The sequence below is a fragment of the Etheostoma cragini genome, chromosome 2 (assembly GCF_013103735.1).
Source record: "Etheostoma cragini isolate CJK2018 chromosome 2, CSU_Ecrag_1.0, whole genome shotgun sequence".
In the NCBI taxonomy this organism is placed as follows: Eukaryota; Metazoa; Chordata; class Actinopteri; order Perciformes; family Percidae; genus Etheostoma; species Etheostoma cragini.
In genome coordinates this window covers 12,386,657-12,458,745 of record NC_048408.1, presented here as the reverse complement: position 1 = coordinate 12,458,745, position 72,089 = coordinate 12,386,657, and the positions used below count along the sequence as shown (strand labels likewise).

The 72,089-nt window shown below is 38.8% G+C and overlaps 2 protein-coding genes across 20 annotated transcripts in view; both read left to right on the top strand.

Moving 5' to 3' along the window:
- Positions 1–18,811, top strand: part of cntln (centlein, centrosomal protein) — an 86,064-nt gene extending 67,253 nt beyond the window's left edge. For 2 of the 4 annotated variants that reach the window (XM_034893088.1, XM_034893079.1), the window contains exons 25-27: positions 1,934–2,131; positions 6,843–6,917; positions 18,014–18,811. In XM_034893088.1, the coding sequence (XP_034748979.1) occupies positions 1,934–2,131; positions 6,843–6,917; positions 18,014–18,124 (384 nt within the window). In that variant the 3' untranslated portion in view covers positions 18,125–18,811. Of the gene's footprint in view, positions 1–1,933; positions 2,132–2,555; positions 2,768–6,842; positions 6,918–18,013 lie in introns of those variants that run through there. The other 2 variants (XR_004659509.1, XR_004659508.1) reach the window with 2 other exon arrangements.
- A 9,324-nt stretch (positions 18,812–28,135) lies between these two features.
- sh3gl2a (SH3 domain containing GRB2 like 2a, endophilin A1) lies at positions 28,136–63,471 on the top strand. Of its 16 annotated transcripts, none has more exons than XM_034894798.1 (13): positions 28,136–28,397; positions 52,116–52,184; positions 53,850–53,922; positions 55,116–55,259; positions 56,250–56,383; positions 56,503–56,661; positions 57,818–57,921; positions 58,092–58,207; positions 59,156–59,170; positions 59,316–59,327; positions 59,756–59,767; positions 60,854–60,865; positions 60,980–63,471. In XM_034894798.1, exons 1-13 carry the CDS (start codon positions 28,353–28,355, stop codon positions 61,174–61,176), a joined length of 1,092 nt encoding a protein of 363 aa, XP_034750689.1. In that variant the 5' UTR covers positions 28,136–28,352; the 3' UTR covers positions 61,177–63,471. The 16 variants fall into 16 exon arrangements, with proteins under 16 accessions (XP_034750689.1, XP_034750699.1, XP_034750735.1 ...); XM_034894808.1 differs by lacking the exon at positions 60,854–60,865 and adding an exon at positions 60,511–60,515 and having other exon boundaries at positions 60,973–63,471; XM_034894844.1 differs by lacking the exon at positions 59,156–59,170.
- Positions 63,472–72,089: the final 8,618 nt, after the last annotated feature.

Below are 72,089 nucleotides of genomic sequence, written 5' to 3'. Positions count from 1 at the left end.
GCTCTTTATGTTTTTGAATGGCCCTTTGTGTCCTCATGTGTGTGAAGAGGTTCAGAGGTAGCTAGTTATTAAAGAGGATATCTTTTTGCTGCTCATTTGATCCCCCATCTCTGTGCCGTAATCCTCGTCCTGTCTAAATTGCTCCTCTGGCAATTGTGATTGTGTACTAGCCAGGCTAAGAGCTCTTAGCAAACGCACACAGACCCTCCAACCCCCCCTCCCACCCTTTGTCTCTCCCAGGGCTAAGAATGAGTGATAAATTCACCCCTTAATCTCTTTCTAGATTCTTCCTCATGCAGGGTTTAGGTCAATTGAATGTAACCCTTGACTGGTCACAGTGAATATCTATTAGGCTGTAAATAAAAGAATAGGATCTCCGACTGTTAGTTAATGAGCTGTGTATTCCTTAAGGGTAAACACACAGCTCTTAGATTACCAAAAAGAGCTAAAGCTGCCTCCCTTCATTAAGGGGTGGACGATGGTTATTATGATTTTTGCTCGTCCTCTTTAATCAGTCTTATTTTGCTTATTTACACTTAGTACATTGATGTAGTTAGTAGGCCACCTATGAAACTGGATTTGAAATTAAATTAAATGAAACTGGTCTCACTTCTGTTATTGAGAAAGATGTAAGTCTAAAAGCATCTGGACTCGTGGATTTCAAGGACAATTCACATGTTTCTTCTTTTATTTTAAAGAGTTACAGTTTACACATTAGACGTGAGTTGAAAAATCAGTGTTTACTCTGTGAGCACATTTATTTAACCCTTGTTCTCTTCACTTTATCATTATTTTAATCTGTATGGGCTTTGTATAATGTGATCCTGTTGGTGTTCTTACTTATCACCTTTGGATTTGGGAATGCCTGTGCTCGGCTTGTGTATACTTGATGTCGCTAATGGACAAATAGCAATGCTCCGCGTCCTCCTGCTGCGAGCCTCAAACCACTTATTCAGTACTGTCCTGTGAGAACCACCACTTGCTTAGTAAACTGTCCCTGGTCCACCTGTGAGAAATTAAGAGAGAGGAGCTGAGATGTTTGCTGCAATTCAACATTGTTCATGTGTGATTACCCTTGTTACTGTAATGCACTTGAGTGTATTTGTATGTTTGTACTTTTGTTTTTGTATGTGTGCACACACTTTACTTTTTGCTTGCTTGCTTGGGTATATTGTGTACTGTCCAAGAGTTTTTTTTATTCTGTTTTAGTGTACAGCAAGTTCTCCTGTCTCTATCTTTCCCTCATCTGACCATCTATTCCAAGGTCAGCTTTTCAGCAGGCTTACAAGGGAATGATACAGAAGATTATTGCCTCGATCAATAAGCTCAAAATGAAGCAAAGGGGAGTTTAGTTTATTGCCGTTCTTGTGTACAGTGGCAGTTTTAACATTTAATTGTCTCTCTGTATTTAGAGCAAACTCCCATTTAGTGCCCGACAACTGTGCCATCCCAGGCCTGCCTTGTCTCGCTTTCCATTCACTCGGGCAACATTTGAAACAGCTCCTTATAGCTTAATTATTGACAGTGTTATGCTGCCCTGTTGTACTGTGAGACATTGAGAAAGCAAATAAATAAATGAATGGCGTTTTTTTTTCAGTAGCTCTCTCTTTCTCTCCCTGGTGCATGATTTTCTGTCTGTGGAGATTTTAGCAAAACTTGGGGTACGTTTGGTATCAAAGCTGTGTTCCCTCAGCTTTCAATTGACAGGGCAACAAACCCTCAGGTCCACATTCCTACGAGGGAGCGTGAGGCGAAGCCGAAGAAAATCTGAGTGTGTCAAACTCAATATTCCTCCATAATGTACTAGGCCTTTCTGGTGCATGCTTGATCAATTTCATTTATTCATCTGCCAGGCAGAGTTATCCCTCTTGTTTTTCTATATCCATTTCATCATCTTCTTCTTTTTTTATTCCTTATTCTCCTCCCCCTTCAGGCCCTGGGCAGTGAAATACTTTTAGACGTCCAAGAGGTCAAGCAGCAGTTGATGAAGAGGAGGAGGTTGAGGCAGTCCAACGCTGTGGCAGCAAAGGGTGGCCTCTCAGTCAAGTCTATGATCAAAGCCAAGTCCATCGCTGCCTCCATCCTCAATATGTCAGAGAATGATCTCGCGGACATAATGGATACTGATCAGGTAAAGCCAAGGGACAGTAGGTCAACATTTCATATAAATGCCAACTTTAGGATCTATATCAAGTCTAGATTACGCCCAGAGCACTCAACATACCTATAATAGATTTTCTGTTCTGTCAAATTTAAAAACATCCTAAAACTTTTCAGCAGGTTCTGCTTTGTGATTGCACAAGAGGAATGGGAAAGACATTCTATCATCAATATCAACTTGTATCTTTGCCTGTTTTTCAATTGAGAGTAAATGACGTGCTATAGTAAATTTGGCTTATCCTGTGGAAACAGATGCTGTAGATTGGCCTTGGTGCAGAGGAGAGGAAATATGTAGAAACATAATATTTCTGTTCTAAATTAATTTTGCCTTTATCTCACAGTATCTAGCCTTGCTGGAAATCTCTGCTTCTGTCTGACCTCTTATTAATAGGTAGATATATTCTGGCAGGTAAGCAAGGTTGAACACCAAGTAAAGGTGAACCACACACCAAGGTATGTCACTAAGAAGTTGGGAAGTTGCAGTCCAATAGAGAAGGCTGTGGCTTCATGTTTAAAGACGGTTTTCTTACTCTCAACAAGATCAAAAACCTTTCAACATTTGCAGCACCTGTCAACTTGATACAAGATTTAATACCGCACAAGTTGAGTAAGTACAACTCTTTTCATCGAACTGAAAATCCTTGCTATCGACTGTTGGCCGCTTGCAAAAGTCTGAGTTTTACACTCTTTTCCAACTTGATGGGCCCTTTCGCAACCATAGATCATACCCTGCTATGTCATCAATTAGCAATCCCATGTTACAATCAACCTCCCATCCCCAGGGACTTCCTCCCATCTATCACAAGATGAGAGAGGGCGCTCTAGGCACTCACTCACACTTGAAACCAATTTTAGCCCTTTGCAGCCCAGCTCCACCCAGGAGATGACAGGCAACAGTTTCTCACTTGACGAAAAGTTCCTCTAATCAGAGCTGAAAACTGCGTGTAAAACCCTCTCTTCTCCTCACCACCTGTTTTTTTTCTTCTGTCGTATTGATGGTGGTTAAATGGCGTGTTGCTTGTTGCCTGAACATGGTGGGTGTTTTTTTCTGTTTTGGTAATTGTACATTTGTACATCACAGCGCTGTTGAATATGCACACACACACCAGAGAATTGTAAATTTTGTGTCACAGTGAAGGTTTACAGTCTAGGTGTGTGTTACCAGGTGTAATTTTGAACGTCAGGAATAGATCCCGAGAAAAATGGTTTGTTTCTGTACAAGCATCTGTACAGATGTGTGTTAAGGTGCGTGTCATGGAGAAGCTGTCTAAAATGAGCACTAATTGAAACTGCTGCTGGACACATTAAAGAATCTGTGTGGAAATCTGTTTCTATATGTAGATGTTGGTCAGCTTGTGCTTGTAGGTAACACAAAATCAAGTTCACCCTATTTAAACCAGCCTGAGACTTCAGTAGTTGTGAGCATTTAAAAAATGGATATACAGTATGTTTGACTATAACTAACCACCTTCTGAACTGAGGTGGGTTTGTCGCACGTAGTTGGATAAACAATGAAGAAAATGATTTAAAAGTTTGGCACAGAGTTGAGGTGTCATGATACTTGTTTCAGAACTGGAATATCTTTTCCCCCTCACTCAAAGAAATGTACGGAGCTTTTGCACAACCTTTGTAGATTGTAGATGTTTTTCTGTAGACTTGAGGATGTGACATGAGGTTATCAGAATGTCCCAGAAGTCTTCAACAAGTCCAACAGATAGCAAGTGTATTCATTTATTCACATGGTAGTGCGATACCAGTGTGCTGAATGAGAGCTCAGGGCCCAATGGGACTGCTTTTACTTTTCAGTTTTACTTTTAAATGAGAATGCTCCATTGCTACTTTTCTTTAGTTTGGCACATTTCTCTTGTCAACAATTTTCTGAGATTTTTAACATTGTAGGGCACTGGTACTTGCTTTTGAAATCAATGTATTTTTGAATTTCAAACTTATCAAGATTTCTAAATGAATTATTCCTGGTTGTGGTAATATTTTAGGAGAACTTTGGGACCAAATGACCTCTGTGTAATGACCACCATCTTTTCCATGGCCTGCATATTTTCTTTCCTCAATTGCATTAGTCTTGGTTTGTTGATAGCAAAGAAACCAGAGCTTTTGCTTGAGGGATTTTTCTCAACAGAAATGTGGTTGTCACAAGGCTACAGTATTTGTGCAGCTGGTTCTGTAGGTATAGACAGCATAACAATGAACATGTTTCCAGCTATTTCATGGGAATGGGGAATGTGTTCTCTTTTTGTGTGCTTTTAATGTATTAATTGATTTTTAAAGCTTTTAAATAGAAACTACCGGCTGCTCCTTACACACTAGCACATACTGTATACAAACAAACACAAAATCAGTGTACAAGTATGTATATAAATGCAAAGAAGGCGCCAAAGTGTGCTCAAACATCCAGACATGCTTACACACATGTATCTCACTGCACATTGTTTATTTGCCTCTGTCCATTCCATAGCTTTCAACAGAGGACCAGAGAGGGCCGAGCAGCTCCAGGCTCCCCTGGCAACTTGTTGTGGAGTTAATGACCCAGATGTAATAAGGCTGTAATTGCCTGGCCAGTTTGTTTTGCATCTAATGTTTGATAGAGGGTCAGTGCTTTGTTATATATCTACCAAGGGTGGGCAAGCACTCTCACGCACATGCACCTCTACACACACCATGTTCACCTCTGCGGAAGGCTTGAAAGCAGTAGTCACCTCTCTCACCCTCTTTTTCTCTCTCGCTATTATTACCACACACTCCCCACCCTCGGTTTCTGCATACTTCTCAGTTACTTGGAGCACCAGGCGCAATAAGGCATACACTGAAATTAGCCTAGACCAACTGCTATCACCTGGGATCACACATAGAGGGTACCACAAAGCTGGGGAACATCCCTGAGAAGCGCATGCTTGATCCAATTATCAACCCTTCTGACCTTACTCGTTGCCATTGATATGGCCAATGCCAAAATCTTAAACATCCCAGGTAGGGCTTTAGCTATCGCTTATTTTTGAAGTTGAGTATTCTAATGACATTAAATCAATTATTCGAGAAATACTTTTGCATATTAAAGAGCAATAGTAAATATACAATAAAAAAAATAAGACTGGTCTTTTAAAATTAACAACTAACCCAATCAACTAACCAGCTCTGTGTCATTGCAGTGCGGAAAGTGTGTGATTCCCTGGGTTTTGCGTCATGAGCGGAGAGCTCTTTGCTCAACCAGCAATCCTGTTGATTTATTTTAATGCTAACGTTACCGTTACCTTGTGTCAGGTCCGCTCCGAAGACATGCATAACGTTAGACCGGATGTTTCATGCTGAGAGGCTAAAGCATTGATATTGTGCTACTTTGGTTAGCTAGTTTCACAATAGACACACTACAGAGTACAGTAAGTTTTTATTTTGTTACAGCTTGAAATTATCACTCTCTGTCCAAAGTCCCTGGCCGCTCTCTTCTTTTCGTCCCTCACTATTTTCTCTTTCTCCCTCAATTTTTGCAATCCGCACCATCTTCTTCACGTCACCTGTACACAGCCCGTAAGTGCATTGCGTAACAGTAATATTCATCCGTGTGAAAGACAACGGGTTGTATGTATTTAAATGGATTAAGTCAAACTTTGATGCAAGGAAATTGCAACAATGGTTTTTAGTAATTGTATTAGCCCTAGTCCTAACCGGCTCACTGAGTATCTTTCTCAGTTGTGTAAAATTGGGTCCAGCAAAGGAAATTATTTCTTTCCAATAAGCAAGGCACTTTGCTTTTTTAAAGTGCAAAGGTTAAAAAGCCTTTATTAAGTGGAGTTTATATTTTCTTCTATGGTTCTTCACATTTGGTATTTATGCTGCATGTGTTCAATTAGCTGCTTTAGGCAAAATAATAGAGATAATATGATTGACAGGCACTGTACGCCTAACTTTAACATTGTTAATTATTTTCTCAGCTGAAGGTCCTTAAAATGTAGGTTGCAGATTTTTTTGACTGACTCACACTGATAATGATATGAATATTGTGTTATCTTCAGAGGGCTCACTTGAAGTCAGCACCCGAAGCAGACGCCATTAAAGTCCACATAAAGTCTGCATGAGCCCCCTTGTGGACTTTTGGCATTGGACAGTCCTTTGCTGTCCCGGACTTTACAGGACTGTGCCTGTTAGGTCCGTCTGGAAGCGCAGGGACTTTTAGATTCAGCCGCACACACACTTTTCTCCCTCTCCCCTCCTGTCCCTGTAAGGCAGTACAAGGCTCGTCACATCATTTCGAGCAGCAACGCCTGGGGTTTGAAGTGAAGAGGTAACGCATTAGTGCTGAGCTGTACATGGCCGCGCAGTTGCTCTTCTTTCTGTTCATTAACAGTAACAAGGCTACCACTCTGTTAGGTCTTCATACATGAGTAGCATGCAAACGTGTAACGGCATACCTTGCCACTGAGTCTCCAGAGAGCTTCTTCAAGGTCCTCGCTGGTGTGATGCTACAATTTTGCCCTCAAGCAGGAGACTCACAGAGGCTAAAGATATCTAAAGATATAGCTGCAGGTTCTCTGTTGAAACATCAAGTATTTCTAGTCTGATTCACTTGAAATATTCATATTTTTTCCATATACAAAACGCTAAGATTCCTAAGATAATCATTATTCTCCTACCTGTCATTGAAATACTTGAATTTGCTGTTGTGTTTCCAGGGGGCAAAGGCCCGTTCAGAAAGCCCCAGAGACCAGGAGTGGCTGGACCACCTGGACCACATTCTCCAGCAGAAGGTCAGGCTCACACCCACTATTTTATAATTTTCTTGTCAGTGACATAGAGAAAATTGAAATGGTAGAAGCGGAAACAAATCATTTGATTGCAAAATTTTTGGTGTGATGTTTACATTTATTTCTAAAAAGACATTCTTTAATTATACCAAATATTATACATAACATTGCAGATATGTGGCTTTGTTAGTCTTCAGTGTAGAAAAAATTGGGCACCAGTTTCACCCAAATACAGTAAACCCCAAACAACAACAATGATGCAAAAGATTAAACAAAGAAAAGCAACTACATCCTTAATGTGTGTGTGTGTGTGTGTGTGTGTGTGTGTGTGTGTGTGTGTGTGTGTGTGTGTGTGTGTGTGTGTGTGTGTGTGTGTGTGTGTGTGTGTGTGTGTGTGTGTGTGTGTGTGTGTGTGTGTGTCTGTGTACGTGTGCATGCGTGTGTGTATGCGTGTGTGCACGTGTGTGTGCGTGTGTGCGCAGCCACTCATCTGTGAGTGCTCTGCTGGAGCTTTACTTGAGTACTGTCAACGTCTTCTCGCTCTGATATGTGTTTGATTGAGAGTGTCGACTCTGTGTATGTGTGTCTTTCCTGCGTTCTTGTCAGCGGCTGCCGCAGGCACTCATGCGTCGCCTTTGCACCACGACACACACCAGACACTGTTCTCCTGTTCCCCAGATCTTCTTCTGACCTTTCCACCTTCCTCTCCCCCTCCCACACACACACGCACACACACACACACACACACAAACACTACTGAATCCATGTATTTCCCTTCTAGCTGGACAGCTCTCAGTCCCTGTTCTCTGTCTCTCTCTGCCATCCTCCACTGTCCTGCATTCCTCTCTCTCCTTATCTTTCTCTCTCTCTCTTTGGCTCAGACCCCGAGGCAGCTTGTTAGTGGGGAACTAAATATTGATTTGGCGGGTCTGTCGATGCCGAGAGAATGAGCTAGTGTCCACCAGAGACCTCGGCACCGGCAGCCTGCTATCGACGTTTTCCGTGGGCAGAACAGGGGTGGTGGAGGGGGGAGGGAGCGGACGAGCTGGTGTGGGGAGTGGAGGAGGAGAAGACTGGAGTATGACAAGGCTGAGACTCGCCCCTAGGTCTCTGTGGAGACCGCTGGGACCACCGCAGTCATCTCCCCTCACAGACTAACAGACTTTTTCTATCCCCTTTCAAGTCCATCTAGTTCTGTTTTTTTGGTTCTGTTTTTTTGTTTGTTTATTTATTTCTATTTATTTTTCCTCTTTTCTCTGTCCCGTCTGGTTTTTGAAAGCATGCTGTTGTATCAAGAGAACACCAGGCTCTGTCTCTGCATGTGTCTCTTGTATTTCTGTCAGTTTTTTTTGATAGGCTGGTGTGACATCTTACATACTAAGAGACCAAGGGAAGGGTCTATGAAGACAATTTTAGTGTCTGTCTATTAGTTAATTAAGGTAGATCTTCTAATGTTGACATTTTGATAACATTTTGATAACATGTCTATGCTGCACATGTCCACTAATGCTGAGAAGTGAGTGTTTTCTTAGTAAGGAAAAACACTTCAAGAACTCATACTCTATCATTTTTGCCTCTCTACTCTCTGTCAAAGCTTATGAAAGGCTCACCAAGCAGAACATCTGTGAAGTGGAATGGCCTGGCCTGTCACCCTGCCTGTGACACTAATAACACACTCCCCTAATAGTGATATGATCTTACCCCCGAGCTGCACTCACACACACTTCTTTGGATTAAAAGACACAGTGACAGAAATAGACCCAGTGGAAGGAAAGAGAGAGATCCATGTCCTTAACTGGCTGGCTGTCACTGAAAGAGGATGAGGATGTGTTCAACTGTGTGTGTATGTCTGGGTATTTGTATGTATTCTTGTGTGGATGTGCACTCTCACGACAGCCTCATCTTGTCACTGTCAGTGCCTAATGGAGCTGCCAGTGGGACAGCACTTTATTATCTCAGTGGCCCTGTCAATAGCAAACCCATCACTCAGAGTGTGTGTGTGTGTGTGTGTTTGTGTGTGTTTGTGTGTGTGTGTGTGTGTGTGTGTCTGTGTGTGTGTGTGTGTCTGCGCGCACGTCCTCAGATGTGAAAGAGCTGAAGAGTGGTATGTATGTGTGCATCTGTGTCTCTGTGTGTGGGCCACTGTTTGCCATCGCTGTCGTGCGCTGCCACATGTCAACCTAACAAGAAAGAGAGACATCCACAACAGTGTGTTGCATACATGGTGGTAGGTGACGTGAATGTGTTGAGTTACTGTTCCGTTGATGCCAGTGAAGTGGCATAGATTTCTGGAGCCCCCTCACCGCTGCCCCACACGTCTACTCAAAACCAAATGAAACATTGCATTCATTTTCTCGTCTTTCACCTCCACTGGTGAGTTAATGAAATCAAGCCCTACGCCTCTCAGTGGAGAGCCACCATAAGCGAAACTCCATAGCCAGAATCAAGGGAAGGTGCTATGTAATAATCATGAGCAGGCCAGGGGGTGTACTGTATGGCTCCACCGCAACCCACCATGAATAAGGCCAGCAGAGAAGATGGAGTGTCCATGTGGGCCATGGGGTCCAGGCACCGGCCCGGGGAAGCATTGATTTAATTGCCTTTGGTTTATTTGTGGAGTCCTAATTATTGACTAGAGGTAGGATTTAATGGGCCAAGTCTTTATGAAGACAGGGAAATGACTGGCTTCTGCTGCTGGCCAATAATGAACAGGAGGACCATGTGCATGCAAGTGTGTGCACATGCATGCAAACACACACGCTCCCTCCAGATCATTATTCAGACTCATTTTGTACACACACATACCCATCTCAAGCCTCATGACAGCATAATAACATTTAAAAAGTCATTGACTCTGTTGATTTCTTTATGAGAGGACAGTGGTTTGGTTTACTTGTATGGGGTGCCGCTGAGGGCCTGCTAATATTTACTTCACGATCACACCCGAAGGAGACGTACAAGCATCACTTCTTATCAGCCTCCAAACTATAACAAGCAGGTGAACATTACATTAAGACACTAGTAGAGACAGGCTGGACCAATTTTGAATGGACTTATTATAAAACATCAAAGGCATTAATGGATGAACTACAGGGTTGAAATGTTTCCTGTAATTTCAAACCCTCATCGAATTTTAGGGAGGGGCTGCTGCTGGTGCATTTTGTTACAGTATTAATGACATAGTTTATCTAGTTAAATAACCAACTTTATTCATGTCATTTCTTTTCAAAGCCTCTCACCATATGGATAGTTGCATAGGGCATTATATCATTTACCCTTTGTATTAAACATATCAAAGGCTCCATGCCTTACTCACAGTGCTAATGCAGCAAGAAAGTTTTCTATTGTTGTCAGTGCTGTGAGGGTGAGGGGTAGTTTATTGTGTAGTGTGGCTCATTATGCCTCTGTAACGACAAGGAACAGCTCTGAGTCCCACGCTTCTCTCTGAAGGAAAGTGACTCTAATTAAGCCTCATTTAATGATTGAGCTAATTAAATCAGCCACTCTTTTTCTGTCTCTGTAAATGTGTTTGTATGTGTGTGTGGAGGGGACTCAAGCCAAGCCTTTTTACTGTAAATATGTCACTGGGACAGTTGCAGGGACCAGGAGGGTCAATCCCAGGAACAGACTGGTGTTAGTGTTGTTGATAATACCAGAGCACGCTGTGAGTTATCCTGTACGTACCTGTACTTGCATTTCACATCAATAGAAACGGCAGATACAGCTTGCTGCTGTTTCTTAGCCATTACAACTGTTGGGTTGATTACTTAACCAGGTAAGCTACAGTAAATCAAATAGCACAGTTCTGAAGATCAGTTAAAATAGGCAAGGTGAATGACAGTATTCTTGAGTCATGATGCTATTTTGGAGCTTTAAGGTTGCGTCCAGTTTGATTGTACCCAAGGGTCGTCCTTTGGAGCACAGTGGACTTTTGCTCTTTAAGTTACTACAGGAAAAAAAATTAAGGATGAAAGTAGACATTTCCTCATTGAAGAGATGTTTAGGTGTGTTAATTCCCTCACGTCAGGTAACCAGCATTGGAAGGGAACAATTCTTAGCACCTTCTTGTTTTGTATGTGACAGTTTGCTGCGGACACGGATACTTTTGTTGATTGTAACTGCTTCCCAGTACATTACCTCGGCCAATGAGCCACACTGGTAATCGCAGGGGTGTGTTCGTGATTGCTGAATTCTACCTAAAGGTTGCATCTGTTTTGTATGGATATCACCTTTCTATATTTATACCCCAATCGTGCCTGAATTACCTCATTTTTATACCTAATGAGTAGGAACCTGAAACAAAGACCCGGTGCTTTCCGGTGTTTAATCTTGGGTGTATTTAGGTCAGATCCTTAACAAATGCATGTTGCACACTGAAATGATGTTTCCAAACAACGTATCAAGAAAAGAAGAGATTTTTAATTACAGTATTTGTGGCCCCAAGTGTCCAATTCCCTTTCATATCAGTCTCTAGTGACCTAAAGGGGAGAAAAGAGAGGGATCTGCTCCATTGCATGGGTAGGTAATTACGAAGGAGAGGAAGAGAATAGGCTTGTCGGTGCATTAGTGATTTTCTTACCTGAACCCCTCTTTGCAAATGTGACATATTCATTATAGGAGATAATCAAATGCAAGACTTTTTAGTATGGTGCCTTTGTGCTCTGGCTTTTTTTTTTAAATCTATTTATCATGCTGTTGTTGTTGTTATTCCCCCGTTTGATAAATTTGATTTTCAAACAAAAGTGAGAAGATCAAAGATCAAAGAGCTGTTTTTACCTCTCTGTAAGAAAACTACTGTAACTACTTCTCCCTTACCTTGAACAGTGGCCTAGATTGGAGACGGCTAACCAGCCAGGGACAAAGATGTATAGCAAGAATCCTTCACCACTGTGAAAACGCTCCTGTCGTGCTAATCAGATCCAAAGCCTATTATTAGATTAACCAGTAGTGTTCATCCTTGTTTATTACAGTTATACTATACACTGCACAACTATAAGGTATGCTGTTGTTACAGGTAGACACTCATGTAGGACTTTGGAAGGATCTAAATGTAATTTTTTTAATTGCAGTTTAATTAAGCAGCAACATCTGCCTAATTCTCCATTACATGGCATTTATATTGATAAGGTGATGAACTGAGAAATAACTGCAAAAAAACACTTAATAGTAAAATACTGAGGGCATACAGAAATTTAAAAGATGTACCCCCTTATATCTCTTTTAGGCTCTCTGATTCCCCCTCCCTCTTCATTCTGACTCATTTAGATATCCAGCAGCCTGACACAATCTTTACAACCACTCACAAATTGGGCCCTTGGAAATAATTGTGCTAACCCGTTCCGAGGGAGAAGACAAAAGAGCTGGAATGATCGATCTTTTAAGAAGAAAAAAAAGTTGATGTGTTTAATGCCACTACCAGACAATGGTCACTAGAGTGCTTAAACTTTGAGCTGCTTCTTGCCTTGAGGGGTGCCCCAGGCTGTAGAATAGCAATGTCATTTAATTGGCTCATAAAAACACCTTTTGCTTGCAGCTCTTGTTCTTGTCTTCACACACAAACACACACAAGCACACACACACACACACACACACACACACACACACACACACACACACACTCACACACACTCACACACACACACACACGCATGCATTCAGGCATTCACTCTTACACACACACACTTGTCAGTGTCAGTGGCTTTACATGTCAGTTCACTTCTGAAACATTTTCATGAAATCACACCTAGACAAAAGGTCTTCTCTGCAGGGCCTGTTGAATAGTAATGGATGTGAGTTAGCATGGCTTAATGCTACTGTAGCTTTTTTAGTGTTGCCAAAGGGGACGGGGCCTCTTGCAAAACCGCGGCTGCGTTGCTTAGTGCTGGCGCAGGCTAGCTCTGCCAAAGGGGACAGGGGCCCAGCTAAATCAACTGTAGCATAACATTAGTGCCAGTTCCTAACACTGCCTTAAGCAGCCCAGGGGATGCAGTAGAGCAGCTGCATCCCCAGCTTACCTCCAACCATCCTGCAGGGTTTTGGTCCCCAACAAATGTGGCAGTTAGATGAAAGGAAAGGATAGTCCTGATTGTCCCGTCCGTGAGCCTGTGTGTGAGTGCTTGTGTTTCGTTGTGCCAGAAGCTGCTGATGTGAGTCACACAAACACACCATAGGGAGATGAATCTGAATGAGAGGTGTTTTATCAAACGCAATGGAATCATTTATCAACCAAGAATCCAAAATGTTCTCTCACTGTACTTGGTGACATACAGATCAACTTTAATGAAGCTCGATAAAGCTGTTGATGCTGGTGTATCTTTGTCTATACAGTTAGTTACTGTACACAGTTTTTCTGCACCCCAGTGGATAAGGGGTTAAGAAGCTGACCCTAAAGTGCAACATCCCCAGTACTCGCTTCCCTTTGTGTCTTGTTGTATCTCCACTGTTGAGTTGAAGGCTCAAAATGCCCCAAAAATACTTTTTTGAATTGAAAGAAGATGGGGTTTCCTTCATAGTTGTAACATCTGTTTCAGACTTAAATCTCACTCATCTTAGGTTTATCTAGATCATGTTTACCTGTTAGTGTTGTTTACCCATATTCCCATATCGGTACTTTTAATGATCCAGTCTCCCTCTTTGCTGTCCCATAGAGCCTTGTGTTGTGGCTGTGTCTCTATTTTAGTGGGTTTGTTTGCATAGTTAGTGGCTCTAAGTGCAATTAGCTGATTGGGAAATTGTGTGTGTGTGTGTGTGTGTGTGTGTGTGTGTGTGTGTGTGTGTGTGTGTGTGTGTGTGTGTGTGTGTGTGTGTGTGTGTGTGTGTGTGTGTGTGTGTGTGTGTGTGTGTGTGTGTGTGTGTGTGAGAGACAGAGAGAGTGAATAATTCCCCCTGGAGGACAGAGGCAGAGGGAGTTGTCTCAGCAGTTACTTCAGTGTAGTGGTTCTCTGAGGAATAGCGCTGTGTGTTTGATGCATCCAGTGCTTTTGGAACTGATTCCCCACAGCACACGTGCTCAAGTACGTACACATACACACACTTCCCGGCACACGGGCCCTTGTGTCTCTGCTCCTGTTACCTTTAATGAACAGGAGAGATGTGTCAAGGGGCAGCATGACTGTGTGTGTTTTTTATGAGTTTCTGAGGTTCTTACTCTCTCCAGACATATTGGAAACTGATAAGATGATTGGTAATTAGATATCCTTAAAACATGTCAGCTACAGACCTAATTCCAACATGATTTTGTAATAATCACTTCAAAGAAACATGGTACCTTGTATTCCCTGATGCAAATGTTATTCAGCAAAGTTTGTTACAGCACTTCAGACTTGTGTCTGCCTGTTTTCTCTGTGTATGGTTCAATAGCTCATATTTTCACATTCTCTTTCAAGAGATTAAAAGTGAAAGATTTTATGATTTTGAAATCCCTAATTTCAGTTTGGCCAGTCCACATCTCATCTTATGCCATGTGACTTAGGAAACTACTCAGGGAATGAATTGGTTTCCCTCGCTTGAAAACGGCGCTTGTACGGGCTACACATAACTTAAAGTGAATATGTATGGGCTATACAGTATGAATGCCTGCCTTTGATCCTTGTGGTGATACAGAGGAAAAACAAAATTATCCAGAACTCTGAGGAGAAGCTTGCTTTTTTTTCTTTTATTGTTCCCACGGCAACAACTAACTAAACACAAAGAGTTCCTTCATACTCAACCTTAGTAATCCTGTATGATTAAGTGGACATACCTGTACACATATATTTTCACACATCTGTATATTGTTAAGCATGAGAGGAAAACCTGTATTTGTACAAGTGTTTTTGCTGGTGACTCGCTGCTATCGTTGTGGCCACGGCGAAAAACACAGAAGTTATTGAATGCAACTAACCTCAGTACATTGAGTAACAGGATGTGAGACCGAGCCTGCTGGACCTGGGCCAGAGATGTGACCCATGGTCAGAATATCATAGTTCATAAAAATGCAGCACAGTGACGATACAGACATTTCATACACACCGTGTGTAACTCCGTTGACCCTCCATTCGACGCGTGCTGGACCCATTCATAATTAGTCAGCAGTCACTCTGTGAGTAGCATACGCTTCAGTCCATCATGTTCCCTCTCTCTTTTAATCAGTCTGTTATTGTTGTTGAAAACAAGTGAAGGAGCTTTCTCATAAATAATATTCTTTTTAAATATATCCTAGGCTATTTATTTCAGATTATTTTCATTTACATGTATTGCAGCTGTATATTTTCAATCTGGGAAGGAAACCTTGTCTTTGCATTTCATCTTAATCCCAATTTGTTTTAATAAAAGAGCTTGTGAAAAGTGGCTTTGACTTAAAACTAAACATTTAGCCCACTTTGTAAAAAAATACAGAGATATATATTGTGTATTGCCATTCAGCCAAAAGATACAGAGATATGATTTTTAGTTCTGGATTAGTGGTAGATCTGATAATAATCACTGTGTGTGTGTGTGTGTGTGTGTGTGTGTGTGTGTGTGTGTGTGTGTGTGTGTGTGTGTGTGTGTGTGTGTGTGTGTGTGTGTGTGTTTGCGCGTGTGTTTGCGTGTGTGCTTAAATGTGTTAGTTTTGCAGCTCATAATAGTGTGTGTGCGTGTGCGTGAGTGCTTAAATGTGTTAGTTTTGCAGCTCATTAAAGTACTTTAAACATTTTTTTTCTTTCATTTTTATATAGCTTACAGTGTTGTGTCTTGTTTAAAATCATTTACGGAATATATATGAATGTATATGATCCATGATAATAAGGTGACCTTAAAATTGTGGTGTTAAGGGGTACGCAAGGAAAAATTTGGGTGCACCTAAATTTTGTGCTGGTGCACTTAAATAAATAAAAAGTTAGGCGCACCACTGCAACTAGGCAACGGTTAGTCTGGAGCCCTGGCTCGTAGCTTTAGGGGCAGACTGTTGTATGTGCCAGTGTTGAAATCCTCTACAGTGGAATACAGTCACACTACACCGTTTAGCTTTTTTTTTTTTGAGAATTTTAGCCTTGTTAATCAAGTTACAATTGTAGCTAACGTTAACGTTACCAGCTGTGTGACGTGTTATTAGTGTTTACTAGCGTGACATGCAGCAATATTTCTGTTGCCTCTAACGTCTGTTTTGGAGCATCAGAGAGCAACACAGTGGCACCGAAATGAGGTACCGAAATCAGCGTTGATATTTTGTCCAGTAGATAACAGGCTTACAACATGCAACTTTAATGTAGCACAATATGGATGTATTAGCCGGAATGTAGCACAATATGGATGTGAAAGCAGTTATAAATAGCCTATGTGACAATAAAATTTGTTTGGGTTAAAATCCACAACAAACTGTGATCAATAATCCTGATCTCAAAATTGATCATAATAATCGTGATTATCATTTTGACCATAATCGTGCAGTCCTTCCCTGAGGCGTATCTACTGAAAAGTGATCCCTCTGGAGAAAACGTAGTGTATGTTTAGCCAACTAAAATAAATAGCACTGTTCTCAATATTCCTGTGTTTAAAGGATCAATTAAACATTTATTTTAAGTCTGCCACAAAACACTCCTCACATGCCCACATGCTGTAATCATTTCTCCTGTCCATACTGGCCAAGAAAAGATCCTCCTCTGACACAATTCCAGTGTATTGTGAGGTATAAAATTCACAGTCCTTTTCCAATGCAAAATTAATTCTAAAATGTAGCTAAAGCTTAAAACCGGTTTGTTAAATCAAGTGGAGATCTTCAAACGTTATGGCCATTTTAGTACAACATATCTCAGTACAACAGAATGAGAAGGTTGATTTGGCAGATGCCCTTTTGATTTGTTTGGCTTCAATCTTGGAACGCATTGGCTATCGGTCCAACAATAATTTAGTCTTTGGGGGGAATAGCCAATATTTCCAGTGTAGCCAGCAGATAATGAATATCCGGGACAAGAATTCTCTTTCGTGCACCAGCCATTGTTTACAGTCCGAGTCAATAAGTTTTGTAGATCTTTTATGCTCAGACGACATTTTGGCTAATCTTTATAAACAGATATCTGCATATGAATGCAGATCTATAAAAAAGGTAATAAAAAGCTAAATCCTTGTCAGATGACAGCAGATGGGTTCCCAGATTGCAGTTTGGCCTACGCGTTCCGCCTCTTTTTCTCTCCTCACTGACTGTTTAACCAAAGTCCGCTCAAGTGTGATCAGTCAATTCCACCAACAAACTACAAACAGAAACCAGCACACTTTTACCAAAGTCTTCATGCAGATATCTCTTTATGGCGATGAGTCTGACTCACAATACCAATGCCCTCATATTAGCTCTAGCTTAGTTTCACATTGTGAAACTATATTCTGCGATAGGGGAAAAAATGCTGTAGCTTGTTTCTCTTTAAGCCCTTGATGCAGTGACGGTGCCCTTGCAAAATAGATAGTAGAGATAGTGGATGGGGAGACATTTGCCAAACAAAAAACATGCTTTATCCCAGTACTGTCATCTGGTAAGCTAGACTATCTTTAGCTTGAACCTAATGCAATTTTGCACAGAACAAGGACTGTGGATTTTGTCCCGTGTCTCTTACATTAAAATGAAATTTCTCTGCCATTTTGGACAGTAGAAACAACTATAGCAAACAAAAACTGTTTTAATGTACATACAGTATGACCAGGCAAGTGTTGTTTTAAGAAAAACTTAAAGAAAAAAGTGAACGATAAAGTAAAAAAAAGAAAAAAGGGAACCTATGCTTTAATACTCACAATCTGACATTACTGTACTACTTCTAGAGAATAAAGGATAGAGAATCGAATCTCAGATAATAATAGGGCAAAATTAGGTGTTGAAACTGGAACTTTGTAACCTGTTTTATAAATTGCTTTATAAAAACCCTCAACATGGATGGTCCCTCAAAAGTTTGAAAAGTCCTCGGGCCCCTCTGAGATTCTGTAGTTTCACAAAACAGAACATAGTCTCTCTGAAAAGCTGCCAGGTGTCAAAAATCTGACTCTTTTTTCAAATTTATTTTTCATAGTGGTGCATTTGTGTGTTTTCCTCATTTTCTCTAACCCCTTTCACTACCACCCTCACACCCTTTTTCTATCCATCCCCTCCCCTGCAGATCCCCTCTGCCGGCCAGCTAATGGAGGCTCTGCGCGTGAAGATGAAGGAGAGGAAAGTGCTGACAGAAGAGCTGGCCACGCTCGCAACACCAGTCAGCGAAAAAGCCTGACTCCCTGGGCTGAGGCTGGGAAAACTGTCATCCTCTTTTTTTTTCTCTCCCTCCCTTCTTCACTTCAGCCCCGGTTCCTACTCAGTGGGAGCTGGTCTAAGCCAAGCTGAGCCGGGGCAGCAGAACCAATATTTGTGAGAAAAGCGCTGTCTACTCACTCTGGGCCACTGCCTCAACACAGCAGCCCGGCTTTTGTAAATGAGCCCTCGACATCTGTGTTAGCGCTCAGTGCACTATGTCTATCAGACAGGCCCCTTTAGGGCCAGGCTAATTTACAGTGCAGCCACTCTACCCCCACTCTCAACGCAGACCTGGGGTGATAAGGCAAATGCTTACACTAATGTTTAAGTTAGACTTTTTTTTGCCCACTTTTACCTCTCTCCCTAATTTATTTGGCACCTGCGGGACCTTAGGGTGCAGGGACTTGACCTAGCAATGCCAAGTCGACACTTTGAAAACGGCAAGAGTGCAGCACAGAGCAGAATATTCACTGTAAGAGGTTCCAACACTGCTCTGAGAAAACATATCCAATGATTGAATCCCGCTGGATTTTATTCATCCAATGCACAGCAATTATTTATTTCTAAAGCAAATTATCTTTGTTTGTGGATGATTGTTGTTTGTAGTTACATGTTTGTAGTTCCTACTCTGCATTTGTTCTTTTTATAATGTATGTGGTAATAAGGTATACCTATTATGATTTTCTTCTGCTGATTTTTTCTGAAAGCTGATTATTTTCTAAATAAAAAAACAATTTCACTCGTTTTTGGCTATATTTTGTTCTTCAAAAACTACGTTATGTTGGAGTTTCATGGTCGTATTTCTATGTGGTCACATGCTTTTTTTTCCAGCAGTTCACAGGACTGTCAGTGATTATGTGATTGTGACTGAGGATGCTCTGATGGACAGCAGGGTTTTCACACCTCTCTCGTGATTGACAACTGAATGTTGGCATGATTCCTGTCAGTAACAAGTGACCCCTGCTGTTGACATCATTAGCAAGGGCCCACATGAGCACACACACAGCACAGGAGTGTATTAGAGGAGTACATCCTTGACATAACCACCTTCAACCCCTTTTATCTGTTTTCCTCTTCCTCCCGCTCTTATTATTCATTTTGAATATTAAACCAGGATCCTGATCTCCTCTGTCCTTGATTTGGCATCCTACAAAAGAGACCACACACTATTTTCTTTAAGTCATCCTTTTTTCTTCTTCTTTCCATACCTCTCCTAGCTTTTGTTTTCCTCTTCATCACTTTCCTCCTTTCTCTTTATTATGTATAATTAACAATGGTGTGAAGAATCCTCCGTTCAGGAATTAGAAAGAAAGAATTCCACTTTTTAATCCCCCCTCCCTTCTCAAATATATGCTAATGATGTCGTTTTCCTTTATCTTTGTATAATAAAGGATTAGGCCAGGACTGTCTCTAGCTGCAACTCAGGGACCAATTTAACTGGGATCCAGGAGAGACAAACCCTTGTGGTTAATTACCATTCATTAACATAGTTTGCATCTTTTCTTCTTCTCCGATACCCAGGAGCCAGCTATTGTCAATATTTGTCCCATATAAATTTCTGCAGTTTTTTTGCAGTCACTGTCCTCCAGGGTAATGCAGCTAATGACAAACATTAATAACTCGGAGAAATCCGGTGGCGCAGTGGGTATAGAAGAGCAAAGCATTGGTGCCACGCAAATTATCTCGGAGCCCCCACCCTTTGCTGTCTGATTGTCTCTATTTCTCTCTCTTCCTTTTATGCATAGTCAACATGTTTGCTTGCTGAGCCTCAGCTGACACACTCGTGCTATTTCTGTGACATATTCAAATGTGGGCCCCCTCAGCTGGTACTCCCATGGGTTTAATTAACCTGGCCTTGGCTCTGACACTCCCTCAGTGAAGACGTTAAAACGATCTTGAAAACACCCTTCAAACACCCCCCTCCCCCTCAATACACACACACCACGTCTTCCACTAGGCGCTCTTTATTTTTTGTGTAGGAATGGCGTACCCTTCTTTTCTTCTCTTTCAGTCTCCTCTTCTTCCACCCTTCTCTTCTTGTACAGCTCTCATTAAGAGAGGTTTCCTGTGGGGATTACTTTGATCAGTAGTTCCAAATGCAAAGTTTTACTCCCTTCCCCTTTTTACATTCCAGCACAATCAACTCGGTGTCATTTCGTCAGCCTTTATCGCTTTTTCTCACCTCGACTTCATTTGAAATCCAACTCTCTTGTACTTTTGTCTTTCCACAGATTCCTGCAGGAGATTGTTCCTGGAGGGGTAGAGAAGGACAGGGTCACGGGTTGACTTTGGGGTTGATCCATGATTTGTGTATGTGTGTCCCAAGGCTTTCTCTGTGGTACTTTTAAGTTTCCTCAGTCTGGTGTGAGTTCGTGCCACTTGGGCGGGAAGGCGGGTAGCCCTCAGTACAAACAACAGTCAAAGCACAAAACTGAGAATTTCTGCAGCCTCCAACTGATGCACAATTAGTCCTTTTAAATCTCGTCAACCAGCTGTGGAGTGAGTAGAAAACCGCCTCTAGTGATTTCCCTTACTTCACTGACACAGTTTCACACCCCAGCTATTGCTGCCAATAAACCAGTCTGCTTTGATTTCACACACACACAGACACTTGGCACTGTCTTAAATAAAATGGTTCTTGTGACATAGCCAAATGTGTTTTTGACTAATGTATAATGCAACATGTTTACGGTTTTCATTGTCTATCTTTCACGTTTGATACACTGGAAGAAGATTTAGAAACAAAAGGTAGGGGCTGTTTACAGAGTTTATGACAAAAATCGGACACTTTTGAATTTTTTTCTGACTGTTGGGTGAAATTTTAGTCAAGAGCCAAATTATCTTTTTAACTTTTCAAACACAGATATGGCTCCTCAATACATCCATGTATAATTTTATTATCAGATCAGATGCCACCTTAAAAAGAAAAAAGGAATCACATATGCACATATGCTATGTATACCACCTCATTGATCTTCGCTTGAACAAGTCCCTTATCCTCCTCTACAGCACTCCAGACATGAAACAGCAGCAGATTATGGGTGGATGCGGCCCGCCGTGGGAAGCTAGAGAGCAGATAAAAAGGGCAGCTACTCAGGGGACTAAAGCTATGTTTTGATGCTGTGTGATAAAGCAGAGGCATGGGGCAAGAGGAAGGGGAAAGTTACAGGATCATATATATATATATATATATATATATATATATATATATATATTATTATTTTTTTTTTTTTTCCCTTCCCTTTTAGAATTTCTCTCCCCTCACTCTCACCTCTTTGTCTTCTCCATCGTAACCAAGATGGTCCTGCACTTTTCTTGTTCTTTGACACTCACACTTTCTCCATCCCAGTGGACTGTCCAAAGCCTTGTTCATGGCAGCTGTCTCTCTAAAGCCATGGCCTGAGCTCATGGGGAGAAAAAAAAGAGAGAAAGAAAGAATGGGCAAGGGGTTGATCTGGTCTGTAATCCACCTTCTCTTACAGCGTAGGAGGGAAGCTGCAGTCCTCAACATAACCTCGGAGAGAAGCGACTCTTTGAATGTGACTACCTGTACTCTCTGGTGTCCGCATGACTAATCTGGGATGTTGTCTCAAACGATTTAGAAAATGTGGCTTCTAATATCATAGATCAGTCAAACTGTCATTTTTGGTGCACTATATTATTTTCAAATATTTCATACTTTCACATTTCCCAAACTTCAAGCAGGGGATTGGGTTTTTTTGTTCTGAAACTCCAAGTTCATAAATTGACACACTATCAATAGGACCATTTTGTGATGTGCATTCAGAATCAAACCAAACAGTATCAGTCTTCATTGGTCCTAGTTGTTATGAAATAGGCAGCCGTCCTTTGTTTTCTGCCCCGGCATATATAATAACACCTTAGTCTGCGGTGTATAGCTCTTCAAAGCACCTCTCCACCTTGACTAACTTTTCCAAGCGCTCATTAGTGGACTGGCTAAAGTTTGGAGGGTATAAAGCGGGCTGGCAGATTACCCCCTGCAAAGTAGCATACCTCAGGTAATCACACTAATGAATTCAAGAATCCCCCCACTCACCCACCCCTTATTCCTTCTCCTTTTTCCTTCACTTACTTTCTCTCTTTCTTCCACAGTGGCGGGTCGGTGCAAGAAGTGCCAAAGAACAAAGAAGTGTTTGTTTGCATAATATTAGCACTGCACGCTTGCACACAGTGGCGGGGGCCTGACTGCAGGACTGACTGGAGGCTTCCCATGAACACAGGTGGAGCAGGGCGAGCATCACTGGGACCAATTAGAGCAGAGCACAGGTACATTAGCATGTTTGAGTGGAGTTGGATGGCGTGGGGATTGGTAGGCCTTACGAAACACACAAACACATGATCTCGGCCTGGTGTGTGTTAGTTATTTGTCTCTAGTGACACAACTGGCATATGTGTGACAGATGACCCCTGTCCATCCTGTCTTTTCCATCTGCACCTACACAACGCAAGGGGCTTTCTTTATGATGAAATATTAACGGGACAATTTGCTTTTGTTTTAAAAATTAATATAAGGTCAGTTTTGTGGGGGTTGGTGCCTCAAAGGAGAACAGAAACAAGCAGGAAGATGTGATTCCCAATGTGTTCAGTTCACCAATGCAAACAATGAATATAACTACATGGTAAAATTAAAGTACAAATTAAAGTAAACAATGAATTAAGATTAAGGTTTTAAAAAAAATAATAAGGATCTCAGTGTGCCCAGGAGTTCTTGGTCCACCGTGTGGTCTTCTCCCAGTTGGATGACGCCAGAAAACTGCTACAGAGTGCATTCCTGGTTTCTGACCCTACCCATCCCAGACACCCTGCAAAAGGCCACTTGTAAATCATTCTTGTGGTCAGTGCCCAGAGCTTATCATCATAGGTGAGGGTTGGAACTCAGTATTGACAGTTACCCTAAAAAGGGTTCTGGCAAACTGGTGACTCAAGAAGGGAAGGCAGGCTAGAAGTGTACTGTTGACCTCAAACAGAAATATTAGCATGACATAAGTAACGCTTTTAGGAATTCTTGAGCCCAGCCGACATGTGCTCTGTGGATGAGATAAAGTTGCTTTTGTTGGTAGAGCTCTGGATTTTGTTCCGCTGTTATGGTTTACATGCATTATCAATGTCATGCAGAGATCATGATCAGCGCTTACTGGTTGGCAAATGTACCTGTTTTTAAAATAAGCAGTGTGGAGGGTGGACCCCAATTATTGGAACATCATACTGATCAGCGTCTCCAGGAAATATTAAACCAGGGTGCAGGAAAGGATACTTCTGGCCAATTGTGGATTCCATCCATCAAGGCAAAGCAGACCCTCTTTACTTTTGCCGAGTGAAAAGTGGGAGTATGGTCCTGCAGTGTACTTATCCGTCCGGGATTTAAATAAACGCAATATTTAGGCTTGGTTGAGGAGGATCTAGTTTGGTGACTTCGGTACTGTATCTTTTTGCCGACAGTGTGGTGTATAAGTAGGCATTCAGCTCTAAATCATTTACATTTACAGAAGAAATAACATTCTGATATATAGTAGCAACTATCTGGATATAATTATTACTGTCATACATGTTAGAAACGTGCACTCTGTGGACGTGTCAGTAATGTGTGAATCTGAAACTCTGACTGTTCCAACTGTGCGATATTCCAACTTTCAGTCCGAGCTGATGACTAAAATGAAACCAGTGGTCGGTGTAATAAAGCTAATGGTACCAATCCCATGTTTCACATATGCTTGGCCTTCGTCTGTCTGTACAGTACAGGTGAAGTTTATCGTCTCATGGGTTAAGACAAATGGACGCTCACCTCGGGCCACACACACAAATACAGATCACTAAGATGTGGGACCTTGCACTTTATCAGAGCTGCCCGTCGAGGCCAATGGGCAGAGAAACTTAGCAAAGAACTGCACTCAGGTCACTGTCAGTTGGTTTTGATGTATCACTCAAATGTATCGATGTATCCTTCTCTGGTAGCCAGTCAGACCTACTCAGACAAAGCAACAATGGTTTTCAGGGTTATCCTGCAGTATTTGTGATAAACCCTCAAACATTACACATGCTGCTTTCTCTTTGGAGCCGGTCTGATCTGATAGGGTCATACAACAAACTGTGATCATATGTGTGCTGCATGCAGTTTTCACTCTGTCACAAACATATGCATCATCATTGCTGTATTATTTCCTACCACTAGGTGGAAGCAAAACATCGTAGATTGTGACTTGTTGGGCAGGCATATAGAGCTGGATAAAAAAGGACTCTTTTTGACCCTTGACATTTTTTTGTTGATGTAGTAATTTTCATTTGGTGGTATCCCTTGTGAGGAAACTGGATTTATGCATCAGTGACTTATATAAATTAGGATTGAATTGCCTTTGCAATCCATTTTCAGGCTTATCTTTTGTCATATAAATTAAAGCTATAATTTTGTTTGGTTTGTTGTATGTGCAATAGTAAGAGAGAGAGAGAGAGAGAGAGAGAGAGAGAGAGAGAGAGACATGGTAGATAATTATTTTCTTCTTCCACATGATGGCGCCACTAACAAAACAAATGATTCTCCACATTTTTTTAATCATCACTACCTTCTGTGGTGGAATGTAATCATTACCTGAGTACAGAACTAGACCCAATTTTAAATAGAACAAAAGTGAAACAACAAAATGCTGCAATCAATCAGTGAGGATAAAGATGGAGTTATGCACTTGAGGAACAATTGAATTGTTTAACAGATAAATATACACACAAAGAAGCTGTGCCATCGTAATAATATTAAACACACATACAAATCCTGAACTGTGTGGACCCACTGTGCGGTCTAATGGTGTGAAATAAACCTCCCATTAATGTACACTGCACACAATAATTACATTAGTTCATTACTGTCTACACAGTTTGTGTTTGCATTTCAACACCCAGCAATTACTTATCAACATCAAAAGGTACGCAGTATTTAAATGTTTAACTAGTAATTGAAAGGGAGAGTTAAAAGATGAATATAATACTATATCCTTTCACAGCTCTAGTATATCTCATAGGTTGCATCCCTCATTGACTCTTTAGAGTTAATTTATTTTGCAAAAGCATCTTCAAATATGCAGTCTGTATTTGTTTTATTTGGTCATATTCTACAGCCGCAGATACCATACTTAGGATTTAATGGCCCATTTGGTGATCGTCACTCCAAGTCTTATTCCAGGGCTGTAACGGTGGGCATATGGGATGCGTCTCTGACTGTCTGCTCAAGTAGTCTTACCAGAATCATCCAGCCATCTGGGCTGATACATGTGTGCAGGTGACTTCTTAACTTTAATTCAGAGTCACTGTGGTTAAAAGTGTGTGTACAACAGCAGAAATGTGCACAGCATTGTTGCTACTGTAAATTATCTTTAGGCCCTTAAGTGCATTGTTATGTTCTGAGGTAACTTTAAAGCCCACATTCACTATTATCTGTATATTAATGTCAACACACTCATCTTTCATTTTGTTTCTAATAAACCCGATTTCTGTCTTTAGAATAGTGCAATTACTAAATGTGCACATTTCTGCTATTGTACTGAGTCGACTGATTAACACTAGTCAGGCATGGCACAAGTTCAGGAGTTTATGTGTTGATATACTCATTCATTTCCACATCGGATTTGGACAGTCAGAACAATGTCACCATGTCACAATGTAATTCAAGTGCTCAGGAAAAAGGAAATGTGAGTATCTGCAAACTCCATATGTTAAAGAGGATTGTATCATAAGATCCAACGCTGCAGAACATCTACTAATGGACCTTGCTGTGATATTGTATTGTCAACTTCTGTTTGCATGGTCAAGAATGAACTTTCAGTTTTGTCATGAATTTGGTTAATAAACTAACTTCCTCAAGCTATAGTAAAATTTAAATGGCAATTATATTCAATTTTATTTGTTGCTATTTGCTTATTATTCTCGTTTGCCCACACTGATGTTTTCCTCTCAGCTCTCTAAAGGTTTGTGTAGGTGTGTATTTTCATGGCTCATTGCTATCTTTTATTTACACCAGTGTGCGATCGTTTTTGTGTGTCAATCTGGATTTTTTGCACCTAGACTTTTACATTGTTCACTGATCTTCTGTTGCGGGATACCAGTGCTGAATGAAGTCATGTCTCCCCTTTTTAATGCTGAATCATCTGTTGTTTTTAGATAAGACTAATGCATGAGAAGATACTCAGTTCAAGGTTACTAAGAGGCTTCCTAGCAACCCCATGTTTCACATATGCTTGGCCACCAGTGTGCGATCCTTTTTGTGTGTCAATCTGGATTTTTTGCACCTAGACTTTTACATTGTTCAATGTGGAGTCTGTTTGAGTGATGATATATGAAGAAAGTTAGTCACTAAGTTTATAGTGGGTCTTCTGTCTCTCTTGATGGGCGCTGTCCAGGGTGCTGGAGAAGTTGGGAGCTGCTGAAGCTGTCAGGCTTTTTTATGATTCAGTGTCTCATTAGAGGTGCAAGCACCGAAACTAATTATATATCCCAAGTGTTTTTGTAGTCTCTCTATATTTATTTCTCACCACAGGGATGGTAGTCTCCATCCAGTTCATCTAGTTTAAAGTAAAGACAATACATTTAGCACCACCACTGCAAAGGGCAACACACATTTAACCAACAAACGTGATCCACAAACCTTGATATTAATGTTAGGAAATGTTTTGCTTTCTCTGCATTATTTCATCCTAATGTCAGCTTAGAGCTGAGTCTATATCAATGGTGAAAGAAGTGGAAGATCCTTTATTGAAGTGAAAGTACTAGATTAGATTAGATTAGTTTAGATAATACTTTATTTATCCCACAATGGGGAAGTTCCCTTGTAACAGCAGCGGTATTTACACAGTAAAAAGCAAACCAACAAACAAACAACAAAAATTCTGAATGAATGTAAAGTGGCATCATATAAAAAGTATTTTACAGTAAAGTAAAGTGAGGTGGCCATAGTATGAAAAATATTGCAATGTAAATAAGTAAGTGACTTGAAATTAAATTGAATAGAATAATATGTAATTAAATAATATAGCAAAAGTAAGAAACCATGATATAAATTTTATTCAAGTGTGACCATAAAATAAATATTATTAGAAAAGTAAGTACTCGGATCAGAAAAATATAAATATGTACAGATGTACATAGAGCCATCCGGTGGTGCAGAGATTGACAGCGGCCGGTATGAACTACCTGCAGCCTAAGACCACAATGGGAAAATACTCCACTACAAGTAAAAGTCCTGCATTCAGAACCTTCCTTAAGTACAAGTGTCTAAGTTTCATCTAAATGTAAGTAAAGTATCAAAAATATGTTCCCTGTCAGCATTTTACTAATAATACTGCTGCATTAAAGTGTATGTTGCATCTATTTTACTGCTGTAGGTGTTGAATGTTGGGCTAATAATTCAGCTCTTTTATCTACAGCATTGCAACATTTACTATACTGTAAGATCATTATATGTTTGAGAACCATGTATAAAGTCCACTTTTCATGAGAGCCCTGTTTTCGGCTTTGTGACAATGGATTTTCCAGCTAATCAAAGAGGGATTTTTATTTAGTTTATTTTTCTCAGCCCATAAAGGAAAACTGAATCCTTCAGTGTATGTTCCAAATCAATAAATAGGATAGGCACTACATGGTTTTCACTGGAGATGAAGGGTATGTAAAGTTGTAATCTGAAAAGTAACTGAAATTGTCAGATGCGTGCAGTGAAGTAAAAAGTACAATATTTTCCTTTGAGATGTTGCAAATGACAATACTCAAGTAAACTAGACTACAAACACGTCGAATTTCTACTTGAGTAAATGTACTTATTCTTTTATACGTTCCACCACTGGACTAAACTAAGACTATATGTTGCCGTACCCCAGTTTGATCTACTAAATGAGCCTAGATTACAAATACCTCATCCTCCTTTAAGAGTAACTATCCGTGGTGAGGCGGCGGCCGCTTTAAGAGGAGCTGTCTCCGACGTCAGCACCGTTTTATAGACATGTGGCTCTGACAACCAATAGCCTGATCATCAGGGCTGTAGTCTGCCTCTTTTTCACTGGAGATCCCTCTGCTGAAGACCATCGTAGACAGGGGTTAGCCACGGTTGCAAGATCATCCCCACCAGAAACAATTATAGGATCGTGATTTCCTCCCTTACGCACCTGCAGCATCACGTTTCTATTCACAGCTAGAACCACCGTGTAGCAACCATGTCTGTAGCGGGGCTGAAGAAGCAATTCCACAAAGCCACTCAGGTAAGAAGAACGCGACGTCCTGAACACAAGATCTTCATGTTGCAGTGTCACATTGTTGGAGAACAGTGCATCGGGCTTTATTAACTCCTCGGGCTGCACCTAAACATATAGCATCCTGCTGTAGCTGTGCTCCATCTATTCCCTCTAAATCACCTACTCAGTGCTGTCCTGGTGCTGAAATGTACTCCATTGTAAATATGGTGCAGTATTGCACCAATAGAATAATTTATTACTCGTGTTTTGCACTGCAGCATCCGCAGCATCCGCAGAATTTTGCTGTGGTTAACAGGAAGGCCCACGATAATGGTTCAGTCCTGTTTCTGTGTGGCCATCTGGGAGGCACACAGATGATGTGTGATGATGGTGATGTCGGCGACGTCAATCCTATCCGTACCCTTCAGATGACATTCCACACAGAAACCCAGCAGAGCTGCAGCTCATGGCAGCCGCTCACATTTGCGCAGGTTGTTGCCCTTAAAGAAGGACGTTTGTAATCAGATTCCTATAGTCAAACACAGTGGGAACTCCGAGGAGGAGCACGATGTTACGCAATCGTTAAGTGCGCCTTGGAGAAATCCGCTCCTACTGTACCAGCAGCGGCACGCCATGTCCTCGGCGCCCTCTAAACTCACTGATCTTCTGTTGCGGGATACCAGTGCTGAATGAAGTCATGTCTCCCCTTTTTAATGCTGAATCATCTGTTGTTTTTAGATAAGACTAATGCATGAGAAGATACTCAGTTCAAGGTTACTAAGAGGCTTCCTAGCAACCCCCCCCCCCCCCCCCTTTTAGTGTCTTAGCTATTTTATTTAGAGCTCAGACTCTCAGTAATTTTGAAGGCCATCAGAGTGCTGGTCATATGCAGGCCCGCCATCAGAAATTATGGACTGGGAGACAACATGGTCCAAATTGGAGACCCCTCATCCAACCCACACCAGCACTAAAGACGTGTGTAACCCGGGGTCATCTGCACCCTTTGGCCCCACCACCCACTCAAAGCAGCCTGGCCATTGGTCACCAAAAGGATTGATGGTCAAAGGTATGGACAGATCTGTCCCCGCGGCCTTCCACTAACTCCAAAGCTTAGAACGACTTTTATTTCTGGTGTTGGCCGGGAGCGCAGCATCTGAGGGAGGTTGTCCTGTTTCTCGGGGTGAGTCACAGTAACACTGACAGTCAGCTTGAAGCGTTACACAGCAGGACACCCGGAGCCTGGCTGAGTCACATACACACACACACACACACACACACACACAGGCACACACACACACACACATACACACACACACACGCACACGCACACGCACACACACATACACACATGCTTGCTCTCTCCCTCCTTGTTCTCCAGTTCACCCAGTTTCCAAATGGCCTTAGCTACAGCTCCCAGTTTACATTATATAATAATATATAATTTCTTATTTGTGACACGGACAGTTGTGTATTTCTTGAAAGTTGATATCTGTAGATAGTAAAAGCTATTAATTACATGTTGGACCTGAATTACTGAGACTAACACAGCAGTTTGTGAGTACAGGAGTTAATTTACACATTTAAGAGCTGGGATCCAAGTGGCAGAGTCTAGTATTGTATTATTAGTAATTTATGCTGCCATTAGATATTATTGTTCATGTCACACTAACATTTGAGAGACTTGATTGATGATTTAAGCCAGGCATAGGAATGTTGTTATTCTTGAAGTGCAGCACTTATAGATCAAATATAAACAATAATTTTTAAGGCTGAAATCAAGTAAAAGGAATTAAGAAAAATTAGCAGAAGGTTGTGTTCTGCTGTTAACATGTCAATTTTAATCAGGAGCTCATTTGGTCAGATTGGAAGTAGACAGTAGACAGCAGCCAACCCAGGGCATTAGATGGCTGCACAGATTGTGTTAATTCTGTGTGATGAGTCTATTGTTACCCATCAGCAGAGCCTTCTCACTCCCTGCAGATGTTCCTCTAGTCTACAGCCTCAAATGCTTCTGTGTGTGAGGCAAGGGTGCATAAGAGAATTCATATATGTAAATATGCATACAGTTATGGCACTTTCAGTGTGGATGCATATCACTGCATATGCAGTGAACAGCCTGAATCTGAATTTGTAGATTTTTACGGTCTTCATTACACAGTTTTACTCCCACTGTGATTAAGTCAGCTCAAAGCTCAGAGTTAGCTGTCTCTGTGGTCTCCTTCCATCTGTTCTTCAGCCTTATACACATCCCCAACCCCCAACACACACACTGTCACCCTCCACAGACTCTTAGTGGCAGAAGGCTCCTAATAACCCCTCTGTTGTAGTGCCACAGCCCTGTAATCCAGGCCCAGACTCACTAAGGCAGCAACCCAACAATCTGGCTATTTACACACACATTCTCCAATCACACCATGGCAGTACCCCCACCCCAACACATCAAGAGGTGGGGTCACAAAGATTAAGGGATTGGGCCAGGGATTTAAAAGAATTTGACCGGAATTTGTCATAATCTACATTAGTATTAAACGAATGGTTCAAATTTTTGGGAAACATGCTTATTCACTTTCTTGCAGAGAATTAGATGATATTATGTTATTATTATGTCTGTATGGTAGCCACTTAGCTTATGTTAGCATAAAGACAAAATATTCCTGTAATGGCATTACCTACACGCAACATGTATAGTCATCTCTTTTCTCAGTGTCATTACTCTGGACAGTTAGGTGTGGGTGATAAAATGTAATGGCTATTGGATGAAATAACCAGATAATCATTTTATTTCAGCTAATACAGCAAATTGAAAACACAACAATTTAAGGTTTCTTTATTGACAAAATTGATGCAAAATCATATCAAAGTCCAATGTTGGCCTAAAGCAGTCCTAACTGCTGTGCAACATTTAATGGTTCAACCACAAATATCAAAGGAAGAGCTAGCTTGCAATAAACTGCAAAAATCAAAGTGGATCAAATTGGCTTAAGGTAGGGAAAGCTGAACCATATGGACAGCAGAGTACAGGACATCGTAGGCCTAATATCTGTGATGACATAAAATCTCAATACAAAGCATTTCCATAAACACATGGAGCTACGATAATGTCCAACAATATGTAGAGGGGAACAGATTGCACATCATAAAATTCTGCATTGACCTTATAGCCCGATGTGTCACTAATTGCTAATTAGCTGTGCAGCTTTGTCTGACATTAAGTGTACAGCATCTGCTCTGTGAGAGATGGAAAATCCTCATTCTTGTGCGTTTAGCAGCCTTTTGTCATCATAGACTTAATGTGCTCTGCAGGGACAAACCGACCATAAAAGGTAGAACGCATGGAGTCACAGGAGTGTTGTGAGACTAACACACACATGCTTACACATCCTCCGCTTCACCTTCTCGCTTACATACATTTATTTTACACAATCAAACTTTTCTATGACGGAAGACATATATCTCTCTTACCCAAGGACATCCTGGCTCATAGTGGTGCATTAATGACGGTGGCCATTTTATAAAGAAGGGAAGCACGGGGCATGAAGGGTAAAACCCAGCAGGTCCACTTCAAATTGCCTTTAATCATGGTGTGTGTGTGTGTGTGTGTTGTGAGGCTTCTTTTTTGAGGCTGTTATATCCTCAACTACTTGTTTTGCAAAAGAGTAGATTGCATGGTGCAACACCTATAGTGATTGTTAAGTCAACCCCCAGTTTAACTACCATCTTTTATATTTATCTTGAGGCTGCAGAGAGCATATCTCAGTGGAGTGAGTGTGTGCGGCCAGAAGGAAGACAAAAAATATGAATATTAAATAGAAACTACAGAAAGGAGAGAGGGGAGATGACGAAGATGTAAAGAAAGCCTGAGAAAGTATGCCAGAGTGAGATGGGGAGAACAAAAAGAAGAGTCTTTTGGGGGTGGGTCTTGTAGCTTTTCCAGATAAAATGGTTGCTTTGCTTGTTGTTAATGTTAGAAAGAGGCTAACAAGTTTCCTCACATGCAGGTTTGGAAGCTTCTGCATGTGCGTCATGTTTAAATCCATTGAGGCACTTATTTTTGTATGTACAGTTTGTGAATTTGAAAGTTAGATGAATTTAAAAAGTGGTTATATATGATTGACCTTTTTTCGGTCAAAATGTTATTATGGTAACTTTACCTATAGTACTACTTTGAGTCTTAGCTGCAAGGAAGCCATTGCCCTTAATCAGATCCAAACAGTATTGTGTGCTAAATATACTTCTAGTTACCATATTTTCAGCTATATTCTTTGGCACGGATCAGCATCATATCATTACTTATAACATATAATAATTTTGAAACATTAAATCTAATCACTTTGATGAATTTAGGATGGTAGTATCATTGATTCAGTATATCGTCAGTAACACCAGATTTGTGTGAACGCTGTGTACATTTCTTTCCAAATGGAGATACTCAGTGTTCAAAATATAAAAATAAAAAAAAACACATGGAAAATTACTGCAACCACAAACTACAAATAACTTCTTAATGAAATAAATATGTCCATATTTGAAAGACAACTCACATTGGGAACTCTGGGTAACAATGCCACCTATAATGATTTGGAAGTGATCTGAAAACTCAGCCAAGACACCTTTTGAGGAATGGCTGTAGGAGCAGCATGTTCTATCACCATGGTTGTAAACAAAATAATCTGTCAAGGTACAGTAGCTACTTTATCTGTCTGAATACATGTAGGTGTTAAGAAAAAGCTAACACATTTGGATAGTGTAAATTTACATTTTTTACAATGTGTAGCAGAGCAGTAATCCTTTATTTTGTATTCAGGCCTGGTTCTACTAGAGGTTTCCCAGTGTGTGTGCTGAATACTAATATGAGTACTACACGTCTTATCCTCATTGTATTGTGTGTAGCAGTAGGATTTTGCAATTCAAAACCATCTTGCTTTAATTTGTAGTTTAGAGACAAATAATTAAGTTATTTTGTGGTCCATTTGAAGTTAATTCACCATATATGTAGGTCCACAGACATAGACACGGAAGGTATTTCCAGCTTGTCTTCCCTCAGAAATGGCATGGAATGTGCAAGCATGCATGTGAGTGTGCATAGATGTACATCCGTGCGTGCCCATGGACAGCAGTGGGGTGCCTGGATGTGACTGACGCCTGCAGGGCTTTAGGGCAACAGATTGTGAGTGGGTGACTCATCCAGACTGGATCCTCACCGAGGCCCACTGCAGTGCAGGGTAAAATAGATCCCTCTGGGAGATAACAGAAGAGGTGGGAGCGGCGAAGAGAGTAAGGAAAGAGCGATAAGAGAAGACAAGAAGGGGGAAAGAGAAGTGAATAGCGAAAAGTTTGGGAGTGGCAGAGAGATAAATGGAAATTCCCAAGAGATCCAAGAGATACTGAAGGCTAGAGCAGGAGGAAGGACTCTGCCAAGTTAACAGACGGAAGTGTGGAGAATGCTCGATCTGCAGGGAGTTACTTTCTTGTAGGCTTTAGGAGAAACTGAATTTCATCAGTTGATATGGCTAATATGCCAGATTTTTACTCAAAAATTCCGGGTAGGGCTGCATCTATCGATTGCTTTCACCAATTGTGCCCATTATTTTCTCAATTGATCTATTTGTCAAAAAAAGGAATAATTGCCAATCAAAGCTCAAGGTCTTCAAATAACCTTTGTCCAACAAACCCCCCAAAAGAGTTTACTACAATCTATAACAAATATTGGCTTCTAGATTTTGCTTCTAGTGTGTTTGGTATTTTGCTTGGAAAATAATTATTCAGATGCAAAATTTGTCTAGGATTAAAAAAAGAAAACAAAAAAAAGTCAAATAAATGTCTCAGTCATCTAGGTCAAAGGATTCACGGAGTAGTAGCAATAGTTTATATTCGTAATATCACAAGAGAAAGCCAGTACTGGACAGTCATGCAGACCACCAGTTTACATTAATTGACAACATTTTATAGGTTTTTGCTCTATACATTTCAGTTATCCCTCTGACAAATGCAAATATTTCTCAGATATTTGATCCCAGCTTCTGAAGGCTGCTCCCTTTCAATAGTTTCAAACAATGAAGTCTTTTCCAGAATCCTCATAAATTCTTTAGAGAGTGTTACAACAACAACCTTTTTATATTTGACTCTTAAAGGAGAATTTTGACACTTAGCTCTATTGTCTGTTAATGTGAAGTGCTGCCAGTAGAGAGAAAATCTAACCAATCGGTGATGCCTACAACATGTTGTCCTCTTGCTAGAATTAGGCTTAAACAGGGCAAATTAACTACAACACCGAGAAGACATACAAACATATTTTCAAAAATAGGCATATGCTTATTTTTTAAAGTAAGTGTTTTAGTTTAACTAGCAGGAGACAAGTTATAATTGTCGTACGTTTGGAGACATTACCTTATTTAATCATTAAATTGATATCCTACATATTTTTTGTCTTATCTCTTTTATGTGTTGTAGTTTGTAAACGGTCCTCTAACTGCCTCTAAACACAGGAACGAAACACAGCTGAATTAGCAGAACTTTCATGTATATCTTTCACATCTACAGCAGTCAGATTCACTGTGTTCCCTCGGAAGGAATCACTGCACATTGGTAGGCACTTTTAATGACATTTTAAACACGTTAAGAGGCTTAAAACATGTTTAAAACTTGCCCTGTTTAAGCTTGTTGGGTGCTAATACTAGCAGGAGGATAACATGGTGCAGACAGCACCGATTGGTTTAGTTTTTCTCTCTACTGACACACCCCCACATTTACAAACAACAGAGCTATATATTGGAATCGACCGGAATTCTTCTTTAATTATAAGATAAACATGACTCGCCATCTCCAGAGCTGTTACTACACGTTATAATGAGGGTTGGCCAGAATAAACACAGCAAGCCTGACATGCTGTATATCCCAATGAAAGGATTAAATAGAGCAGTGTGGACTTTGGGAGAAACTTTGAATAAACTGTTGAAAAGACTGAACATGTAGTAGCCAGAAGGTTTAAAACTGGGCTGTGGAGTTCACAGCGTTCTGACGTCAGTTTTGTTCTGGAGGTCAACAAAATTTTTGAACAAAAATACTGGCAAGGTAAACCCGTTAAATGTCCTCATGCTAATGGTGTTAAGCCAGTTTAAAATCTGCCAAGAAGAAAGATATGCTGAGTGAAGGAAACTGTTCTGCAGAGTCAGTCATTCAGGTGGTTGCTTGAGGTGTTTGGTTTGGTTTTATAGAAAGTAAGCTCTTGTTCATCACTGTCTGTGGTTTCTTTCTCCTCTTTTCCACTCCCTTATTTCTGATCCTCCCTCTCTCCCAGCATCAGTATTCAGGCGACGGCTAATGTTTTATTCAGGACCGGCATATTATTTATTCCAGGCATCAACCACTGCAGGAGTTACTGCTGATGGCTTGGTGCTGAAAAAGGGAAATTCTCACGACCTGTTATTAACTGCTGAGTGAAGGTTTGTCTTATCTAACTTAATAAAGGGAGAAATTGAGCGTAGGTACTTATGTGTTCTGCATAATTCTCCCTAAAATATTATTTGAAGACATTGACCATTCATACCACTAGGTTTTTCTTAATATGATTATTCCACAGTTAATGTGTCAACAGTCTTGCAGAGGGTAAACGTTTTTGCTTTTATCCGGGGCAATAATTGTAACATTGATAAGACTAAATTAAACCACCGACACACACGCACACGCACACACACACTCTACTTCAGGGACATTCAGCTCACATCATTACCCGAATCTATAACCCAGAAGCTTGACGTGCACGAAACCCAATTTTGGTTATTGGCTTTTATAACTGCCGACGTGTAATGAAGTGCAATGCAGCATAATTTGTAGATATGGATGTTTTTACATCCCCAGAGACCTTGTATTGTCTGATGTGTAATGCATTTACTCAGGGTTGAAGGTCATTGTCCAGTCAAAGCTCCTGAACCAAATCACACAATCCAATCACATTTTTAGTCAAGATTTGTGACAGAAATGTAACATTTTGCATTGATATAAAGAAATAACATTAAACAGGACAAGAAGAAAAACAAAAGTCATCAGCCACTCTAGGCCCTTAAGCGAGGCTGTAATGATCATTGTAAAGAAAACCAAATAGTTAGAGAAGGCGAATAGAGAAAGGTTGAATCTTAGTCCTGTTTCGGAGCATTTAGACATGGACTATTTTAATATGCATGGGCCTGGTTTACATCAGTATTATAATCAATTCAAAGTAGCAGTAAGGGCAAAGTACTGTTGAGGATGTACTTTGGTCGATAACTAACTTATTGGTCAAAATAAAATTTGGACTGTCAGAGGATCACCGTAGTTCACAAAGACAATGGATAAGTATTAATTAATTTCATGGCAGTTGTCAAGAAATTTTACTAACAAACAGCCTGTTGTAAGAAGGAGTCAACCTCTGGGAACCACGAATGTCAAAAATGTCACAGCAATCTATAAAATGTTTCAATCTAAACCAAAGTAGTAGACTGAGTTATAACCTGCTAAAATCACAAAGGAGCAAAATGCAATGACACAGCATAATATGAACTTTATATTGTAGCAGACACATGTATTGCTGGAAATGGGGTAGAGAAGACAATTGGGCCGGAAAAGTGTGGCGCAGAAAGAAAGAAAGCAGGACGAAAGATGATTGAAAGAGGTTGAAGTGTAGGAAAGATCAGGAAGAAATGAGAGGAGGAAGCCATGAGATGAGGATGATGGGAACAAAAGCAGAGAGGAGGTTTTGCTTTCAGGCAGCTGCAGCATCATGTGCTCAGTCCTTATGCCTAATTAGGCTCATGAGAGGACAGTAATGAGGGGTGGGAGAGAACAGAACATGCTTTTATTGTATTTACATGTCTGCTAAAGCTAGTGTCAATCAGGTTTTAGGTGGGGGGGGTATGTATCTTTTGGTGCTTGTATGCTTCCCCTAGTGAAAATAAAAAAGCCATGTTAGTTGATCTAGCCGTAGATTCACCCTGTGCATACACCCAGCATCCTCCTACCAACTGCAGAGCTGAGACTGAATGGCTTGTCAGGGATTATACTCGGATTAATCAGAGCACAGTGACTCTGCATCACACTTTGGAACTGTGTGTGAGTCCGAATCAGAGCACTGCAGCTTTAATCTGAAACGTGGTGCATGTACCGGATGACGGGGTCAGAGATCCGTGACTCTTCCTCGCAGTAATTTATTAGAGCATTGCTAATATATAATTATTTTGCTTTATGCTGAAAAACACTCATATTTTGAAGGAATGATCATGTGAAGAGGCAGATACATCATGTCGGCTTTAAGTCTTCATTATATTTGATACAGTAATAAATGATCTAGACTCATACTAAAATGTGTAATTGCTCTAATGCTATTGTTTAAGGTATGAGTAATTGAATCACGCTGGTGCTTTGTGTAAACAAGCCTCGTCCTCATCTTCTAGACTTGTACAAAGTGACACAGGCTTCTGTGTAAGCAAACGTTTTTTTTTCTGCCTTATGTGACAAAACACCGCCCACACACGCTGGGGATTAGACATCTTGAGTTAACTGCATATGAAGAATATCTTTTTCATATATAACAAACGGTCTGCAGTATATTTGCATGTACGTAGGTGTAAGTTAGCAGCAATGTAAGCAGGTGTTTGCAGTGTAGATGAATTAGTTTGAGTAGATAAAGTTAAGAAAGTGTGACAATCCTAGGAGAAAAGGAGTCTTAATATACTCTAATTTGAGCAAGCCTTTACTGTTCAACAACCTTATATAAACATTTAAGTCTATAATGTGGTTGATAGAAGATATATAACAAGATATATTATTCATGTGTTGTCAAAAACTGTACCCCCTCATGTGAGCACTCATAGATGGAGGCTGGTGTATAAACATATAAAAAATGATGATCTTTATAGGAGAAGTAAATAGTGTACATTAATAAGCATTCTTTGTGTGCTTTTTGTCAGGGTTTTTTCTTCATGTTGTTGGCATATTCCCTAAAAAAGCTCTTGAAGCAGATGTTTGTGTCTCACCACTGAGATAACACCAACCATTGTTACATGAGATTGTATGTAAAAACACTTGAGTGTCCGGGCTTGAATGCACAAATTATTATCAACCTCAACATACTTTATTATCATGGGCACAAACAAAGAATAGCTTCAGATTTCTGTCAGTTGACTCATCAATTGAATTGGCTAATAATATTGTACACATACTCTGCAGTTAACATCTCTTTTTGAATCAATATAAAGATTCAGCAGTAACCATCAGTATTTGAGGCATCATTATGTTTTGCTTTGTGTCCTTTTCCTAAGATGACCGTCTTTATGTAAAACTAATCAAATCAGACCAGTAGCAGATAGTCAGTTGAATAGCAGATAGTCAATATCAAAAATTGAGAATGTTGGTCTGTTGAGGCTTTTCAATTTTCTCCTTTTTTTAATGGGTCATGCCAGCCTCTGGATGTATTAAATTAGTTTTTTTATTTTGTGAGGGATTGGTGCAGTGTGATTGAACGTCTGTGGGTTTTTTAGCGGCTTTTATTGATTTTCTAAAAGCTAGACTGCTTGTTTCTTGCAGGATCCATTATTCTGGTGTCGCTGCCTGATAGTTTAGCTGGAAGTTAGAAGTGAAAGACATTTATCTTCATCAACAATGATAATGAATCTTCCGTCATGCCAGCCAGCAGTTGTTCAGCTCATGTCTGGTGTTGTATTGAAAGCTGTAAAAAGATGTGTTGAGTTCAGGAACCTTAGATGAGTGTTGGTGTCCGTTGGGCTCTTACAGACCACAGGGACATTCTGTACACTCCTACTGGATTGTGACATGTTGGCTTCCGTCATGGTGCAAACACCATTTCACTGCAGGCATGTGGTTCCAGCATTTAACTTCTCTGAGAGCACGGTTCCCCAAACGGTACGTGTTTTTCCACAACGTGTTTTCATGAATTGTTTTTTATAAATTGCAAGCATTAAATCGTCACCAACACGGTCATGCAGCACATCATTAGAAAGCTTATAGTCTTGTGATTCCATCAAGCCCCCGCACAAAGGATAAGGTGACTTACAGCGGTTATAATCATGTTATGAAGTTAAGAAACACTGCACCGTTTTTGTCTAAATCGAGCGTGCATCCCTACCTTTGTCCTCGTGTCTTTATCCACAGCGGTGAAAGATATTCATAAACGTTGATTTCCTAAATCGCAAACACTCCAAGGAATTAAAATATCCAAGCCTTGTAATCCATAATTATCTGGTCCCCTCACAATCTTGTAGTTTCTGGCCAAGTTTCGACGTTCAGAAATCTAGAGAGTGCATCATTTCTCGGTTTCTATAGCGTGTAACTTTTTTCCCTGTGCGGGCTAAAACGAAGGTCGACACACCATTAGAATCTGTGGCCTCTACAGAACCTATGAACCTTGTTCCCAGCCAATAGCATCAGCCTATCAAGAGATACCCTCAAGCTAAGCCAATGATATCGCACAGTCGCCATTGGGCCCACGTGGGAAAGATTGACAGTGGAGCCCACGAATTAGAAGATAAGGTCATAAAACTGGCATCCCTGTGTAGCCAATAAGAAGTTGATTGATATCAAACATGGCCAACAAGAACTATTCCTGTGATCTTTTACAGCTGTCTGAAGTCAAAAATATGGCCTTCTGATGGCATTTCAACATTTCATGAAATTATGATTACTTATTTCTATAAATCTATGTATGTACTTCTTTCAGACATATCTGTGAGTGATGTGGATGTGTTTTTGTATTTCAGAAGTTTTGTATTTAGCACTTTTTTGGCTTTTTTAGAAATAAGAAATAAGACAAACGCACAGACACATCTGTAGAAATACATTCATATAAAATCCATTTTATAAGTCATTTTTTTCTGGATTTTTTCTGTTCTAAGTTGAGACATGAGGCTAGAGTACTATTTTAGTATGTAGCCCATGTAATATGATTACAGTAGTGCTTTTTATTAATTTTTCAGATGATTTACTTGGACGGAAATAGAAATTCTGTGTTCTAACCTCTGTAGCTCTGTGTCAGTAAGGCCTAGTGTCACACTTCCACTAGAAACAACAAGTTGAGAGTGTTAACCTCCCTATGAACTCAGGGTCATCCCAGAGGGCCAAAGCATGTGGAAACTGCAGCACTTTTTTAAGGGTAAAAATTTAGGCGAGAAAATCATATATTTTCAAGGGATTTTTTAAACACTCATACACACATACTTTATTGTCTTTATCTTCTTTCTTCTCTTGCTGTTGTTCAAGATCTCTTCTACCTATCACCTCTCTTTTCTAATGTGTTCACGGTTTATTTTGTTCTTCATGCACATATTTATAATGTTTACATTATACATTATGAGACCTTGATTAACTACACATGGCCTAGCATTAATGTTAGTACAAAAGAACAAACATTTTTTACTTCTTTTACATTATCATTATAAAATCTATTTATTTTTGTTTTTTGTTACTTAATGGCATATTGTTTAACAATGCAAAAAATAAGCTGGTAAATAGGCCTTAAGTTAAGATTAATTTGTCAAATGACCAACTGTAGTTGTGCTTCTTTAATTAAAGATAAAAGGGAGCTAACAAGGATTCCATCACTCAGTGTGGATTTCAGTGAGATTCACGTTTTCATTGGGCTTTGTTTTTGATTACCGGTCGTGTGCTCTGTGGGAGTTTTTGTTTTTGACATCGACTGATAGAGTGCAGCTACCTGGTTGTGTTGAGTGATGAGTCTGCTCAGTTTTAAATGTTGGCATGCATCGAGCCTTGCTGCCTCTGTTCTGTATTAAAGGTCAAACAGCTGATGAGGAGGACAAAGCAGCTAGGGTCTTCCTGCTAGGAGACACATGGCAGCATCTTCACTGAGCCTCCCTCACTGTTCCCACGGAGACTGAAATGATAACTAACACCATGACTTCCCAAAACATGTTGAGAAAGCAGCAGAGTTTTAAAATGGCTGCTGTGTCCACTCAATATTATTATATCTTCTTTTCTGGATTCCTTGTGCATAAAAGCCTTAAATGGCTGGTGAATCTTGCTGGGTCACTTCTAATTAAGATCATTGTGCTTTACATAAAGGCATTCACCTGCTCTCTATTAGCGATAACTCATCTCTAGAAATATTATTGATCTGATCAGATATTATTACAAATTGACAAGACAATATAAGGAGCACATTGATAGAAACTTGATAAATTGGACTATATAAAGCGGTTTAAATTAGTTATTTATGACCAATAAACAGACAGTACAGAACTAAAGCAAGACAGGCAGCTGGATTATTATCTTAAAGTAAAATGATGTGGTCATGATACATCTGGGGATTATAGATACACACACTTTGCAGGCAGCAGTCTGAGCTTTAATAACAATAAGCAATACTGATTTTCAGTGTTCATTATCATAGACATCCCCTTCATTACATGCATGCAGGTTAAGCTCATGGCACTGATGGGAAAACATTAAAATCATATATATATCTGCTGTGTGTTTATATAACATGTTTCCCTTATTCAGTGCTCATTATGTGCTGGAAGTTGAGTGCTCTACAGGCCTTTAAGCTCTGTCATTTATTCGGAGAGACACACTTTGCATTTGAAATGGAAATTGCCGAGTGGCATTTAAGTTCAAAGAAAGAGAGAAAGCTTTGTGTTTATTTAGCTCTCTGTGCTTCTGCAGTATGTTTGAGTGATTGCTGAGTAACTCGGGGTGGGAGTCATTTATAAAATCATTGTTTCAGGGTCATGCTCCCATCTGTCTGCTGGTTATGGATGGAAATGAGAGAATTTGGCTTTGACTAATGATGATAATTATTGTATTTTTGAAAACGTATGCTTATAACAGATATTTTGTGCATATAGTCATTATCTTTGAACGGTTCCACTTTGATGGAAGAACATGTCGAGGACTCGCTCGCTCCTCAAAGCTGTCTCTAGTAAAATGCCTGCTTCACTAAGTTTTAAACCTGGTGATGTTCTGTACAATCAGTACAACCTCAGTCCTACTGTATCTGTTTGCCACTGAGTTACATTACTTATCATTATTTTACCTTCAGATTCCAGGTTTTTGCTTGTATGTCTTGCACTTATTTTTTTTAAGGCTGGTTTCAGACTTCTTAAATTGTCTGTTTGAGCCAGCTGGACAATCAGAGCTTAGTAGGTGTCATTAAGAATGGGTTGGTCAGCTTCCATCATAGCAACCTAGCTACATCTATGAAAATCAATGATAAGAATGAATATTGACAAACCGCTATAGTTTCGGGTAAGTTGACTTACAGAAATAATTACTACTAGTAAATTCTCTTATTTGATCAATGTTAAAATTATTAAATAAACTGCTCATACCAACCACTTTCCAAATTCTGTGTTGACTGAAAAATACGTCAGCAGGACTGACATGACAACTGACTGGTTAGGACAGAACACAATGCCAACAAGGAAGCAGCTAAGCTACAGTAAACACTATGCCAGCCGATATGAATGGCATGATTCAAAATAGCAATTAAGTGTGATTAAAAGGTTATAAAAAGCTCAAGATTTAAATTAAGGTTTAGCCTGCTAATCCAGAGCTATTACCAGAGACTGGCTGACTTTAGACTATCTGCTGAATCTTAAAGGTGCCTTGTGGAGTTTTCTTGTAAATAAACAAAAGCATTGTTTAAATTTAGTGAAATTTTACTCACAAAACATTTGTAATGCCATTTTTTATTGGCAAAATAGGGATCCTTTAAAAAATGCCCCAGGTTACCTTTAGTCCTTTTAACTGACTGAAAAACAAAACTACCCTAAACCTCTCAGTGAACCCTAAGCACTAAAATAGGATCTCTATTTGACACATCTATTTGACCCAACAAATGGCAGGGAATCTCAGTTGTAGATTGCCTCAAAAAATGTAAAAAAAATGTCACTTTAACACCAGGATAGAAAACTGTAATGTCTCCAAAAGGGCAATTTGTTGTACTGTACAGGCATATTGACACATAACAAACATAGAACCAGACATCTACAGAACCATTTATCTAACACATAACATACACACATAGAATACAGTAAAAAAAGGAGGACCATGTGTTGCACTTCCCCAAAGAAATATATAAATACTACTACACAGTACTTCATATATATTCGTCGCCCAGTCATACCCCTCCCCACTTCTTATTTAATTTAATTGGGTTATTACCATGGGAATACGTTTTTTGCTCGGTTGGTTCTAACATGAGGGTATATACTGTATATCTACAACCAGAAGGGAACGGCTTAAACTCCACTGAAAGTGGATGGGCTGTATTCATGTGAACCTTGTCTCCCTTCTGTACCAATCTGGTCAGATATAGTTGGTACAGAGCTACCTGTTGTTGTTGTTGTTGCATCTCTGACCAACAGCAGTGATGTCACTGTGTACTGTTTTATACTGTCTTTGGTACTGGCACACTGTGAAGTACACTTCTTCATCACTGCAACATGGTGAGATCTTAAACCAGTCAGACAAAACAAGAGTTGCAGCTGGTGTTAAGTTGCTCTTTAAATGAAGGATAACTGTATCAAATGTAAGAGGAAAAAAAATGTAATGTTAAAAATGATTTAGTTGGGTTTACGAAGAAATCTCCATTATTTGTTTGCATTCAATAGTATGATTGATCCATATCCAGTGTTTAAAAAAGGAAAATATCAGCTTATTATATGTTAGGGCTCTAACAATCTGTTGTATAGATGAACAGACAAGATGTTAAGATGAAAGGGTATGGATGTTGAGAAAGGAAGGACAAAGTATGAACAAATTGAACAGGGAAGGCAGTGTGTGGTTTGAAAATGATTGCATGAGGGAATTAAAGGAGAGAATTTAACACATTGAGTTTCTCACACCTTCTCATGGTTCTTGGGCAGAACTATAGGTGGTCTGGCAGTGTCTGAGAGTACTGAAGGTGTGATTGTGCAGAAAATACTGAGCACAAGCAATATACAGTTTATGATAAAAGCAATTTTAGCACAACAGCAGAAGCACGTCCAATGGATGGATTCATATCTTACAGTTTTGTTTAAGTGCACACTCCAGTGTTACCCTACACATTTCTTAAAACCTCATACATAGATCTATTTAGATGTCTTGCCAGAAATGGTAAAAGCATTAATGGAAGAAAAAAAAATGTATTGCTAAAAAATATATAAATATATATATAAATAACAACTGTGTTTTGAAGTGAATGTACATTAACCGGATTCACTGATATTTGTCAGATGCATTGTACACTAAATCCAATCCTATAGCTCAGCAAATCACAGCCATCTCTCATGTCGTGTGTGTGTGTGTCATTACTCATCCTCCATATTTGTCTCACGCATCCCATCGCTCATAAACTATGGCGCATTTTCCTCTCACACACAGTGCCAGCTGGTTTACCCTCCCCTTCCTCCCCCGTTTTACCGAGCGGTACATGGTTGGATTTGAGTGTGCACACATCTCCCCAGCTACAGATTCATCCCTGCTGTTACATAAGAGCCATGCAGAGGCTTACACATCAGATTATAATAGCCATGGGCCACACACTCAAAGAGGATAGAGGTCAGTGAAGCAACATGGGCAACCAGTGGAATGATGCTGGCATGTGTCTGGGCAGGAGAAACCTGGCACCCTGTCCTGTCTGTGTCCACTCAGTGTACATTTGATGTCCACCTGCCTTGCAGGTATTCTTGTCTGAACTGAGCAGCCGATTTAGAGTTCCATTTTTGTTCACTTAAGATTGTTTATCATCTGTCATCGCTTGTTTCTCTGTTTTTTTTTGCAACATCACAGCCAAGCGTAACGCGTTTTTTTTGTCTCCACTAATGCCGCCCCAGGTCTTGATGTTCTGCTGGATTACTATCATCCTGAAACATTTAGTTGGAGCCTAACCAGCCTCCCACACAGTGGCTTGGAACACCAGGATTTAGGAACTACAAATGGAACTTCCTTGATTCCACGAGAGCACAGGGTCTATTCTTAGGACAGCCTGTACAATTATAGGTTTGCTTCTAAATAAAGTACTTTTATCCATCCACAGTTTGGTCCTGCTGCTACAGTATGTCTAGGTTTTAACGGCGGCAGTGCAGATTCCAGTTAAGCTGAATGAAGTCAGACATATTGTTGAGTCACATTCCAGCTGCACATATAATTGGCCAAGTGTTGCATGAGAAACGTGACGATGAGAACAGCGAGGCCTTTAAAGGTAAGGGAAAAAAGGGAGTGATAAAGACAGAAGGGAGGTAAAGAAGAGATGCTATCTAAAAAAGGGAGACTTAACAAAGATCCTCTGGGCATTGTTATGCAATTTGTTTTTTTATTTTTTCTTAGATTTGGTGGTTCACTGTCATATTGCCAACTGGCCCAAGTGTTCCTGTTTCTCTACCTCTGTCCTCATTCATCATCCTTTTCTTCTCTCACAGCCAAACATGGAATAGGAAATGGAGAGTTTAAAGGGGTGAAAAAGGTGGAAAAATATTTAAACCTTAGTAAATGAGAGGGAGAAACTCGTTGGAGAGTTAGGGAGCCGTTAGGTGGAAAAGGAGAGGAAGGATGTTTTATTGCTGATAGGAAGAATCAGATACTCCTGTTGTTATACTCCCGTTATTGTCCAGCAGCAGGGGCAGTCCGTCTAATAGCCTCACTAATCACTCTTGTCTTTTTTAATCTCCCTCTTCCACCCTAGGCGTATTTAAAGCAGCTGAGATTAGAATAGTGAGCAGGAGGGGGGGGCAGCAGCACACTCCTTGTGCGCATCACATTGGGCTCCACGTGACTGATGCTAATGCTAACAATACAGGTGTGAATGCTAAAAATAAAGGCCAGCACAAAGATACACGGACTGATAATATGCACAGCGGCAATTAGATTATTAGATTAGAAAACAAGGAGGAGTACATTTAAAGGTGCACAGTATTTTGTCCAGTAATACTGACATACATGCTTTGTAAACAAGCAAAAACTAAAAAGTTCTTCTGTTAGTGAATCTGCCATGAGATTATTGTTCAGGAAGTCCATAAATGAAACAAATCAAAGTGGTTGGTTTCCCCCCTTGATAATATTTAATAATATTATTTTATTAATGTAACTTTTTCTACCAACATTGAGCTTGAAGGAGCTTTTAACCACTGACACAGTAATGACGTATGGTTTTAGTGGGCCTTTCCAAAACACATTTGCCTATTATTTTACAGCTGTATATACTGTGCTAAACAATATTAAATTATGGACACAACTCCAGGGTGAATGTTTACTGCATGGTTCATCTGAAGAGTGGAGATATAGTCCTGAACACATGGCCAATCTAGAGACATGTAGGTTCAGCCCAGCACACAAGCACAATTCCCTGCTAATCAGATGATCCATCTGAAGCGGTGGACTGGAAATACCTAAATAAAACAGGATGTAACAACTTTTAAAACTGCCTTTCAGAGTTAAGAAGTAATGATTAAAAAATGCAAAAATATTAAGCTTTTAATTGAAGAGATGATCTCTCTTAGAGCTTTTGTTAAGATAACATAACCTCTGGCTTGTATGTGCATGTATGTGTAAATATAATGTAGTATGGATCACACTCTATAATTTAATCCTGGCTTTCTCTTTTAAAGAATGCTTCATGTGTCAGAGTGTTTCTAAGATCCACTGTGAGAGCATGTTGGGACACACTCTGCTTTTTGACCCATATGATGATGCAAGAGCTTTTGGGGCGAACAGGCAGGGTTGGATGCCCTGCAGCCTTTGGCAAGATCTCTGGGCTTTTTTCCTCTCCACATTTAGCGTATTTAATCTGATTTGGTTTACATGGATGCCAGTTGGACCGAGAGAAATGGAGAGTGAGGAGAAATATTTAAAGCCCAATGTTCAAGGTTCAAGGTCTTTATTTATAATGTGCTAAGCAGCAAAGTCTTGGGTTTCAGAAAGAAAAGGACAGACAAGTTACAACAAAGTAGCGCATGCTAAAATAAGTGATAAAATATAACATCATAAAATATAAAATAAAGTAATATACATTGTGAAGTAGACCGGAAGGCTTTCTGTGTGTAGTTAGTATTGTAGTTATATGTTTCTATTTTTTTAATGTTTATAATGGTTGATCCACCGTTTTGGTCCAGATGTTAGATATCTTAGTTTCATTGAATGCATTACGAGGGACATTCATGGACAAGTGAAAAGTCTGACATTCATGCCCCACTCAGGAATGATTGTTTCATTTCATATAATGCCATTATAACCGAATACCTGGAAAAGTAATTTCCCATCATTATCAAATGTTAACATTCTAACCTAAGAACTGGAACATGGTAAACATAACACCTCCTAAACATAACAATGTCAGCACTGTCATTGTGATGCTGATTTTACCATTTAGCTCACTGCTGTGCATAAGTACAGCCTCACCGAGGTCCTAGCATTAGTATTTTTTACTTTACTGTTTTAATTCATGTTTGTTCCATCTTGTCCCGCTGTAACTTGAATTTAAGATTTGTTTTGTTTTTTTGTACCGAGGAGGACTTTGTTTACTTCCTCCCTGCACATATCCGTTTACTGTTAAAGTTCCCCTCCTGTCAAAAATGTATTTTGCTTATTGTCACTTCTCTTGGATTTTTGATTTAACTGTACAGAATAGTGTTTGACACTAGAATTCTGTGTTCACATTCATCTGCTGTAGGGGAAAAGGTTTCTTGTGCTCACCTTTAAATCTGAGCTTAACACGTGGACAAACTTTGTTGGGAGCCAGTCATAGTTTAGTTCCTATCTTACGTAAGTGTGACATTTAAACTCAAAATCTCCAGTGCAGATATAGTACAATGAGAATGGACAGTTAAGTAGGAGACATTTTGTGTCAAATAGCTAAATATTGAAAAGAAACAGTGTTCGCATATTCATAGAGTCTAGACTACAAGGTATTTGTACCTATTTGTTAGAAAAAACACATATTGGGCACAAATTATTGTTATTCAATGCAGAGTATATTGTATGTCTTCACATTAAAATATAATGGCTGCAACGTACAGTATCAGGAATAACAAGGCTCTGCAGGGAAACCTCATCCCTGCATTTCCTTTTTGTCTAGAAGCATCACGACTCAGCTGCATGTGCAATCACTCGCATGTATCAGCACCGTGCCGGGCAGACTTCAGTACTACGAGTGCTTTCTGTGTGATATCACAGCCTGTGACGTCACAAATTACATATCATCTACGCCACTGCTGTTATTTCCCAGCAGCCAACTGTGCATTTTACTCTTTGTAAGGTCCAGTTCACACAGCCACTACTGTTGCGCATTTCACCTTGTTGTGGCTTTTCCTCGCAGGGAGGAAGAGGCTAAAAAAGGGTGATGGTGGAGAAGAAAAGGGTAAGGTTGGTTGTTGAGTGAGTGACAAAATAATGGTGAAAAAAGGTGATCAGTTAAGTGTGAAAGCACAGTAATTTTTCTGCTTCCCCAGGAGGTTTTAGATTGCTGGTTTCTTGGGTTTTAGGCAAGATTGCAACATTTGCTTAGTGTGTAGTAACTTAAGTTAAAGATCAATCATTGGGTGTGATTTGCTATAAGTCCTTAGTGTTTCGTAGTGTGTGTATGTTCATCCTGGCATGCATCTCACCAAGTCACTGTAATTCATTGCTGCCTCTTCAGCTTGCAGCCATGAAAGCACAACGCCGGCTCTGTCTTTGCTCTCTACTTTGCAAGTGTCTGGGGGTTGAACGAGCGTTGACAGCAGCCTTAGGCAGCAGTGTGCAAAGCAGCACTGTTCCACTTACTCCAAACAGACACCAACAGCTTGTTTTTATTCATTCAGTTGCTCTTCCTCTGCCAAGCTACACACATGTCCCCACAGGAACCGCTCGACTGAAAGAACGTACTGACTCTGACTCCCTCGACTTTCTTTATCTCCAAGGAATCATAGGTATGGGACACACAGGCTCACACATACCCATAAGATATGGCTGGATTTAGAACTTTGAACACTGACTGAGTGAGTGAGACTTTCTGCGACACGCCAATTCCTCTACTGTGAGTTCAGTAGCCGTCTTCAGAAGTACTGCTGGTGCTCTCTTCTATCCAGGATCAGATGTGTAAACCAGTGCTTGAATTGGGTTTAAAACAATATGCTGAAGGATTAATGTCCCCAATGACTCCAAAAACACATTGTCTAGCACAGCTTTAATTGAAATGCATTGATAGGAAATTTGATTGCAGATATTACGATATTCAATTATTTGTTTTAGTCAGTTCCAGCTTCTCAATATTGAGAATGTGTTGCGTTTATTTACATATTATTTTAAAAAAATGATTAGAGGTCCAAAGGAAAATCCTCTATGTTATCTTTGTCAAAACATGAATGTTACAGGGCTAAGCTAACCTGGTCTCGTAGAACAAAGGAACACCACAACTAAAGGCTAACCTAGCTTGTGACATAATGGTATTTGTCTCCTCTCCCTGAGTGATGCATTTAACGTGAAAATAAGACCTGTGCTTTCCCTATAGTGTATACTTTTCTACCTAATAGGGGTTGTGCTTTGTTAAACTGACTCACCCAACCCCTGTTTCAATTTGCGCCTTAGAGCCGTACCTGCTTGCTTTGGTGACCATGCCATTGGGAGTGACCTCCGCTCCAAGTTGTGTTCTGAAAAAACAAGAATAACCTTCCAGTGTTTTCTTCAATAGTGTTCTTCTTGTGGGAACGTGTGGTTTGCAGCCGTAGCCTGCGGCATTCTGCTCCTTCTTGAAACAATCCCGAATAAATCAAATGTCTCTCTCCTGCCAGTGCACTGGGTGACGTTAGATCAACAACACCACACCCTTCATGTGTGTACATCAGTTCTGACCCTCTCATCATGCTAACTACACACACTATCAGCTGACACAGACTAAAATATACCAATGTATCTCAGCTTAGATGATTCATTAAAGACTGTGTGTGTCTGGTGTAAAACATATGTACCTCAGTTTTAAAAGGAGGCTATCTTTTTGTATATTCACTTAAGGTTTACATCTGAAACCAGGTAGACATTGCATGTGACTCAGTCAAATTGTATACCTGTTATAATACAATACACTATGTGATTAGACGGCTTGGACAAACACCAGAAGTGTCACTACACACATCGCGTATGTTGGTGCAGCTACAGCTCGCAAGTACACACAAACACACACACACACACACACACACACACATAAACATGGAGCATGTCAGACATAGGGAGTGGAGAACACTGCTTTTTCACCGCCATACATATGACATGTACACTACAGTTGTGTTGTGGTTGTCTGCAAGCGGTGGTGATGTTGCCATTGTGAAGCTTGTTTGTCTCTAGGACACAAACAGTGAGAGCAATAACATGAAGTTACCGATGCTGAGACATACACACTGTACCTGATAAGCCAGGCACAAGCAAGTACCTGTCTCCATGGCAACCAGCTCAAAGAGGATTTGAAGACATTGTAGGGATGTGTAGGTGAAGCTGATGACAGCCTCGCTGCTATACGTGCCTGTGTTGCAATAGTGTCAATTTGCTTTTTGAGCTGTTTCACAAGTGGGATCAGAGGACACTTTTGCTAAGATGACTCACCGAGCGCCAATCCTGAAGAAAGTCTTACGCATAAACTGCTGTCACAGGCTTATTCTTATAAACCCCCCTGTCCTGTCTGTCACAGGTCACCCCTCTTACATTTTAACCCCTCACTTTTACTGGCTCAATTGCATCTACTTCCCTATATCAAGATCTTTACATTTTCGTTGAAATAAGACAATAATTCAGTCCCAAGAAAATAAAACAAACACATAAAAAGAAGTACATGTGTAGTGTGATTTTTCAGTGTTTCAATCAAGCAAAGAATTTATCCACTGACCTTAACTTTCATGTTTTTTTTCTGTCATGCGTCGTGACAATCCCTAGAAGCTTTTTCCTCCTCCCTCAGTCTATCCTCTGAGGGCTTTGTCTAGTGTCGTTGTGTCAAATTGTTGTCCCCTCGGGCCATCTGGTTACACCACAGACCGGAGCTTTATGGTGACATAGCTGAAAATATTATGAGCTGACAGAGACTGAAAGAGATGGAGAGAGGGGGCAGGACCCTAAAGAAGTTATTTCTGTGCATGTGGCTCTGTGCCATGTCTGAAGCCATAATGCTGCCCGTACTTTATCTCTTCCTCTCTACTGCTGTAAGCCTGGAACCGTCTGCAGCAGTGATGGAGAATCTCTGCATTGCCTAATATAGTGAGCCTGTCATGTTTAAGGCGGGAGCCACTGTAACCGACCCTGTTGTCTAGAGTCGAGACTGGGTTAGAGTGGTAGTAAACGGTTTGTTGTTTGACATCATCTTAATAGAGACGCTGTGACCCTGATGTTGTAGACACAGGCTGGTTCTCACTGCCCATGCTGACAGGGCAAACCACTCTCTAATTTTTTAAATAACCCAACATGTAATTTACTATAAAACAACATCTGACTAGTTCTTTATTATTTCAAAGACCTGTGAGCCAGACTACATATATAAAGATAAACATGTCAGAGAAAGGAATCATAATTTTTAATCTGTAAGATTAAAGCAATACTTTTGAAGAAGTTCCCTCTAACAAACTTTCTTTTTTCGTGTCCTTTCAATCATCAACTTCATTTCAGGACTGTGCATTGTGGAAATGGTCATTTCTGGAGTTTGCAGCATTTCAGATTTTCAGATTTCCGATTTTCACCAATGCACCATTGTTTTGTCAAGCAGATAAAAGCTTTAAACCCAACCATGTGTTATTGTGTTTGCAGAAAGTGAGCGAGAAAGTTGGAGGTGCAGAAGGAACAAAGCTTGATGTGGACTTCACGGAAATGGAAAAGGCAAGACTGAACTCTTTCTGTTTTCACCTCAAGAATGAAAACTAATGCAATAGCTCATTATTAGTTTATTAGAAGATCAAAATTGCAATGTTTTTGGATCCAAACAGACATCATGAATCACCAACCATTTCTGCCATTATTAGTTGGAAAAGGTCTGGCAAGTTGTTAGAAGATCAAAAAATACCACCAGAAATATTGAGAAATATCAAGGGGAATATTTCTCTCAGCCTTTCCAGTGGATATAAACATTTTTTTGACATTTTCTGAGCCTGGCGTTTAATGAGGAATCACTAGACACACTTGCTAAGACGTCAAATGGCCTGCGTGATGAAGCTGTCCCTGAGTCTGGTGGTGCCGGACTGGTGTGTGTTTGTGTGCGCTCATACCCAGAAGCATCAAGTAACGAAGTACAAATATTTTGTTACCTTACTTAAGTAAAACTTTTGGATATCTATACTTTATTAGAATAATTATTTTACAGCAGACCTTTTCCTTCTAATCCTCACATTTTTACGCAATTATCTGTACTTTCTACTAATAAATAGCCTCGTTATTCCTAGTTCAGTTTGGCTTGTTTTCATTCCTGCTTGTCATCATTCAAAAAACTACAAAAAAACTAAAACCAATCTAGATAAATCACGAAATCCAGATATGGTGAATTTGATTGTGGTTTGATGAGAAGTATGAACGTATACCATTCAGACACCCTATTGGTTTGTAAGGGATTCACTGCAGCTGCACATGACACAAATCCCATCAATCACCAGCATGAAATAGAAGACGTAAGTAGCCTAGTGAGAAGATGTCCATGGTAGCCAGGAAAACCAGCCAATCTTCTAAATCCCCGGCCGTACCTGGGAGAATTTTGGTTGGATTCCAAAAAACAACTCCTTTTGAAAGCACTGCAAGGTCTGCTCACCCAAGTACTACGAGCTAATTGTTTCCAAAACTTGACGTCTATTTTGAAAAAGCACATTGATATAAATTGTTTCCCTTACATTACTTTTACTTTTATACTTTAAGTACTTTTACACTTTTACTTGAGTAAAAAGCTTGAGTGATACTTCAACTTCAAACCAAAGTAACTATACTTCTTCTTGAGTGTTGAATGTGAATACCTTTGACACCTGCTCACTTCCTTCCTGATACCTTGCCCTGAGTAACATTTTTATTTTCTTCACTGTGTGAGCAATAATACTGTGTGTGTGTGTGTGTGTGTGTGTGTGTGTGTGTGTGTGTGTGTGTGTGTGTGTGTGTGTGTATATACCTGTGAGTTCTTATGTATTTTGAGCATCACCATGTGTGTGTTTACATGTGACCACGTGTGTTAATATGTTAGTAGTTCTGTGTGCTGCCTTACCAGAGGCTGAGCGTTGCAGAGCGGCTGGGAGCTGAAGCGGCTCATCACACTTAACAAGAACATCATGGCCAGCTCTCGGCTCTGCACGTCTCTCTCTCACCATCCTGCAGAACAGTGCAACCCCTTCTTTTATCTTGTTTTTTCTCTCACTATTAGATGCATTAATTATTTTAACGCTGTTGTATTTCCCTTATACTCTCCCACAATTTTTCAGCCATTACTTACTTTCGCTTCATCTACATAATTTTGAAACTGTTATTTCTGCACCCTCTGTCTCCTTCTACATGTTATTTTACGGTTTACAGAAGATGGACGTTACCTCTCGGGCGGTGCTGGACATCATGACCAAGACTACTGAGTATCTGCAGCCAAACCCAGGTGACTTAAACCAGCTGTGCAAGATGATAATGTGATGTATTGTTTACTTTCAGACTAAAGGCTGTCTTCCAAACCTCAATGTTTTTTAAATATATTAAAGAAAAACATTTTCAGAAATATGCTATGAAAGCATACACACATCATATAAACATAGTCACATATTTACACTGTACACCTATTCATAGACATACTCTACTATAATGGTTTTGTGGCAACAGCTGTGGCCGGAGGAATATTGAATCGGGTTGTCCATTCTTGTGAACGCGATATGTCAGGAACCCCTGAAAGGAATTTCTTTTAATTTTACAAAAATGTCCACCTGGACTCCAGGATGAACTGATTTAGATTGTGGTGGTCAAAGGTAAAGATCACTGTGACCTCACAAAACATGTTTAAAACTGTGGTGAAGGGGATTTTCTGTGCTGCCAGGTTTAAGATGTGTGTAAAGCATCCATGTTTAGTTTTTTTCCCTTAACTCAAGAATTCCTATGCTAATTAACAAACAACTCACACAAATGTCTAATAGGATAAAGAGGTGACATTTTACATCCAAAAGGTCAAGGGTCAACTTCACTTTAACAGCTTCTCAGGCCATTATTCAACGCCATAACTCACAGAAGGGGAGACATTTGGTCATTTGAGACCGTGATCTTAAAACTGGTGAAGTTATAGTGTTTCTGTGCTGTAGGGTTGAAGCATCTATGTTTTTCCACAAAACTACACGTAATGCTTTTTATTAAATTCCTTCAAAATCTTTGCTTCATACAGTATGTTATGTAAGTTTGAACAGACCTGGATGTAAATCACAACTTGATTGGTTGACGGAAGCATACAACTGTGAGGCGGTAATGCTACTTACAATGCAATAATAAATCCCACATTTGACCAACACAACCACTGTTTTTGGTCTTTTTTAATTATGTTTTTGTAATAATTTGCATAATTTAATGGTCCTGTAAATGCTGATCCCTTTGATATTTAAGTTAAACTCCTCATTGAGGCCTTTGTAACACATTAGTGTTTAATGTGAAAATCCAGTATGCTTCACGTCTTTTTAATAATAGATGGCATGAAAAATAACCTCTAAATCATCTGCTAACAGCAAAATACAATCAATCATATATTTGATCCTTCAGCATTGTTTTAAAACATAGCCCGCCCAACATTTAGTTTGAGTTGCCTTGATTTAACAGCCACCAGAGCCAAGATGAGCATGATGAACTCCATGTCACGTATGCGGGGACAGGAGAAGGGACCGGGCTACACGCAGACCGAGGCCATCCTGGGAGAGTCCATGCAGAGGTTTGGCAGGGAGCTCGGAGAGGAATCTAACTTTGGTGAGCTACAGCCCATTAAAGCTGCTTGCAGAAAGAGAAAAACACTTTTTTATATATTAAATACTTCACAAGAATCAAGCAGCATCATTTTATTTCCTCAAGGACACAGTAACAATGTGATGATAAATGCATGGGCCTATTTTTCAGACAAGTTGCCTGAAGTTTTTTAGTTCACAAGTTTAGACTGCAGATTAAAATGTTGTTTAAAGAGAAATACTTATCTTGAAAATCTGCCATGTATTCTAATGAGATAGTTACTGCAGATTAAACCCTTTCTTAAATACACAGTAAGTATGTTTACATGCACACCAATATTGAACTATTATTCTGAACATGACAATAATCCGAAGTTGATACAGTTGATGTAAACATCATATTTCAGTTTAATATTCAGAATAAGGTCTATAGAAGTTTTCTATTGAGACGTGTAATATTAACGTATTATTTGGGTTTTAGAGGCCTTCTTTGGACACGTATGCAGCGCATTTGGAATATGCGTCTTAATTGGGGATTTTACCGCAGGCTTATGGTCAGCTCTGTGTGTTGCTATGGGTGCTGTAAACAAACCAACCAGCCAACAGTTTTCAAGGCTGCAGACCCCATAAGAAGGCAAAAAAGCCACTTTTAAACATTATCAAAGACTTGGATATCAACAGGTTTTTGGATATGTGAACACATCGCTGCACTGAACCTTTTCAAGAAACTGTTGGAAGGAATGAAAAAGGGATGCTGTACTTGCACAGTCAAACATGTCCGCCACCGCTGGGGATTTTTTTTTTTGATTTTGCACGGCTAACATTACATGTAAACAAGAATATTAGTGAATATTCCCTTTCATTAGCCATGTAAACAGCTCAGTCGGAATTTCCTCTTTTTCTGAATACAGGCAAAAACTGGGATATTATGTGCATGTAAATGTAGTCACTGACACTAGGCTGTAGGCTGTTCATGTGGGTTTTTTTGGTGTCTAAATGTGTATTTTTTCTCAAGGCCTTGCTCTAATTGATGCTGGGGAAGCCATGCGTGAGCTTGGAGAGGTTAAAGACGCTCTGGACATGGAGGTCAAGCAGAATTTCATTGATCCACTGCAGAACCTCTATGAAAAAGATCTGAAGGAGATTCAGGTACGAGTGCAGAACTTTGATGCCACACTGGGAAAAAAAAAAAAACAATTAATACTCATCTTAAAGTTATGTATTGGTCAAAGATTCAGCTGTACTTTCTTGCTTTCCTTCTTTTGCAGCATCATCTGAAGAAAATGGAGGGTCGTCGCCTGGACTTTGATTATAAGAAGAAACGTCAGGGCAAAGTTCAAGAAGATGATCTGAAACAGGCACTAGAGAAATTTGACGACTCCAAAGAGATTGCTGAGCTGAGCATGTTCAACCTGTTGGAGAGTGATGTAAGGATTATTTTACTTACCACTTTTTTGTTTGTTTTTTGGTTTTGTTGAATCTATCAACCCATTAAATTGACTGTACTGTCTTACACTTTCTGCTGTTGATGATGACTATCTACCACAACCATTCCCATTGCCCATTTGTCCACCACAAACCATGGTAATCAAGGGGATCAATTTCTTACTAGAAGACCCCATTAACTATACAATGGACAAATAGAAATTCTACTTTAAAACTCCACAAATACATTACTTGAAGGTACATCTACATAAGAGTGACATGACACTATCATGGACACATGACACAATCATGAAACTGTGAACACTTGAACCCTTATCATAACCATAATGACACTGACCAAAAAAACGCCTAACTTACTAATAGAACAAGTGTCATAATTGTTTATGACTTGTTTATAATGTTTATGACACGTTCATGACAGTGTCATGTCACTCTTATGTAGATATAAAGTACCTTCAAGTAAAATGTAACCCTTTTCCTCTCTGTATGTTTTGGCCTTGGGTCATGTTTTTATGTTCCAGTGTTTTGCCTGTGGTTTGTTTGAGTTTCCTTAATTTGTAGAATATAAATTAAAAAAAACATTTGATCACAAACAACGTCATTGTTGTTTTTCTGCCCCAAAATAATCAATTAACATCATTAGGATAATTAGTTGATCCTGTATGTGGGCAAAACAGTCTCACCAAAAGGTCCATGAGTAGCTGTTCTGGAGCTTTCTATCATATTGCACAATCTTCCTCAGCAGACAAAGTTTTGTCCAGTTAAAAAATGTTTTATCATTTTAAGGACTTCTCATCCATGTTGGCTTAAAAATAAACATCTACAATTTGATAAAGTTCATCCTTTAAGGAAGATCGCATGATGATATGAAAAGCTCAAGAACAGCTGCAAATGTTTTTTGCAGGAAAATGATTTTGTCTTACTGATGAAATAACTGTCAATCTCACTCCTTTTGATGTTTGTAGACAGTCCTGCCATTCATTCACTGTGGTTTCGGTATGATCCAGACAGAAATCAAGAGCCCACTTGTTTTTACTTTAGACGTCTGAGTTTAAATGAATTTAAGTCCAGATCTCAGTAAAAAATAATCATGGGTGATGTGTACCAGGTTTCATGGTGTCAATGTGTCTTTAACAGATTGAACAGGTGAGCCAGCTCTCTGCACTGGTACATGCTCAGGTGGAGTACCACAGCCGGGCCGCTGAGATCCTCACACAGCTCTCCAGTAAGATTGACGAACGGTTAGTATTCACATTTCACGCCAATCTTTTTGTTTTGCTCTACCTTATTGGATTTACTTACGATAGCATGTAGAATTTCAGTTATTTACCAATGCAACATTGCCATAGAAACACACTGTGGTTAATGTTATTCTCTATTATTGCACATTGACAGTTTCTGCTTTTTTCAGGATAAAGGACACTACCGTCAAACCGAAGAAAGAGTACACTCCTAAACCACGTACGTCGTTGGACCTCTCCATCATTGAGAATCACAATGGAGGCCTCCACGGTGCTCGCTCTCCAGGTGAGAGCCAGAGTACATTTGCTCATTGCTCAGAAACATGTTCAAAAACTTGTCCTGGTACTGTAAATGAACTGTAGTATCTCACTGGGGCATCTCATGAGTTTCTGTTTCACCTGATGTGAAGACAGAACAATAACATTTGTAATTGTATTTGCCTGTGCATGACAGATTTCTGGGCTAGTTTCTATTAATTCATTATCTTCTTTCCTTTAACAACCGGTTCTTTTTTTAATGTGTACTATACATTCCCAAATAAAAGCCACTACTCCTGGGACGATGCTCCTGGGTTTTTTCTAACAAGTAAAGGCCAAAAGAAAAGAAACACAGTAAATATATTATAATGCATTGCTGGGTAAAGTTAGTGCAACTTTTGAAATGCAACATTTCCTTCAGGTGTTTCACAATAAAAGCCTTCCAGGAAAGAGAAAGGATTAAGTGTTTAGAAGTCTTTTAATGTGAAACATACTGTATGGAGTAAGTTGTTTGTATGAACTAACAGTTATAATAACAAATCAATAAAACAAACAGAGGGAAGTTTCTTAGTAAAATATGATAAAACATTTAGTTAATCTTTTATTTAAACAGGTATTTTCATTGAGATCTAATTTTTGAGAGACATGCACAGTATAGGTGTAAGTAAATGAATGAATGACATGAATACACAACAACACACAATTTACACATATGATAGACATTAGTTACACATTAAAGAAGACAATTCAAAAAACATGATTTGTTTATATGGAAAAATCTTGTCAAAGTAAAATAAAAGCAGTGCTTTTATTTGTTAAAGTAAAAGGAAGAAATGAAATGTGAATTTCCAGTTATTTCAATTCCGAAAATGTCACTTATTACCTGTACTGAACAGAATATTCAGCAATCCAGAACTAATTAATACAACTCTGTGGTCTTCTCTTTCCCCCTTATGATTTTTGTTTAATCTTCCAGGGGCGAGGTCTCCAGGTGAGCCAGGTCTAACTTATGTCAATTTCTCCATTTTTGTGCTCACCTATTCATTTCTTTAACAACCTTGCATTTCCACTTGAAAGTCAAAACGACTTTTGTTTTCTTTCCCCCACTCCCCCCTCGTGTATTTCCCTCTTCCCAGCAAGGTCTCCAGGTGAGACAAAAGTCAATCCCCAGAAAGATAGAATATCTTTTCCATCACTTTATCATTTCTTAGTCTATCTCTCTGTCATAGGAAAATTGTTGCACTCAATTATACAAATTAACAGCAGAAAAACAAGTGCTGTCCATTCCCTGTACAAAGAAGGCCCGACCTACAGTAACAATGAAAACTTACCAGCGGACGAGCATTTGCTTTATCTGTTTTGTTCTCTTGTCTATCTTCTGATGTTTCCTCCTCTTTCTTGGCTTTTTGCCTCTCTGCCAATGTATTACCCTACTTGTGTTTCTTCTTGTTTTCTTTTTGGACCTTTTTCATTGGCTGTACTTACCCATCTATTCATCACTTATCCATCTTGAAAATGCAATTAAACATAAACACTTCTGTTCTTTTTTCACTGTTTTCTGCTTTGCCCTTTGCAGCAAGATCTCCAGGTGAGCAAGAGTGACTTGGAAAGAGATGCAAAATCTCTCTATAACACTCATTTTTATCCTTCTTTAAACAGACTTTTGTGAAAATGTATTTTTGTCTGCATTTTTGTTTGCAGTGCAGCTCGTCTGCAATGCTGTTTCTGTCTAACCCCTTGTTTCTCTTGTGTCCCTATTTTGTTTAATCAAATTGCTCATATTTCCTTTATTGATAAAGAATGTATTCAACATTATTTGGGAAATGCACTTATTGGCTTGTTTGCTCTGAGTTAGATAAGAGGACTGATATGATTCTCATGTCTGGATGCTAAATATGAAGCAGCAGTCAGTTAGCATAGCATAACGACTGGTTAGTTTATCACTATAAAACCAACTAACTAGAGCTGCACTGGTCGGGAGTAGTAACTTCCTGTAGTCAGCTTGTTGCTTCACAACTACTCAGTCAAAAATGTCCTCGTAAAATGGTTCTTTGTACACTATTTTTTACACACAGTAACACACTATTTATCAGCCTCAAACAAAACCTGCTGATTTTTTTCGCAGTGATCCAAGATGAAAATCTGCGTAATTTAGCGGACTGTTTCTCTGCTTGGGGTGGAGATGCGTTTATTTATTTTTTAAATCTACAGAAAATTCTGCATCCGCAGAATTCCTTGTGGCCATGCCATTCATACACACATTAAAAAAAAAAAAACATAAAAGGTCTAACTGAGGTGCTGGTAGGCGCATTTTGTTACGGTTGGAAAGAGCAAGGCTAGCCGTTTCCCCAAGCCCTAATCGAGACTGTCTCATCCACCGCATGGTACTTCATATTTGGTAAGAATCGCTGTTGTAGAGGCTTTCCCCCCCCCCCCCCAATGTCCACAAGGGTCAACAATGAGTCCATTTAACACTAGAAAATAAACTTTTGAGGATAATTTTTGGTCTTACTAGAAAATTACTAAAAGACTTGAAGAAGACTTCAAGGATGAAGACTGACTGTATGGTTTGTTTAGTTTTAATTATTATATATTTCTCTGGTCACTGATGTTAATGTTTTGTGTCTTTTCTGCTTTGTCTCCTCTGCATCTCCCTCTTCTTGTTTGCTCACAGCAAGGACTCCCGGTGAGCCTTTCACAAGCAGATACTATGTCTGTAATCTATATGCAGCATTTTATCTCTTACCTATAGCCTCTGATCTAACGCCGCTTTTCCTATCTCTCCAACTCTTTACTCCAGCCCCGATGGACCAGCCCTGCTGTCGTGCACTGTACGATTTTGACCCCGAGAATGAAGGTGAGCTAGGCTTCAAGGAAGGCGATATCATCACCCTGACCAATAAGATTGATGACAACTGGTACGAGGGCATGCTGCACGGCACCTCCGGCTTCTTCCCCATCAACTATGTGGATATCCTGGTGCCGCTGCCCCAATAGGGCGTCACCACTCCAAGCTGTGGTTGCCCCCCTCTTCCCCCCCAGTAACCCCTGTAACCTTAACATCCCTACCAACCACCTGTAATCCACTTAAAAGGAGGCAACACAGCAACACAATAACGAATGAAGACTGATGACGAATTGAAACAAGTATGCACCAGTTGAGCGTAAAAACCTTAAGAGGAAAAAAATCTGCATTTATGTCGTTGCTTCCCCCTTATCCCAGGAGGTACCTTCAGCGAGTTTATCCATTACTGTCCCGGCTTTTGTCTCTGTTTGAGTTGGCTGTCAGTCCGTCATAACTTTCATACGTTTATTAAGAGCAGCTTTGCAAAATTCCACTTTTCTCTCATTCACTGTACTTTGTGAAAACCTCTACAATAGATAGAAATGTAAACTTTTCTCTCACATAATGGGGGAAAAAAACGTGTTTTTAAAGACTGTAGGTCAAGCATGGTTTAAAGTGTTTGTTTTATCTTATTAAAAAAAATGCTGAGCCGATTTTGTTTGGAATATTCCTCTCTCTAATGGTAGTCATCTCTCAGTGTCCAAAGTTCTGTCTAAAGGATGTCCTCACCTTTTATTCAGATTTTTGAGAAAGGTTATAGACTAGAGTAAAAGCTCTAGTTTATAACAACCAAGGTTACCCATGTATTTTTCTTTTTTACATAACGTGCGCATGATTGGTTGAATGGGATTTAGATACCAAAGTTACCTGCAAAAACCAGAGTCAACTCCAATTTTAACAAGATTTCCAGACAGCAGTGTCTGTGAATCTGTTCAACGCAACAGAGTGAAGCTTTGACATCTCTAGTTCTTTGGTATTTTAGTCTGGAAGGGTGAAACTGTATTCTATAGTATGTGATATTACCTATCTGAGCCAGTGGAGTGGTGACATGATTTTCAAAAACACAAGTTGTGAAGTTTAAACATTTTGAAGTGATGTAAGAAAAATATGGTGCATACGTTTCGATCCTCTGACGTGTATTTTATCATTGGCTTGTGTGAAAAATGGTTAATGTATTGTGATATAATAACATAGGACTTTACTGCTTATTTTTTCCCGCAGTAAAAGTTGTAGCAATTTTTTGCTGCATAACTTTTAGTCTGATTAGTATTCTGTAGCTTAGCCGTCTATAAGCCATTGATTAAGATGAAACTAGACATAGCCAGGAGCGCACAACAGGCCTGACTGAACAAGGAATAATTTATTTTTGTCTTGGTGGAAATGTTTTATTCATTAGAATAATGCAACACAAAAAAACCTGTTTCTCCAACACAATATGGACTATAAGTTGCTAGTTTAACCTTTTCACTTCATGAAACCTCATAATTGCAAGATTATATACTTGTGTTTTTATTTTTCTCTCACCAGCCATATGGTTATGAGCAGTATTGTGTGGGACTCCCCTTCTTTAATTTATGGACTTCTTATCTAGAAATCAAACCAGACTCATAACAGTGCATGTTTAGTCAGCTAAGCAGTTGGATGTTGTGCACACGTTATTCCCTGGGTTTTATGCTCTGTGATGTTAACGATGTATTAACCTTCTGCAAAAGTTAACACTATTTTCCTACTCATCTTGTATTAATGTTTTGCGTGTACTTTGGGGGAGGGGTTGGGGTTTGCGTACAGTACATGTTATGCACAGGGACGGGGTTGCAGAGGACCTCTGATGCTGAGGTATTTAAGATATACTGTCTCTGACGGTGTTCTGCATTAAAAATAACATGGATGTCTCTTATCAAAGGCCCTATTCATTATATTCAGTAGAATCAGAATACCTTATACAAAATTAACTAAGGTCCATATGAAGCGTTGTTTTTTTAAAGGGAAGCACAACTTAGCAGACAGTATAGTTTGTTGGCCGAGGAAAAATAACAATACAGTTTGGAGGTTATGGATTTATTTTTTAAAGGCAAAACAATTCCTTTCTTCTTTCTCTCACTTTTTTTTTTAACAATCGTGTGTATCTTTGCCCTCAGTGAGGACTGTACAGCTTTTCTGTGTTTTTGTTTTCACCTTGTGTGTATAGTTACACATCTACAGTAACGTATCTTATTTTTGTAACTGTGAAAAAAGTATACACTTACAGTATAGATGTATATATACAGTATATTATCCAAAAAGCAATGTGAAAGAAAGGATTATCCGTGCTGCACACAGTTGTCTTTGGACTGTTTTTTGTTTTTTGTTTATCTCATTCTTGCACTGGATTCTAAGACTGAATGCTTAATGTGAAGAAAAATGTGCTAAGTCAATGTAATTTATTCAAATAAATACAAAGAAATGTTTTATGGCCCCAGCAACGTTTTGTTCATAGATATGTACATCTCTGGATTTTAGCTCAAGCTAAATGATATGTCGCTGGCATAAATCGGCTATGAAAATTACAATTTAACCACTTAGAACTCAAGGTGGTGATGAGGTCTGATGATGTATTGAAAGGTTCTTTAAAAAGGTCTTAAGAGTACTAAATTGAGTTTGAGGATTCCTGCATACACTTGCTATAATTCTTGAAGCTCCCACTGTTTAAGATCCCTGTCATATACTGTATAGTATGTCAAAAAAGGAAAGTACATTATGTTGATAAAGTCATTGTTTGGTATGTCAAAAGTCATAGTTAAGCATTTTGAAAAAACTCTTAGTGTAGTACAGTATGTCGAAAAAGTCATAGTATAGCATGTCGAAAAAAGTAAGAAAAAAGTCATAGTATGTTGAAAAAATTTGTTGTGTTGTGTGTCGAAAAAAGTCTTTGTACAGTATGTCAGAAAAAGTCGTGGTGTAGTCTGTCAAAAACTCATAGTAAAGTACATTGAAAAAAGTCATAGCATAGTATATCTAAAAAGAGATGCAAATAGCCTAAGCCATATAATAGTGTGTCCAAAAAAGCCATAGTGTAGTATGTCAATAAAATTAAGAAAGTATGTTGAAAAAAAGTCATAGTATAGTAAATTGAAAAAAATCCAAAAAAGTCATAGTATAGTATGTTGATAAAGTCATAGTGTATTATGTAAAAAAAATTCTTAGTATAGTATGTTGAACAAAAATGTCCTGGTGTGGTATGTCGAAAAAGTAAAAAAAACTGATAGTATAGTATGTCAAATGTCTTTGTGTAGTATGTCGAAAAAGTGATAGTATAGTATGTCAGAAAAGCTATAAAAAGCCTTGGTATAGCATGTCGAAAAAAGTGATGAAAGCCATAGCATAGTATGTCAAAAAGAGATACAAATAGCCTAAGCCATGTTCTAGTGTATCCAAAACATTTAGAAAGAGCCATGGTATAGTATGTTAAAAAAGGCATAATATAGTATGTCAAAAACAGTATAATAAAGCAATAGTTGAAAAAGAAGAAAAAAGAAATTGTATAGTATGTCGACAAAAGAAAAAAGCAATAGTATAGTATGTTGAAAAAGTTATGAAAAAAGCCTTAATATAGTATGTTGACAATAGAGAAAAAAAGCAATAGTGAACTATGTCGAAAAAAGTGATTAAAGCCATAGCATTGTCTGTCAAAAACGGAGGAATAAAGCCATAGTATGTCAAAAAAAGAGACAAAAAAAAAAAAGGAAAAAAGTGAAAGCCCTAGCGTGGAATGGTAAAAAATGAATTCAAATAGCCTAAGCCATACAAGTATATCAAAAATGACATAGTATAGTATGTCAAAAACATAAAAAAGCAACATTATGGTATGTAAAAAAAAGAAAAAAGTAATTGTATAGCATGTTGAAAAAGAGGAAATAAAGTCATAGTGTAATATGTCAAAAACGTTATAGAAAAGCCATAGCATAGTATGTAAAAAAAAGAGATACAAATAGCCTAAGCCATACTGTAGTATGTCAAAAAAATTGCAAAGAGCCATAGTATAGTATGTTCATAAAAAAAAGGCATAGTATAGTATGTCATCAAGTTATAGAAAATTAATAGTGTAGTATGTCGAAAAAGAAAAAAGCAATAGTATAGTATGTCGAAAAAGAGGACAAAAAGTCATGGTACAGTATGTCAAAAAAGTTATTAAAAAAACAATACAGTGTGTTGAAAAAAGGAAAATAAAAGCATCAGTAAAGTATGTCAAAAGTGTTATCGAAAAGCTATAGTATAGTATGTCTAAAACAGAAAAAAAGCCATAGTATAGCATGTCAAAAAGTGATTTTAAAAACCAATACTATGGTGTGTCAAAAAAAAAAAAAAAAAAAATGAGTAAAAAAAAAAGTAAAGTATGTCGAAAAAAGTGATGAAAGCCATAGCATAGTATGGCAAACAAAGAGATACAAATAGCCTAAGCCATACTGTAGCATGTCAAAAATGGCATAGTATAGTATGTCAAAAATATTATAAAAAAGCAATATTATGGTATCTCAAAAAAGAAGAAAAAAGTCACAGTATAGTATGTCAAAAATATTATAAAAAAGCAATATTATGGTATCTCAAAAAAAAAGAAAAAAGTCACAGTATAGTATGTCAAAAAAGAAAAAAAAGCAATGGTATAGTATGTCGAAAAAGAGGAAAAAAGTCATAGTATAATGTCAAAAGTGTTATAGAAAAGCCATAGTATAGTATGTCAAAAACAGAGGAAAAAAGCCATAGTATAGCATGTTAAAAAAGGCATAGTGTCATAAGTAGCAGGGGAAGGAGGAGCAAAAATGCAGGTTGCAGGTGAACAAAAGGGTAGTTTATTGGAACCAAAAACAGAAAAACAGTCCACATGGAATCAACAGTTCAAGAGCCAAAGGGAAAAAACGTCTAAACATCCGAAACACAAAGTCCCCCGGAGTCCAGGGCAAAAAGGGCAAAAACAGACAGGATGTAAACTCAGGGAGAAACTTACAAAGAACACGGGAGGTTAGCTGACGCAGAATCCACAGGCAGACACACAAGGCGAAGGCGAACTGGCAAGCACAGGACAAAGGAAACACAGGGGTTAAATACAAGAGGTAACCAGGTAATGGGGAAAAGGTGAGACATCAGGTGTATCATATTAGGGCGGGGCTGGACAATCAGACAAGCGCAGAGAACAAGACAGGAAAATACACTATCAAAATAAGCATGCCAAAAAAGAAGAAAAAAGCCATAGTATAGTATGTCGAAAAAGAAGAAAAAAGCCATAGTATAGTATGTTAAAATATGCGTAGTATGTATGTCAAAAACTTTATAAAAAAGCAACAGTATAGTATGTCGCAAAAAGCAAAAGTAAAGTATGTCGAAAAAAAGTCATAGTATGATATGTCAAAAATGTTATAGAAAAGCCATAGTATAGTATGCCGAAAAAAGTGATGAAAGCCATAGCATGGTATGTCAAAAAATTTAGAAAAATACATAGTATAGTATGTTAAAAAAGGCATAGTATGTATGTCAAAAACGTTATAAAAAAGCAATAGTATAGTATGTCAAAAAGGAAGAAAAAAAGTCAGTGTATAGCATTTCAAAAAAGAAGAAAAAAAGTCATAGTATAGTATGTCAAAAAAGAAGAAAAAAGCAAAAGAAAAGTATGTCAAACAAATTGATGAAAGCCTTAGCATAGTATGCCTAAGCCATATTATAGTATGTCAAAAATGGCATAGCATAGTATGCCAAAAACATTATAAAAAAGCAATATTATGGTACATCAAAAAAGAGGAAAAAAGTCAAAAATGTATGCCAAAAAAAGTGATGAAAGCCACAGCATAGTATGTCAAAAAAGAGTTACAAGTAGCCTAAGCCATATTATAGCGTGTCCAAAAAATTGAGTAAGACACAAAGTATAGTATGTTAAAAAAAAGGCATAGTATAGTATGTCCAAAACAATATAAAAAAGCAATAGTATAGTATGTCATAAAAAGAAGAAAAAAAGCAATAATATAGTAAGTAAGAGGAAAAAAAATCATAGTATAGTATGCAGAAAAAAGTGATAAAAGCCACAGCAAAAAAGAGATACAACTAGCCTAAGCTCATAGTACTTCCAAAAAATTGAGAAAGAGCCATAGTATAGTATATTAAAAAAGGCATAGTATGTTTTTCAAAAACATTATAAAAAGCAATAGTATAGTATGTTAAAAAGAAGAAAGAAAGTCATAGTATAGTATGTCGAAAAAAGAGACAAAAAGTAATAGTAATGTATGTAAAAAAAAAGTATTTGTATTACATGTCAAAATGTCACAGAAAAGCCATGTATAGTATGAATTTTTTTTTTTCATTTCATCACATTGCTGTCAAAAAAGAGATACAAATAAGCCATATTATAGTATGTCCAAAAATTGAGAAAGAGCCATAGTATAGTATGATAAAAAAAGTCATAGTATAGTAAGTCGAAAAAGACACAAAGTACATTGAAAAAAGTCATAGTATAATATGTCAAAATGTCATAGAAAAGCCATAGTATAGTATGCCAAAAAAAGGGATGAAAGCCATAGCATAGTATGTCAAAAAAGAGATACAAACAGCCCAAGCCATATTGTAGTATGTCCAAAAAATTGAGAAAGAGCCATAGTATAGTATGTTAAAAAAGGCATAGTATGTATGTAAAAAACATGCTAAAAAAAAATAGTAATGTATGTCGAAAAATTTCATTGTATTTATTGTCAAAATGTTATAGAAAAGCCGTAGTATAGTATGTCGAAAAAAGAGACAAAGAATGTCTAAAAAAGTCATGGTTTAATATGTCAAAAATGTAATAGAAAAGCCATAGTATAGTATGCCGAAAAAGAGATACAAATAACCTAAACAATGCTGTAGTATGTCAAAAACATTATGAAAAAGCAAAAGTATAGTATGTCAAAAAAAGAAGAAAAAAAGGAATAGTACAATATGTCGAAAAACAAGAAAAAAGTCATAGTATAGTATGTCGAAAAAGAAGAAAAAAAGTAATAGTATGGTGTGTCGAAAAAGAGGAAAAAAAGTCATAGTATTGCATGTTGAAAAAGTTATGAAAAAAGCCATGATATAGTATATTGAAAAAGAGAGAACAAAAAGCAATAGTAAAGTATGTCAAAAATGTTATAGAAAAGCCATGGTATAGTATGTCTAAAATGTTTTAGAAAAGCCATAGTGTAATATGTCTAAACCAGAGGAAAAAAGCCATAGTAAAGTATGTCAAAAACAGAGGATAAAAGCCATGGTATAGCATGTCGAAAAAAGAGACAAAAAGCAAAAGTAAAGTCGAAAAAAGTCATAGTATGATATGTAAAAAATGTTACAGAAAAGCCATGGTATATAATGCCGAAAAAAGTGATGAAAGCCATAGCACAGTGTGTCAAAAAAGAGACAAAGTATGTCGAAAAAAGTCATAGTATAATATGTCAAAAATGTAATAGAAAAGCCATAGTATGGTATGCCAAAAAAGTGATGAAAGCCATAGCATAGTATGTCAAAAAAGAGATACAAATAGCCTAAGCCAAATCATGGTATGTCAAAAAAAGTGAGAAAGAACCTAAGTATAGTATGTTAAAAAAGGCATAGTATGTATGTCAAAATCATTATAGAAAAGCAATAGTATAGTACGTCGAAAAAAGAAGAAAGAAAGTCATAGTATAGCATGTCGAAAAGGTCATGAAAAAAGCCATAATATAGCAAAAAAAAGCAATGGTAAAGTAGTATTTACAGTATTTAAAAAAAACAGACAAAAAATAAAAGTAAAGCATGTCAAAAAAATTCTTAGTATGATATGTCAAAATCTTTTTAGAAAAGCCATAGTATAGTATGCCAAAAAAGTGATGAAAGCCATAGCAGTATGTCAAAAAAGAGATACAAATAGGCTAAGCCATGTTATAGTAAGTGAAAAAACATTATAAAAATGCAATAAAAAAGTCATAGTATAGTATGTTAAAAAAGGTCCTCGTATAAGCCATAGTAAAGTAATGTCAAAAAGTCACAGTATAGTATATCCAGAAAAGTTAAAGTATACCATGTTGAAAAAAGTGATAGTATAGTATGTTGGAAAAAATGCATAGTATAGAATGTTGAAAAAAACAGTATAGTATGTTGGACAAAATGCATAGCATAGAATGTTGAAAAAAGACAATGTAATATGTTTCAATATATCTGAAAGAAGATAGAGTATAGTATGTCAAAAAAAAGTCATAGAATAGTATATCGAAATTAGTCATAGCATAGTATGTTGAAGAAAATCTGAAAAAAATCTTATTATAGTATTTATAAGAAATAATAGTATAATATGTCAGAAAAGTAATTGCATAGTATGTGGAAAAATGTATTGGTGCAGACAGTGAAGAAAATTAGAAATTTGCACACCCTGCTATTTTGCTAGTTCTGCCACTTAGAAATCATGGAGGGGTCTGAAATTGTCATCGTAGGTGCATGTCCACTGTGAGAGACATAATCTTAAAAAATAATCCAGAAAAATATACTTCAAATATTTAAATTTGTTCAAATTTCAATTTGGTCAACAACTTATTTGCAGCTGTATCATACAAATAAATAGTTAAAAAATCATGCATTGTGATTTGGGGATTTTTTTTTTTTTTAGATTATGTCTCTCACAGTGGACATGCACCTACAATGACAATTTTAGACCCCTACATGATTTCTTAGTGGGAGAACTTGCAAAATAGCAGGGTGTTCAAATACTTATTTTCCTCACTCTAAATACACAAACAAACATGTTAAACCTATTGAGAAATAAACAATACATACAGAAACAAGAACAAATTTACTGTATACAAAATAGCTGTTTAGTTTGAGAAAATGGATGCCAAAAGGGTTGAGTGCAGAATGCACAATAAGATATATAGTATGTGCCATGAGCAGATGCATAGTCCAGCATGAAGGTTAGTGCTGATGTTCAGCTCCAACTTGAGGTTCTGGACTTTGAAGTCAATTGGTGTGGGGATAATAGTGGACATCATAGCCCAGGGGCACCTTATAGTGCAGTAATTAAAAAAGACTCATGATATACACCTATTTGTGAAATAAATCAGAAGAAGTCATAGTATAGTATGTTTAAAAAAGTCCTACAAATGTATGTTGGGAAAAAGGCATAGTACAGAATGTTGAAATTAGTCATAGAATGTCAAAAACAGTCATAGAACAGCATGTAGAAAAATAGCATAGTATTGTATGTCAAAACGGTTAGAAAAAAGACGTGTAGTATGTTGAGAAAGTCAGAAAAATAGTCATAGTATAGTATATCAAAAAAAGTTGGGATAATAAGTTTGGGAAAAAAGTCATAGTTTAGTATGCTGAAAAAAACTCATTGTAAAGTATGTTGACAAATAGTCATAGCATAGTATGTGGAAAAAGTCAGCATAGAATGTGGAAAAGAAATCAGAATCAGAACAAAAAAAGAGTTTAATGCCACAGTGGTTACAGTACACCTTCATGGAATTTGCCATGATGATTGGTGCATACGAACACAAACAAACAAACAGAAACAGGAACAAATGTATACAAAACAATTGTTTAGTATAAAAAAATGGAGGGCAAAGCGGTGCAGAATACACAATAATACATAGTATGTGCCGTGGGCAGATGTACAGTCCAGCATGAAGGTTAGTGCTGATGTCCAGCTCCCATTTGAGGTCCTGGTAGATGATGACTCTGAAAAAAGAATTGGCTCTAGAATCAAACCCTGTGGGATTCCACATGTGAGGGACACAGAATGTGAAATAGAGTCACCAAAATTTCTCACCAGATTGGAACACCTCAAGGACACCATGTGTATCTAAAAAGGACTGAAACTGCAAAAGAATTGCCTTCTCTAAAATCTTCGAGACGAAAGGGAGTTTAGAGATAGGGCAATAGTTTAAAAGTGCAGATGTGTCCAAATTTGTTTTTTTGATGAGTGGCTACACCACTGCTTGTTTATAATAGACTGGTATAGAACCGGAAGTAAGGCTACTATTTATAATGTCTTGGATGTTAGGTCCACATCTCACATAGTGTCCCACATCTCTTTAAAAAAGCGAGGCGGGACAATTTCAGTGGGACAAACTAAGGGTTTCAAATGTGTCACAATATTGTTGAGAGTAGAGAATGGATACAGACTCAGTTGAAAACAGCTGCACACTTTATGGAAATGTAGAGGGGTCAAAATCAGGAAGTGAGATGATTGTTCTAATTGAGGCAATCTTATCCAAATTAAAATGGCATAGTATAGTAAACCATAAAAAGAGGCAGGAAAATGTCATAAAAACTCATGTATAGTAAGCTATAAAAAAGTCATAAAAACCTTTCTTCATAATATTTTTATGACATTTTAGACATTTAGACATTTTGACATGCTAAGTTCCCAAAACAATGAAATGTTTTATTCACCTCATATTAGCACCTAGTGCATGATGTGTTAAAAATATTTGTTGTTTGCATAACTATTTGACATCAACATTTATTATAGATCATTTTACTTTAAAATGCAATCATGATTCAAATTTAAAAACAGAAAAATACAACGTTGTGATGCTCTGATGATATCATGTTTTTTAAAAAGTTGTCATTTTGCATGCTACATGAGCCTTTCATCTGTCAGAAAAGAGGAACTGTAAGACAATCTGATAAGCCAGTTCAGGTTCTAACTGTATGACAGTTACAGTATGACATCAGATTTGGATGACACCTTTTGGTCCCCACCCGTTATCTGTCAGTCAATCTGGCTACACCCTCTCTTCATGCACACAGCTAATCCCTTACTCCTGCTGCACACACACACATTAAACACACACACACTAAACACACTGCTGTGCTGCGTTGACACTGGTCCAGTACAGGGGGGCTCTGCTGTAACGTCCTGCAGCAGCCTGTGTCAGCCAGGTCTTTTGAGCAGCATTAAAGCATGACGCCCTCCCAGTCACACACCCTGTGACCCTGCACTTTAATGATAACTGCAAATAGACAGAACCTGCCTTTTGTTTGACATGTTGCAGGTGAGATAAGTCTACAAACACTTCTGCCAACCACCAGATACAGTGACTGCCATTGTCAT

Bases quoted from the DNA above. Each gene is read 5' to 3' on its own strand.
- sh3gl2a (XM_034894798.1), top strand. From the start codon at position 28,353: ATGTCTGTAGCGGGGCTGAAGAAGCAATTCCACAAAGCCACTCAG. The intron at 52,185-53,849 runs GCAAGACTGAAC...TACGGTTTACAG, and splicing joins ACTTCACGGAAATGGAAAAG to AAGATGGACGTTACCTCTCG. The intron at 57,922-58,091 runs GTTAGTATTCAC...TGCTTTTTTCAG, and splicing joins TCCAGTAAGATTGACGAACG to GATAAAGGACACTACCGTCA.